Source organism: Hydractinia symbiolongicarpus, chromosome 2 (assembly GCF_029227915.1).
Source record: "Hydractinia symbiolongicarpus strain clone_291-10 chromosome 2, HSymV2.1, whole genome shotgun sequence".
Classification (NCBI taxonomy): Eukaryota; Metazoa; Cnidaria; class Hydrozoa; order Anthoathecata; family Hydractiniidae; genus Hydractinia; species Hydractinia symbiolongicarpus.
The window spans coordinates 6,723,327-6,795,415 of NC_079876.1; the positions used below are offsets into that span (position 1 = coordinate 6,723,327).

At 34.3% G+C, this 72,089-nt stretch overlaps 3 protein-coding genes across 11 annotated transcripts; all 3 read right to left on the reverse strand.

The window, feature by feature from the left end:
- Positions 1-509: 509 nt before the first annotated feature.
- On the reverse strand, positions 510-22,478 carry LOC130629170 (probable splicing factor, arginine/serine-rich 7). Of its 5 annotated transcripts, none has more exons than XM_057442316.1 (22): positions 22,439-22,478; positions 21,751-21,991; positions 19,767-19,897; positions 18,985-19,091; positions 18,559-18,672; positions 18,279-18,361; positions 13,247-13,333; positions 13,045-13,154; positions 12,533-12,548; positions 11,999-12,076; positions 11,130-11,165; positions 10,461-10,493; positions 10,220-10,246; positions 9,786-9,833; positions 9,476-9,502; positions 8,899-8,946; positions 8,065-8,100; positions 7,723-7,788; positions 7,455-7,541; positions 5,922-6,040; positions 1,643-1,684; positions 510-747 (listed from the first exon to the last, which is right to left on the reverse strand). In XM_057442316.1, exons 1-22 carry the CDS (start codon positions 22,461-22,463, stop codon positions 662-664), a joined length of 1,647 nt encoding a protein of 548 aa, XP_057298299.1. In that variant the 5' UTR covers positions 22,464-22,478; the 3' UTR covers positions 510-661. The 5 variants fall into 5 exon arrangements, with proteins under 5 accessions (XP_057298299.1, XP_057298277.1, XP_057298282.1 ...); XM_057442294.1 differs by having other exon boundaries at positions 11,999-12,124; XM_057442299.1 differs by lacking the exon at positions 10,220-10,246 and having other exon boundaries at positions 11,999-12,124.
- Positions 22,479-28,099: 5,621 nt separating this feature from the next.
- LOC130629238 (cAMP-dependent protein kinase catalytic subunit alpha-like) lies at positions 28,100-46,436 on the reverse strand. Of its 2 annotated transcripts, XM_057442387.1 has the most exons (12): positions 46,365-46,436; positions 45,729-45,883; positions 38,147-38,208; positions 34,107-34,235; positions 33,834-33,932; positions 33,236-33,318; positions 32,947-33,024; positions 32,680-32,728; positions 31,172-31,267; positions 30,514-30,636; positions 30,091-30,255; positions 28,100-29,422 (listed from the first exon to the last, which is right to left on the reverse strand). In XM_057442387.1, exons 2-12 carry the CDS (start codon positions 45,757-45,759, stop codon positions 29,297-29,299), a joined length of 1,041 nt encoding a protein of 346 aa, XP_057298370.1. In that variant the 5' UTR covers positions 45,760-45,883; positions 46,365-46,436; the 3' UTR covers positions 28,100-29,296. The 2 variants fall into 2 exon arrangements, with proteins under 2 accessions (XP_057298370.1, XP_057298362.1); XM_057442379.1 differs by lacking the exons at positions 45,729-45,883; positions 46,365-46,436 and adding an exon at positions 42,928-43,137.
- A 9,537-nt stretch (positions 46,437-55,973) lies between these two features.
- On the reverse strand, positions 55,974-62,125 carry LOC130629256 (uncharacterized). Of its 4 annotated transcripts, none has more exons than XM_057442398.1 (4): positions 61,624-62,125; positions 61,214-61,491; positions 58,600-60,516; positions 55,974-58,013 (listed from the first exon to the last, which is right to left on the reverse strand). In XM_057442398.1, exons 2-4 carry the CDS (start codon positions 61,249-61,251, stop codon positions 57,707-57,709), a joined length of 2,262 nt encoding a protein of 753 aa, XP_057298381.1. In that variant the 5' UTR covers positions 61,252-61,491; positions 61,624-62,125; the 3' UTR covers positions 55,974-57,706. The 4 variants fall into 4 exon arrangements, with proteins under 4 accessions (XP_057298381.1, XP_057298398.1, XP_057298403.1 ...); XM_057442415.1 differs by having other exon boundaries at positions 58,600-60,544; XM_057442420.1 differs by lacking the exon at positions 61,214-61,491.
- Between the last annotated feature and the right edge of the window lie 9,964 nt (positions 62,126-72,089).

The following is a 72,089-nucleotide window of genomic DNA, read 5'->3' on the forward strand; positions in this document are numbered from 1 at the left end:
TTATTTGTTGATGGAACTATCCGTCCAATATGTCGAACCAAAAGATGTCAACAAGCTATATATAATGGCAATAAACAGATCTATTCTTTTAAATTTTAAAGCGTTGTTGGACTAAACGGTTAAATTGCGAGTTTGTATGGACCTACGGAGGGTAGAAGACGCGATTGTGCTCTTTTGAATACTTCCGGATTACTTCAAAGTTTACAACATTCACATTCTCCTCATGAACAGTTATTGTGCATTTATGGTTATCCTGCATACCTCATTCGTCCACAAATACTTATGGCCCTTTAAGGATGCGAATATACTACTAATCAAAGACCGTTAAATGAGGCCATGAGCAAAGTGAGAATATCTGTGGAATGTAGAAAATTTTGTACCATATTCGTTTAAAATCTTTGCAACGTCAGTGCAAAAATAACTTTTATATTCCATGCAAAGAACACGATTTCATGTAAAGTATTCACAAACTTTCTTTTGTGTAAATTCTTTGAAATATCACGATACAATGTAAGAACTACGTTTATATTTCACACACAGAACACAAGTTCGTGTAAAGTATTCACGAACTTTCTTTTGTGTAAATTATTTGAAATATCACGATACAATGTAAGAACTACGTTTATATTTTACACACAGAACACGAGTTCGTGTAAAGTATTCACAAACTTTCTTTTTTCTTTAACTTTTGTGATGATTCGTCACTTGATTCTTTATCTTTCGACTTTTTCGCTTCGCTCTTTTTCTCTACCAAAAATAAGTAAAATACATTACAAAGTCAATCTTTAACAGAGACAGTCTGTTTAGAATTTTGAGGTCGACAGAACAGGCCCTGTTTAAAATATCTCTGCCCTGTCATTTCTAGAAGACAAGAAAGTAGCAAAAACATATCATAACTTATGTTTATTAATATCAAAAATAAATATGTGTTTCTAAATAACTATTTAGTGACAGTATACAAATGTCGTCCACAGAACATTGTTTTTTGTTTGTTTCAGGAGTATAGATAAATTGCAGCTGGTGCTGTCACCTAGCTTACTTTAAATACACAACATCGAGTACTATAGGAATACAAACATCGTTCGAAGTTAACCTTTACCCAAAACGTCATTTGTTTAAGCGAATAAAGACAACACGGTTTTGTGTGATGACACAGTTACACAGTTCTTTGTGTGCTGTGAAATTCTATTTGTTGTGATTTTCCATATGTTTCCACAAACCAGTTAGTATCTGATTTCAATATATTGCAGGATAAAAAAATTCACTTATGGAACTAAAAACCCCGCAAAATTTACTACGCTTAAGGGTTATATACTCATAACTTTTGTAAATCTGTTGCAAAAGTTTATTCTCTTTAAATGATATATACTCATAGCTTTGGTAAATCTGTTACAGAAGTTACCTAGCCTTAGGTGGAAAATACCCAAAGCTTTGGTTAAAGTTGGTCTAGATACATTTCGAAATATTATGTTAAAGAAAGAAAATAGATTTACTTGAGAAAGAAAAAAAACTCCTAAATGGCGACTTGGAAATAACTTTTTGTGTGAACCAGTACTTTCTAAGGTATTTTCCAGAATATAAAAAAACATTTTGAGGGGGTGTATACAAACTCACAAATTCTAGATGAATTAATTCGTAATACCTTCTTCAAACGTGTAGATTTTTGTGAGTAGGCTGTTTAGCTCTAAATAACAACAAAAACAACAACATATTACTTCCTACAAAAACAAATTAGCGATTTTCATCTCTATATATGATTACAATCTATCCTGCACATTAATACGCGCCATTTGAAATGGAAAGCATTTACTATGCACGTGTTAAGGTACCCAGGATATATGAAACACGCATTACCCAAATTGATGTAAAATAAAACTATGTAAGATGAATTTGTTATCGAATAGTATTTCGACTTACCGACTCTCAAGGCTCAGAAGAACAAACAGAAAAACCACAACCTTCACAATCTCTACAGTAATAAGGTCTAGTTCCGAATTTGTACCAAAAAGGTTTTTACTTTTCTTGTCTGTTGTATGAGAACAATTTCATTTTAAAGCACAGTTATTATTTACCCAGGATAGCCTTTTCAGTTTCTAATAATGCTAAATGTGCTATTTTGCTTTTAAAGCTCTAATTTGAGCTATGAAAAACATTTAAGCACAATAGCTGCTTGTTTAACCCTATTCGGTCCGGGTTTTTTTTAATAACTCTTTAATGTTATGTTGCATGGCTAGAATACTTATTGAGTTTCAATATTTATCTATTAGACACCTGCATGCAAATTTTGTCATGATAATTTGATATTCTATCTGAATATCCTTATTTGAAAAGCATAGAACTATTATAAAATTTTGAATAACGTCATAATTATTACAAACTAGTCGATAAGGCCCGTGGAAAAATCCACTGAGGCAGGATAAAAATTTTGATGACGTCAGCAACCTACCATTAATAATTTAGAAGTTTTGTTTTCACGTTGCATCTATCGTGTAGAGATTAAAGCGCTGATCAAGAAAAGGTATATGATCATGTGCTTTTGATATGAGCAGTTAATGAGATATAAGGAGAGTTTTAAAAAATTTAAATTAGCAATGGCCTCATCAAGATCGAAAAAATTTTTTTTATAAATTTGTATACCTATTGCCTTCATCGTATAGATCTTGAAACGCTGATCAAAAAAATGTATAGGATTAAGTACTTTTGACAAACGGTTGCAGAGATATCAAGGTTTAAAGGTTTTTTGATGACGTCATCAACCCGTCCGGATTCGGGGACCCAGGTTTGGAAAACTCACACAAATTGGTCCTAGGTTTTCTCTAGTTACCTACGCAGTGAAAAATCATTGACGTCACCACCTCACTTCCAAGTTATTTGGCCTCTAAGTTTTAGGTGCACTGTAATGGCTTCATTAATTTAATATAGGATATTGACGGTAAAGTAGTGTTATTGACGTCGCGCCGTAACGTCAGAAAATTTAACATATTAGACATAAGTTTTTCGGCAACATCAAAGGAAAATGAAGACATCCACTTTGCCTGTTACAAACAGAGACAGTCTCTGTATTATTATAAGAGACTAGCTACGCCTTTTCTTTTTTCCTTATATCAGAATATAAGATAAAGCTAGCTAGCTTTCATCAGTCAAAAATGTACAAAATAGTACATAAAGCTATACACCGTTTATTAGCTTGGTATTAAAGAGCATGTCATGAAAAAAACAAGCTGTTTATTGATTACTAGTCGATAAGGCCGGTGGAAAAATCCACTTAGGCAGAAGGACAATGGAAAAATAGGTTGTTTTGGATTTTTTGCTGACGTCAGCAGTGCAATTACAAAATTTTTTGGCGAAATTTAGTTTATTCGTTGCCTGTACTGTGCAGAGGTATAAACGCTGACTAAGAAAATGTATATGATCATGTCTTTTTGATAAGCGGTTAATGAGATATAACGGTTTTAAAATTTTGCTGACGTCAACAATGGCCAGTCAAACCCCCCAAAATTTTTTTTTAAAAAATTTGTATACCTGCTGCTTTTATTATATACGTCTTGAAACGCTGATCAAGAAAATGTATAGGATCGCGTATTTTTGACAAACGGTTGCAGAGATATTAGGGTTTGAAGGTTTTTTGGCGACGTCATCAACCCGTCCATTCCGAAACGGATTCGGGGACCTAAGTTTGGGAAACTTACCCAAAGTGGTCCCTAGTTACCTACGCAGAAGATGACGTCAGTTATTTCCACTCGTTTCCAAGTTATTTAGCCTTAAATTTAAAAGTGCAATGCAGTGGCTACACTAATCTTAATATACTTTCCTTTGGCGTCAATATTGCTCTAACGTCAAAGTTTGCTAATTTACAGAACAAATTTATAGACGATGTTTTATAGACTTTATTAAAGAAATTTTATCCACTTTGCAAAAGTCACAGACAGACAGACAGACAGACAGACAGACAGACAGACAGACAGACAGACAGAACTGGCGTATTATTATATAGATTATAAAATTCAGGAAATGTGTTTTAGCCGTTTTATTTCACGAGATACTTCCTCTTAATTTGCGAGCGTGGCAATCGACTAATTTGAAAAAATAATTTTTTATATGAAAAGTATATTAAAGTTGAGGACGGACTCGTTACATTTTCGGACTCAAAATAATAATAAAAGTAACAAAATGATAAGAATAAAAATTAAGGAAAAAAGTAACGAAAAATTGCTCATTTTCTTTTAAAGCAGTACTTGTGCCGTGTAAAGCATTAGACACCAGCATGCAAAATGTTTAGGTCCCATATCTTTCAGAGACTTTGATATTGGCTATTACTCGAAACTACCCCTAAAAATCTCTTTGAAACCCTTTTAATGGGGAAAATATAATAACTCTTGTTAGGATTTTGTTTAGAACTTGAAACTTACAACACAACTTTGTTTTATCAAGAAGAAACATTTTGCATGTTTTAGTCACGTAGTTAATCCGATTTATCGATTTTTTCGGGTAAAATTTTAAATTTTTACCCGAAAATCGGAAAAAACGGATTGTCGGGCAATATTTGGCAATTTTTGCATACGATCTATGTAAAAACCGGAAAATATGTTAGATAACTTTCATTTAGCTTTCAGAAACTTCAAACTGAATGTAAAAATTCGCTCTAGAACTAAAGTAATTGAATTTTAAGCAGGTGGTATTTTGAACAAATTTCAAGCTTTTGATTACGTCACAGAAAAAGTGCTAATGCAAGCAAAAATTTATTGCTGCCATTTTGTTCCTTTTGACATACTATAAGTGTGCCAAGTTTTATTTAATTTAGACAATCCTATGAAAGGTTATTGAGGGGGAGGGGAAGAGGGAATCCCACCCGGTCATAATATGTTCGAAAACCCCGGACCGAATAGGGTTAAGCTTCGTTTTCAATGGTGACTAATGCGAAATAACGTAATTAATTTTTGAACATTATTTCTTAGTTCAAAGTGGAAACATGTTTAGTTTGTGTTATTTCAAACTCAAAACTTCAAGTTTCATGAAACAACGTGAACTTGACATCTAATTTTTTTGGTACTGTTCCTCTTTACTTTATGAAATAAAGAAACATCAAAGGAATACTGATATTTTTATGCAAATATGAGTTGCAAAACATACAGTGTAAGAATTTTCGAGATAAATACGCTTTAGAAACACGTATTTAAGGTTTAAAAAAGAACATTTTATAATAAAAGTGAATTTGTTTTTTTCATTGGCGGAACGTTAGCAGAAAGGATCGAATTACACTTTTATAGCCCCTGACATGACTTGATCATCGATTGAACCCACAATCTTCCGCACTGGAGGCAAAAGCAACCACAAACCCACCATTTTATGGTGAACGCTCTGCCTCAAGGACACCAGTCGTTGAGGGTTAAGCATGTTTAATATTTTATTTATAACTTCGTTTACTTTTAATCCCCAAACATACTAAGGTATACCAGGTAACAATGCTTTTGAGATATCGAGATTTAAATTTTTTGAGAAAAGGTCCCATTTATTTTCCCATTTTTTATCTGTTGTAGGAGTTACAAGCTCTATAAGCTTTTCAAGAATACAAAAATAAAAAATATGACAAAAATAGCCATTTTGATTCTTTATTGATTCTTAGTACAAGTTTGATTGTATTTACTTCCAGTATACCACAATGACCGATTAAGCACCCAGTGCTTAATTAACCGCTCAATCTGAAGAAACACCGCTTTAACTTAGTGTCGAAAAGCGCCTAATGCCCAAGTATGCATTCACTCTGATTGACTGTCCATGGTCTTTGACTGTGGGGCTATTTAAGCTAGTGGGTAAGCTGTGAATTAATACAACAAGTAAATAGTCAAGTAATTCCAAGATGTTACACATTTCCAAAGAACGTGTAGTCTCAAAATGAGAATATTTATCAAATTCTGCATTACCTTGGTCATCAGCCTCTGCTTCCTTGTCTTTATTTTTTTCTTTGACATCTCCTTCCTCTTTTTTCTTGCTTTTCCCTTCCTTTTTCTCTCTTTCTCGATCTTTCTCTTTCTTCTTTTTCCTAAGGAAATGCATTGCTGACTTTAAAAAAAATGAATCAAGTTATATAGGTTGAGAGGATTATCAATGGTAAAAAATACTGCATGCACAAACTAAACAATAATTTTAAACATCTGATCCGGCATTGTAAAAGCAGCATCAAATACTTCTACTTTTAAACACACCAAAACGTAAGCACTCGTCAATGCTTTTGAAAACGTGCTACGAAATACCAGTGCTTTTTGTTTGTGAATGAGTAACTTTAGCTTATAACATAAAAAAAAATTATTCACCCTGATGCATTCTTTTAAGTTGGTATTGAGGAAAACTAAGTGACCAGCCTGCAAACAACTTTTCCTAGCTACTTTTTTATTATATCTGACACATGTTTGTTACCATTATATTTCCATTATTTAAAAAAAAAACGATGCACAAATAATTTTGAGTTTAATATTTTTGCAGAATATAGGTATCAAATGTTGCAAATGTATGGAATAAAAACATAAAAATAGAAAAAATACGTTTTATAATGATATATAACTATAATATAAGTGAATAGTAAGTGAGAATATTCATAGCATATTATAAAAAGATTGTTACATCATTTTCCATTTCACCTAATAAATCCACACCAAATCCTCTTAAAGTAATAAATTCTAAAAAATTCAATAGCAGATGGCTACTACAAACAATATTCAGTTTGGATAGGTAGCGTGACAATTTATTTTAGGGTAACTTTAACGGCAGTAAACTCAACTTTAAATTGAGGAAATACAACAATTCTTTAACGTTTCAGTCTGTGTTTGCTTTGTTCAACTTTATTTCCAGTCAGGTGCGCACTTTTTGCCATGTTTTTATCCTCTTTAGAACAGAAATCAGTCCTGGCAAAACATTTTTATTAATTTAATTAAAAAATTAAAAAATACGAATAATATTTAATAAGGTTGAACAGGCGAATCCACAATACTTTGAAGCTGATGCTGCAGAATCGCTATCTAACTTATTTATGTTACTTTATTCTCTTGAAATCATTAAAGCAACCATGTAGAATCAACATTTATCTACAATTGGGTAATGAAGTTTGACCAATTTAAATTTTTTTGTCCAATTGTAAAAGTCCAAAAAAAACAAGAAGAGGAAGATCTTAATTATACAATTTGTATAACTTAGCCATTTCAGAATTCACAAAACTAAAAATAGATAAAGAAACAACCAAGGTAACAAAGAATCCAATACACAAGAACTATCATATTTTCAAGATAGGAATTTCGCAAATTACATTTCTAGTCTATTTGGGAAAAATGGAACACAAGTATCTGTGATATTGCCAACATACAGTATTTCTTTATTAGATAATGAAGAAATCGTAATTTAAACAAATTCTGACAACAACTTGTATCAAGTGACAAATAACAAGTCAGTGATCATATACATACTTGGAGGATGATCTATCAGGAGACTTGGAAGTTGATTTCCGGGATTTTCTTCTTGCAGGAGAACGAGATCTTGATTTTGATTTTTTTCTAAATGAATTTAATAAAAATGAAGTTCAAAAGAAGTTTAAAATCTCTTTTTCAAGCAGTTCTTTTTGTGAAGTAAATTTACAAAAAGTAAAGATTTGACATCTGTTATAGATGCAGTTCTCCATGCAGGGCTTCCCAATCAAAAACACTTCATTCGTGAGAAATAAAAGTGTTTTCATACCTGGATCGTCTTCTAGGAGACCGCGATGAAGATTTGGAAACAGACTTTCGTTTTTTGCGTCGATCTCTAAATAGCAGTTATTTATAAATTTATTTATTTTCATTATCAACAGAAATTAATGGGTAGAAGTAAACACTGTCCTACATAAGTTAAATACCTTATTAAGGGCATTATACCTGACACCAGTAAATAAATTAACCAATGTTAGATATATTTTTGTTTGAACGATTTTAGGAAAACATTGGTGTAATAAAAATAAATACTGCATGTATTTATTTTTGTGAATGTGATGTGAAAGAAATATAAGCGGCTTCTAGAACAAAAATCTAACTTATAACTTACCTGGAACGAGATCTTGATTTTCGACGTTTTGGAGACCTGAAATAACAAATACCCGAGTTACAATTTTGTCTCTTTTTATAAAATTATTTTGTAGATACACATTATTCATTGCAGATCTTTAATTTTGTGTACTAAACCTATTGATTCTAACCCTACCTTATAGAAGATGTTAATTAGCTGTTAACAACTAATTTGAATAGTATGGGGCAATTTATAGCTCGGTAATTTGCCAAAGTTTTGTTATATTAGATTATAATTGATCGAGGGAATTGATTAACACCAAAGCTGGAAGATTTAAACAGGTTTTACTGAAGGTTTTGGAGGGTGTGGAAGTGAAGTGAACAAAGAATTGTTAAGGAAACTGATCAGCCAGAAAATGTAAAAAGTATAAAATTGCTTTGCTAAAAATTCTGTTCCACGTAGCTTCCATATTTTAAGTCTGTTTAAGGTAACTTAAAAAGAAGTGAACAAAAAATTATGGAGGAAACTGATCAGACACAAATATGGAAAGTACAAACTTGCTTTCCCTAAAATTCTATTTCACGTGGCTGTCATATATTAAAAGACTGGTAAAGGTAACTCAAAATGAAGTGAACAAAAAATTACTAAGCAAATTAATCAGCCACAAACATATTAAAGAAACTGAAAAGTGTGAGTTTGCATTCATTATGGCACAGCGTGAATTTTTAGAGGAAGTATGAATTCATTCAAAACGTGCTGCAGTGTGTGGTGTGAAACAACCAAAAGTGTACAAAAACAAACAAAAAAGATCAAACCACTGGAAGTTAAAAAACTGTAATTTCAAGCACGGAAGATTTAAAAGAACGTAAATACCTTGAGCGAGATCTACTTCGACTTCGTCTACTGCTTCGTCTGGGAGATCTATAAAGAAGGGATATCATGAATCTGATGCTAAGATATTTCTTTACTAGCAATTTTAGATTTGCAAATACCTGGTAACTATGTTAAATTTAATATAGTTAGTGCCATATTAATTCAATGCTAGAACCAATATTTTTAAATCAGATGAACTGATGTAATTTAAGTTTTGATAAATGACTTTAAAGTTGATTAATGTTTTGTGTCACTCAATCGCCACACTCTGAGCAATAAATATCATTCATAAAAACACCCTTTGCTAAGTCAGGATAAAGAAAATTAAACCAAAAATATAACACCAAGCATTATTATGTGAATAATTACAAAAATTTCTGGAAATATTATTAATGACCATGATCAGATTTGAATAATAGGAAAATTTTTGAATATATGACATTTTCCTTTTTATTGTAAGCATTGGCCCTATTGTGCTTGCAGGCTAACACTCCCCCAAACTCCTTTAAGTTAGGTTAATTAGACAGAGAATGGTATACAACCAGAGGAAAACATAATAGATGAATTATCATAATACCCAGCCTTTGTTTTGTCCAAAGCCGCACTAAATGATAAAAACACAATGCAACAATTCACCAATGGTTGTAATTACGTCCATTCAAAAAAGTAAAATAACATTAAGTTGGTTTAAAAATACAGAAACTTACATCGAAATTAAATTTCCACAATGGAAAACAACATTTGGTTGGGAAACTATATGGATATGCATTTTTATTTCATTTTTTACTTAAATCTTTTATCATATCTTTTATAAGAAGTCTAGAAGTCAGTTGAACAATTCAGATATTTAAGTGACAGGAAAAACAACTACAACAAAATTTAAATACCTTGAACGAGATGGACTGCGACTTCGTCTACTTCTGCGTCTTGGTGATCTGTGAAATAATAAACAATATCCAAAATTAGATGCTTACACAACAAATGTAAAATTACATTTACCGATGTGTTGATTTTAACATTTTAGACATAAAATAAAAGTCCTTGTTCAATCAATCTGGCTTTTGGTACCTTCAATCATAAATAACAGCTAATATAAGCTGGTTTGTTGCACATGATACAAGAATAAATAAGTTCTTAACAGTTACTGTCGCAGTTTCTATTAAGAGAACTATTTGGTCTAATGATTCTAATTACCACCCAAGTTTTTTATCCACAAAGGTAAATAAAAACTCATTTTCTATTAAGATTTTCACAAAAAACAATAGATTTAAAAGGTACTCGTACAACACAGGGACACGTAATAGAGGAATTATTATAATACCCTGTTTTTGTTTTGTCCAAAGCTGCACTAAATGATAAGAAGAACAAGATACAAAAACTCACCTAATAAAATGTGGTTGTGTGAAGTGTTTTAAAAAAATATAATTATTAAGTATTATTAAATTTTGTTCATTGACAACACAGAAAGTTGCATTATCTTGGCAAAAAGTTAGGGTTAAAAAAAAATCTCCCTTTCTTTAGATTTTAGTTTGTTAATATATAAACAATAGTATATACTACACCTTGAATAGCTTCTTCTTCGCCGCACTGGAGATCTAAAAATTAATAAAAAACAAATTTTGAATTGTTCAAACAACAGCAGGAGCACAAAAACTGAATAACAACTTGAAAACTGCATTAATAGGGATTTAGAACTTTTACACTGTATAACGTGCTTTTCTATTCAAAGTCATGTATTATATTATTTTTCATTCAGGTGATCATGTCTAGAAACATGAAAATGGTCACGTTTGTTTTAATTAAAGATCAAAAATAAAATATTAGCTTGGAGTATGTAAGTAAAGGTAAGTAAAAAATAACTTAAAGGCACAACAGATCGGGACTAATTGAAAACATATATTTAAATATATATATAAACAAATAAAAAACATAGTGCCCAAGCTTCGTTAATACACAGGGACTTAGGGCAACTTATTTTTAGCCAATTACATTCTACATTTCTGCAATCATACCATTTTATAGCTTCAAAAATTATTCGTGCCACAGGTAAAGATCTGTCACAAGAGGCAGAACATACGGCAATAAGACTGCATGGTCATATAGTCCATTTAATAAAGATCATAAAATTGTTGAAGTGGGGACTAATTTATGCAGAAATGAATCATGGCCTAAAAATGTATCTCAATTTACTAAACTAATATACATCAATAGAAAAATGATAGACTTAATACCTAGTACGGGACCTTCTACGCTTTGGAGATCTAGACCTAAAAAATATCAAAACATTGGACACCATAAATTCTTAACAACTACAAGCGCTTAAAATAACGGACTGTCAACGGTCAATGACTGCCAAAATTTAGCATTTGACTATCAAGATACAAAAAAGGAACGGTAAAATTCACTGGCAGCTTATTGTGCCTTCCACGAATAAAAATAAAGACGCTCCTAAAATTCACGCAACGAAAATAACACATAGTTCAACAAGAGTGTAGCTATATGGCAAAGCGTAAAGTGTATAACCGCTAAAACTCAAAGCGAATAAACAATTAACATTTACAACAAGCTTCAAAAAAAAGTTTCATATATCACTTGTGGGCAAATTAAATTGTGAAAAACACGTCAATTTTTTCTTAATTATTATGCTGTTTTCCTTGCCAATGGTTAAATTTCATATGTTTAAGTAGTTTCAAAATTTAATTAAAGATTTCCACATTGCTTCTCAAACTTTTTTTTGATTCCCCAAAAATTGACTTGACCTGTCATTTTAAATTCTCAGCAGTCACGGTATTTTAAGCAATGAACTACATCATACAGTTAATTCAAAAAGTAGAGTGGAAAATAGAAAAAACTGTCATTACATTTATCCTAAAGCAATGGTATAAGAAAGAAAAGAAATTTACACAATTCCTGTTTTCACGGGGATATTTATTCACATTTTGCAAATCTATTAAAAATTGTAGTTAAAACTGCTTGTTGATCTAATTTGTTCTATATATCTTCAAAATAAATAAATATAATCAAACAATATGAATAATGCAATGTGTAGAAACATTTTGAAACTGATCCTAAATACATCTGATCCAGACAGGTCAAGTACCTTGACTTGCGACGTCTAGAACGGGACCGAGATCTGGATCGTCGGGTTCGGGATCGACTGCGTCTTCTTGTAGGCGATCTATAATTACCAGTGGAGTCGTTTGGAATCGACTTAACATCAAATAAACTAAAATTATGAAAAAACTGTCCCCAAAAATCTTATTAAAAAAGAAAGAAAAAGTTGAGGAAGTGAGGTTGAGATGACAAAGTTTTTGTATCTTAAACAATATGGCAAAAATAATGAACTACAGAAATCACATTTATAGGCAAAAATGTTTTTACTTATCTTATTTTACAACAAGATTCATATACAATCAATTCTATTTTTACAGTCTCTTTTAGAATGATAGTAATAGCAATCGATTATAAATTAATATAACACGTTACAACTTGTCTTATTCCAAGTACTCATGTCAAATCTTTAGGATCGAATCTTCGTCCTCAGTTCCCCAATTTAAATTAACACAAATAAGAAAAAATGCATTTGGGAAAAAGTGATAGGAAAAGATTGAAAAATAACTTTAAAATATCATACCTTGATCTTGTTTCACCTAAAAAAAGTAGTAAATATTTCTCAGTGAAAACTTTCATTTCATCATTTATTTCGGTTTTGTAAATAATAGTACGCACAATTGTTTAGGATTATAGCTGGCTAATTTTCATCATACCTAATTGGTACTGCAACAAAATGTAAACATGAAAATTCCTGTTTTAGTATTTTTGTGATATGTTAGAAATAAAATAAAATATGTATGTTATATATTTCCAACAAAATTACATCATCGATGGAGTGCTGTACTATTCAATGCCTGAGATATCTTAACCTACATCTCAGTAATGGTCGATCTAACAGCAAATAATACATATTGTTGTACTCGAGTTGAGTAATTCAAAAAAATGTTTTTACGGTACATATAATTAGAAAATACAAGGATTACAGATTATTTATAGCACAACTTGAGCCTTGCATTCCTCATTAGGAACTAAAGTTCTTCTAAAGAAAACAAATTATTGTTAATAAGAAATAAACTACAAAAAACAACTTACGGTCGAAAGTGGGGCGTTTTACAACATCACGCATAGTTCTTATTGTAGATCTACCTGTTGCAATCCGTTCACTCTCGGGCTTCACAACGGGGCTCTTCGCATGAGTTACTCTAAAAATAAACCATTGCATGAATTTTTATTGCAAGAGGTTAAATTTTAGACTAGATAGATTAAGGTATAAAAACAATAATAATTATTATACTTAAGAGAACGATTTCCAAATAAAACTCCATTATACTGCAGAGCAGTAGGTACAGATTCAACCATGGAAAATTCAATGAAGGCATATCTAAGAAGAATTAATAACAATTTTTTACACAACTGTTACAGACTTCAAACAATACTTAAAAGCAGTTTTCTTTTCAGTCAGCCACTCAGTATAAAAGATGGGTTTTGTACCTTGAATTTTGCATAAGTTGAAGAAAAACTGGTACACAATTGGACTTAACAGAGTTCAGAATCCATATGAAATTAAAGTAGATGTAACACTAATTTCATGAGGTATATAATTTCAAACATAAGACTCAGAAATTTGTTAAAACAGGCCCCAAAATAGGGCCATAAAATCTTAAACACTAATCAAAATCGAACAAAATTTTCTGAAAATTCTTAAAACCATAATGTCTTTAACATAAGTAAAATTTTGGGAAAACTTGTTTATCTCACTTATTTAAGTATTCCTGATTTCTACAGAAAATGACTTCCTAAACAATTTGTTTGTCAGAAAATTAATATGCATTAAACAAATTTTTGGTTGACAGAAAGGCAAAATCAACATACAGTATTGTCATAAGGTTTGTTAACATTGTGTTCGTGTAACGATTGTGGTGCATGCGAACCACAATGCCATTGTGGTCTCCACGATTACCAAAAATTCCAACATTGCATCGTGGCCTCCATGCTAATATCATTATCTTCACAAAGGATCGTGTGTCCCACTATCATTTCCGCGAGATCCATGATTTCTTGTTATTGTATAGCAATTATAATTTAATTGTTTCTTTCAAAAAAATATGTTATGAAAGTTAATTTGTTTATTTCAGCTTTTATCCCTTGAAGGGTCTCCTTAAAGAGACAAGAGAGGAGTTGAACGTTCTCCACCATACCTTAGTTTAAAGGGGCGATTGTGGAAGTCCCATGAAATGCCACGTAGTGATGGTGTCACTTTAAAAAACACCCAGTCCGGTCTGTGAACGGTTGGCGCTAGGAAGGGCATCCAGCTGTAAAACAATGCCAAAACTCTTTATTAATGGCCGTAAGAATAGTTAATCAGACAAACTGCGTAAACGGGGCTGGAACTCTAAGGAGTGAAGGTGTCGCGCACGGTAGGACAGATGTCAGATGTGAGCATTGTCAGACCGTTACCCAGCTATCACATCACAAGGTAGATAACACTAGGTTGAGGATGGCTAGTGTAAATGTTGGTACTCTGAGAGGTAGAGCAGGTGAAGTAGTTGAAATGTTAGAACGTAAATCTGTTGATATGTGTTGTGTTCAGGAAGTTAGGTGGAGAGGAGCTTCAGTGAGATTTGTGGAAGGTAGGAGGGCAAGGTATAAGCTTTTTTGGATTGGTAATAGTGATGGATATGGAGGAGTTGGCATATTCGTTGCAGAGAAGTGGGTAGAAAAAGTAATAGATGTTATGCGTGTTAATAGTCGTATTATAGTGATAAAGTTTTTGATAGGTAATAGGATTGTCACTTTTCTGTCAGTTTATGCTCCACAGTGTGGACTCAGTGAGGAAGATAAAGATAAGTTTTATGATGAGTTAATAGCAGTCACATCAAAGTTTGGAGACACTGAACTTGTCATGTTGGGCGGCGACTTTAATGGTCATGTTGGGAAGTCATCTGAAGGTTATAGAGGTGTGCATGGAGGCTATGGATTTGGGAGCAGAAATAAGGAAGGGGAGAGATTGCTTGAGTTTGGAATGGCAACGGACATGGTGCTTTGCAACACATCATTCAGTAAGAGACAGAGTAGGCTGATAACATATGAGTCAGGTGGTTGTAAGACACAGATAGATTACTTTTTGGTTAGAAAGTCAGACAAGAAAGTGCTGAAGGACGTGAAAGTTATATCGGGGGAAGAGTGTGTTTCCCAGCATAGGTTGCTGGTTTGTGATATTATCTTGAAGAATGTCTAAGAAGCCAAGGGAAAGTACAGGCCCCGTCGAAAAGTCTGGAAGCTGAAGGAAGAGATTGTAGCAAGACAATTTAGTGCAAAAGTTCAGCAGTTAGCCTACAATAGTCAATGTGATAGTGACAATGTTGAAAGTACTTGGACTACTTTGAAGAATTGTCTTCTAGAAGCTTCTGATGATACCTGTGGGTGGACGAAAGGACCAGCTAGACATAGACAGACCTGGTGGTGGAATAATGAGGTTGACCAGTGTATAAAGGAAAAGAGGAAACTTTGGAAAGAGTGGAAGTCAGGTGGTAGTAAAAATATTTACTTAGAAGCTAAGCGTCGCGTTCGTACAGCAGTGTATAAGGCAAAATCAGAAGCAGAGAGAAACAGATTTGCAGATGTGTTAAGAAGGGAAGACCAGCGCAATGAGGTATTCAAGATAGCAAAGCAAATGAAGAAGACTAATCAAGATATTGTAGGTGAGAAGTGTATACGTAATGATGAAGGTGTTTTGGCTATCACAGAGGAGGAGAAAAGGGTAGCTTGGAAGAATCATTATCAGAGGTTGCTTAACACTGAGTTTGATTGGGACGAGGATTATTTGTCTGATGATGATGTCGTAGAAGGGCCAGCTATGCAGATCAAGACAGAATGGGTAGTGGAGGCTATTAGGAAATTGAAGATTGGCAAGGCTGCAGGAGTATCAGGTATTGTTGCAGAGATGGTAAAAGCATCTGGATATATTGGAGTTGAGCTTATTACAAGTCTTGCTAACCAGATTATAAAGGATGGTGCTATTCCGAGTGAGTGGCAGTCGAGTGTAATAGTGAATTGTTTCAAGGGCAAGGGTGATGCATTAGAAAGGGGTAACTATAGAGGTTTGAAGTTGGTTGATCAAGTAATGAAAGTTATTGAAAGAGTGATTGATAAGTTACTTAGAGAAAGAATTGATATAGATAAGATGCAATTTGGTTTTGTTCCAGGGCGTGGCACTACAGATGCAATATTTTTACTCAGACAGCTTCAGGAAAAGTATTTAGGAAAGAGAAAGAATCTCTATTTTGCCTTTGTAGATTTAGAGAAAGCTTTTGATAGAGTGCCACGTAAAGTTATTTGGTGGGCTATAAGAAAATTAGGTGTGGATGAGTGGCTAGTTATGATGGTAGAGTCTATGTACAGCAATGCTAGAAGTCGTGTCAGGATTAACGATTCACTTAGTGATGAATTTAGTGTAAATGTTGGTGTACATCAGGGTTCTGTACTTAGTCCTTTGTTGTTTATTCTAGTCTTAGAAGCGCTGTCCATGGAGTTCAGAACAGGTTGTCCATGGGAGTTATTGTATGCAGATGATTTGGTTCTCATAGCAGAGTCGATGGAAGAATTAGTTGAAAGTTTGAGAAGTGGAAGAAAGGACTAGAAGAGAAAGGGCTGAAGGTAAACACAGCAAAGTCTAAAGTCATGATAAGTAGCATTGCAGCCAAGTGTGACCTTGTAGTTGGAAAGTGGCCTTGTGGAGTTTGCAGGAAAGGGGTTGGTAGTAACTCAATTTTTTGTCAGACTTGCAAGCATTGGGTACATAAGAAGTGCAGTAGTATTAGTGGAAGGTTAAGAGCTGGCATACAGTTTGTATGCAAGCGTTGCAAAGGTGAGATTATAGAGAATGAAGTATTTCCAGCTTTAATGATGTACAACAGTGGCTCGTTAGAGATAGTTAAGAACTTCTGTTACTTAGCTGATATGTTGGGCAGTGAAGGGGGTGTTAAAAGAAGTGTTACTTGCAGGATAAGTTCTGCTTGGAAAAAGTTTAGAGAGTTACTTCCTTTATTGACTAGCAGAGTCCTGTCAATTGAGGTAAAAGGTAGGTTGTATGAGGCCTGTGTAAGAAGTGTTATGTTGTACGGTAGTGAGACATGGGCAGTGAAGCAGGAAGATCTTGACCGTTTAGAAAGGAATGATATGAGAATGGTTAGGTGGATGTGTAATGCCAGTCTGAGAGACAGAAAGAGTTCAGATGAGCTAAGAAGCAGGCTAAGTCTCCGTAGAAATAAAGATGTTATCCAGATAAGAAGATTGAATTGGCTGGGGCACTTGGAAAGAATGGAGGAGGATAATTGGGTAAGAAAGTGTAGAGACTTGATAGTTCCTGGGGCAAAGCCCAGAGGCAGACCGAGAAAGACTTGGCAAGAGGTTATAAGGACAGACTTGATAGAAAGGAAGTTGAGTTTAGATCTAACACAGTCTAGATCAGATTGGAAGAGGGTCATTAATATACCCCGTCCAACCCATGCTAGCATGGCAAACGGACGTTAAGCCGAGAATGATGATGATGATGAAGCATGTTTTTTGCTCTTGCTTGATATATTTCTACTATCCCGTTTTTATGATTGTTACACAATCTATGGCGATCTTTTCTCTTTCTGCGATCCCGTTTTTACTGTTTCTAAACGATGTGCAACGATCTTTTCGCTTTCTACAATGCTGTTTCCATGATATTTAAACGTTCTACAGTGACCTTTTTGCTTTGTGCTTTTTCATGAATTTTAAACAATCTACAGCAATATTTTTGCTTTCTACAATGCTGTTTTCCTGAAATTTAAATGATCTATAGCGATCTTTTAGTGTTTTACCATCCTGTTTTTAAAGATTTTTAAATGACCTGAGGCGATAGTCTGGCTTTCTACGATCTAAACGATCTACAACGATCTTTTCGCTTTCTACAATCCCGTTTTCATGATTTTTAAACAACTTTTTGTCGTCGCTCAATTGACGAAGGATCAAAATCTAATATAACTACATCTACCAACAAATAAAAAAAATGTTAAACATTTTTATCGCTGCTGGTTTTAAATTTATTTAATTGTTAAGTAATTTATTCTTTGTTGTTGTAACAATACAATAAATCTATTGTGGACGCCACAATAAGTTTAATCTTTAATCGTGTAAGCCACGATGTAACGTTCGTGGAGTCCATGATTAGTAAAAAAATATGCACCGTGGACTTTCGTGGTTCGTGTGCAGCGCGGTAAAAATACGAACCATGATGTTAACAAACTTTTTTACAGTACTGTAAGTTTTATGAAAACTTTAACTTCGAATCAACTTACTTTTGTTCTTCAGATTTACAAAGTCGCATATATTTAACTTCACCAACTCCAGAAAAGAATGCCATTAACTGTTCAGAGGTAATCTAGAAAAAGAGATCAACAAGTGAACAAAAATAACATTTGCTTTATACCACAAATAAGGAATTTCCAGCAAGAACCAAATAGTTGATAATGAATCAAACTTAGGAAAAGTGCTAAAAATCTTTCTTTAAAAAGCCAATCAAAAGTGCTGCATGTATCAGCAAACATATATGAAATTAAAGCAACATTGCAGACATACCGAGTCGTGAATGTTTTCTACAAATATTGTCCTTTTAATTTCTTCCAACTCCATCGGATCTGTGGTGCATGTTATCACCGGTGGTGGAGGCAAACCTGGTATATTTGTGGGTACCTAAATTATCCCAAAAAAAAACATTTGGGTTAACAAAACTGCAATATTAAGAATCAATACAAAATTTGTAAAAATCGAAGCATCTACAGCAGGCTTTTTAAAGACAAGTATACAATAGCATGCCCACACACCTACCCACAGACATATAAGTCAAGTAAGATGTGCTATCAATACCACATGTGCCAATTTAGTACCTAACCTATTTGATGCACATATGCCAAAATCTTCAAGAAGTCTGCCATTGTCTGTTTTGTTAAAGTTGTAAATAAATACCCTGTTTTTATCATAAAAAAAACATAAAAATGGTATTACATCTTCAACAGGGAAGGCTTGTGATAAGTACCCATTTGCTGTCATTTGGGCATATGCGTTTGTTGTGTTGAGTAAATGCTGACATTCTACCTCCTCTGGAATTTCCTCTAAAAAAACAAAAATTATTCATAAAACTAGCAGTGGTTAAATATAAAGCAGGGGGGGGGGGGGGTTATGGTGGGGAAGGTGGGATATCAATAAATTTAAATATTTTTTCAATACAACGTTTGATTTTAAACAAGTTAGACGTATTGATAGTTTTGAAACCAATTGTTTGTTTGACTTAGACTTTGTATGATTCCCTCTGTTTTTGCTTTGTACAATTATATTTTGATGGTGTTAAAATGAGCTACGTTGATGATTTAACTTCCCAGGATCCTGTTTTGATATTTTTTTTAAACAAAGTTACTGTGATGTTTTTGCTTCCTATATGATGTGGTTTTGTTAGCTTTGTGATAAAGAATAAAGATATTGAATATATCAATTATCAAATAATAATTAATTTCTTCAAAAATTGTGTAATATACATGTGTTGCACTAAAAGCGATTTGGAAACGATTACGAAATGATTTTTAATTCAACGAAGCGATTTAAAACTTTTTGAAACTAATTGGAACAAATTTGAAACATTTTTTTTTTGTAAAAATTATTTTATAATTTAATTTTAAAATCGTATAGAGATCATTTCAAATTAAATATTATACATATTGAAATGATCAGTTTAAAAATGATAGGGCGGAAGATCCCTAACAATCTGAATATTATGTATAAAATATCTTTACCTTGATTTAAAGGCACGACAATAAGTGCCTTGTCAATGAAAACTGTGTTTGTCAAATGTTGAGCCACGCCACACTGTTCAGAGTTTTCATACTTAATATAACATAATTTAACGGCTACCGGTAGAGTGTCACTAAAATTCACAAAATGATTTGTGTAAAGTAAAATAAACCAGGCAATACAATTCCATATTTATAATTCATTAGTTGCATCTACGCCATTTCTTCTTAGGAAGTAACCTATAGCAAATATATACTGCAGGATTACATTGAAAGACTAAACGAAGAGAAAGGCTGCGTCAGATCATTTATTTCCTTTGATTTAACAAATAAAGTTTTAAAAGGTTTTTGCACTGAAAGACTTATACTGAAAGACTATCCTTTTTTTAAAAAAAAAAATGAGAATGAGTTTAAGATTTATTTTAGCAGCATGTGTTTACATTGTATGTATTAAAAATAAAACAGGTCCCTCAAGAGCTTGTGGCAAAAATTAAATCGCAAATGAGCCATGCCAAAACATTCTTTACATACAATTATTGTGTAACACTTCTCTTTCAAGAAAGAAAAAAAAAATTAAAAATTTTAACAAACATTTTTTATACATTTAAGAATATGAAAATAATATAAAAACTAAATTAATACATGAAAACAAAAATAATATTAAAATTTTACTCAAGAATAATATTGGAAAACACAAACCAAGCTTTAATGAATAATGCTCAATGTTTTAATCCTTCATTAAGAAGAAAATATAAACATAAATGTTCTAAAATATAGCTTTGCAGGTAAATTGTGCAATTTTTCAAGAGCAATTGGTAATTTTTACATATGCGATAGTCAAAACACCCAAATAACATTTTAGAATGTGTGAGCATAAGTGCGTGCAATCATACACGTCTTATGAAAATCTCTGCAATATTTAGTAAATTAAATTTTAAAAATTTAAAAAAAATTAAAAGACGTATCACTTACCCTATTTTATCTGGAAGGGGGCAAGTGCACAGACTGTTTGGCTAGACATGTGATCAAATAACTTTTGTTGGGTATGAGGGATAAAATATATCTTATATAATAATACAAAGTGTCTGTGACAGGCATAGTGGATGTGTTTGTTTCTCTTTCAGGTGGCTGAAAACATATGTATTATTTGTTAACGGCCTGATGCATTTAGACTGACGTTGATTCATTAAATAAAAATAGTGAAGCCAATACTTTGGAAACAGTTGGAAATAACTGACGTCATTTTTAGCTATATATTTTTTTTAAGTTTCTAGCCCTTTATTGTATATCAACTTTAAAGAAACAATAAATAAAAATAACCTTGTGTGGGTAACTGGGAACTGGCTGGGACCAATATGAGACCAATTTCCTAAGCATTGGTCAACTCACCTGTTTTCAGGACCAAAAATCTTTAATTTTTCCATTGTTCTCCTGCCTAAGCGGATTTTTCCACAGGCCTTATTAACTAGTTAGCTTTGAAGGAATAAATATTCCAGAAAAATGACGTCTTTTCTAATCTCAATCACATTATTATTTCGTTTTCCTTACTTCGAACATTTTTAAATGAAAAAATATACAACATAAAAAGTTTAATGACATGATTGTCAATATTTATAGAAAATGGATCTTTTATCTGTATCATTAAAATAGCAAACTTTCTTCTTAGGGAAAATAGCTCAGGTATAATAGAGCTAACTATTGTTGCTAACTAAATCTTTATCATGAATAAATTAGATACTCATTTAATGTTGTTGGTAAAATAAAACCCTGACCACTGGGTTGCTATTAAGACTAACCCAGGTGATGACAAACATAAATATTTTAAGTCCAACCTTATTCAAATTAAATTTGAATCTAAAACAAACTTTTTAACAATAAACCAAAAAAAATTTGTTTGCAATTTTGTTTTATTTTCTAATATGCAATATATATAAATGTTATTTTATTCTATCTTGAAGGTACATGTAGTTGATATTTACATACTTACTCTAATGGGTAAAGTCGGATATCTGTTACTGTGCCTAGAAACCCAAATAGTGTTGCCATTTGTTCTACAGTGGCACCAGGAGAGACATTTGTAACTTGAACAACTTTTCCAGTGAAAACAATATCTTTACTAGCATTTTCATCTTTAGTTGCACTTCCATTGACTAACACAGATTCTTCCTTTTGGTTTATAGTTTCCTCAGTAGCTGTTATTTCTTCATTCATCATGCAATTATATTTCTCTGTAATAAATATGCTGTATTGTCATTTAAAAAATGATATATATATATATATATAATATAAGAAAAAGAGTTGTGGGAAACTTCAATAAACTTTTACAAACGAGGGGACTTTGATCCACAATCAGGCCTATCAATAAGGGGAGAGCAATTGCTCTTGCTCACGCAAAGGCTCACCCAATTCTGAGAAATGAGAAACTAGCTGAGCCATTAGCCAGAAAGAAGCAAAATAGATAAAAAAAAAGATAAAATAAAATTGATCAAAAAGACTTTGTGGTATGTATGTGTTTATAAACTTACTTTATTTATTCAGATTGCTCGCCCAGTTTAAATTATTGTAACCTTGAGGGAGCGATTTATTGCTCTGGTGTTATTTTCTTATTAATAGGCATGCACAATCCAACAAAGTTGCTCTACTTCAATTTTATTACGAAAATTATATAAAGTCACCTAATGAGTCATGATAAACCTTCATTCATGTGTACCAGACCATTTCATGAGATTTTAGGTAGGGGTGTTGTGAATCACACATCTTATTAATTCTACACATGCAATCCTAAAGAATCAAATCTGACAAAATTGACAGCAATAAAAACTAACAGAACTAACACTCCATCGCAGCTTATTAAACGATGAGAGGAGGTAAACATCACACTTCTTTAAGAGTTTAAGGAAAACAAACATTCTTCCGTGATAACTTTTCTTGCCGTGTTTCGTTTTTAATAAAAAGTACACATATATAAGTTGTATCTTATTATTTTTAACGTTTCCTGAAAATTTGAAAGAAATTGATACAAAGGAAGTTAAAAAACTGGAGAAGACACGCTTTCGTCTCTAACAAACTCTTTTAAAAACATGTCTTTTACCTCCTTTCGTCCGATATTGTAAAACGATGGAGAGGCATAGGAAAGCATACACAATTGAATTATTGTTAAGGTGTAATCGTTTAACCTCATACACTACACCTTTACCTTGTGTTGTCTGCCTAATTCCGCCAGTCAGTAAATATTATGTGATTCTTTTTTTACTGTGATTCTTTTTTAAAGTAGCCATTATAATTTGAGAAAAAACACGCCACTAATGTAGTATAAGCCTTTCATAAATTGGGGGTAAATTTCTCATAGAACCTTTGTTTATATTATAGTGGAAGGTTAAGAGCTGACATTCAGTTTGTATGCAAGCGTTGCAAAGGTGAGATTATAGAGAATGAAGTATTTCCAGCTTTAATGATGTACAACAGTGGCTCGTTAGAGATAGTTGAGAACTTCTGTTACTTAGGTGATATGTTGGGCAGTGAAGGGGGTGTTGGAAGAAGTGTTACTTGCAGGATTTTCTGAACTTTTTCCAAGTAGGATACTGCTTGGAAAAAGTTCAGAGAGTTACTTCCTTTGTTGACTAGCAGAGTCCTGTCAATTGAGGTAAAAGGTAGGTTGTATGAGGCCTGTGTAAGAAGTGTTATGTTGTACAGTAGTGAGACATGGGCAGTGAAGCAGGAAGATCTTGACCGTTTAGAAAGGAATATGAGAATGGTTAGGTGGATGTGTAACGCCAGTCTGAGAGACACAAAGAGTTCAGATGAGCTAAGAAGCAGGTTAATTCTCTGTAGAATTAAAGATGTTATCCGGATAAGAAGATTGAATTGTTTGGGGCACTTGGAAAGAATGGAGGAGGATAATTGGGTAAGAAAGTGTAGAGACTTGATAGTTCCTGGGGCAAAGCCCAGAGGCAGACCGAGAAAGACTTGGTAGGAGGTTATAAGGACAGACTTGATACACAGGAAGTTGAGTTTAGATCTAACATAGTCTAGATCAGATTGGAAGAGGGTCATTAATATACCCCGTCCAACCCATGCTAGCATGGAAAGCGGACGAAAGAGTTCAGATGAGCTAAGAAGCAGGTTAATTCTCTGTAGAATTAAAGATGTTATCCGGATAAGAAGATTGAATTGTTTGGGGCACTTGGAAAGAATGGAGGAGGATAATTGGGTAAGAAAGTGTAGAGACTTGATAGTTCCTGGGGCAAAGCCCAGAGGCAGACCGAGAAAGACTTGGTAGGAGGTTATAAGGACAGACTTGATACACAGGAAGTTGAGTTTAGATCTAACATAGTCTAGATCAGATTGGAAGAGGGTCATTAATATACCCCGTCCAACCCATGCTAGCATGGAAAGCGGACGAAAGAGTTCAGATGAGCTAAGAAGCAGGTTAATTCTCTGTAGAATTAAAGATGTTATCCGGATAAGAAGATTGAATTGTTTGGGGCACTTGGAAAGAATGGAGGAGGATAATTGGGTAAGAAAGTGTAGAGACTTGATAGTTCCTGGGGCAAAGCCCAGAGGCAGACCGAGAAAGACTTGGTAGGAGGTTATAAGGACAGACTTGATACACAGGAAGTTGAGTTTAGATCTAACATAGTCTAGATCAGATTGGAAGAGGGTCATTAATATACCCCGTCCAACCCATGCTAGCATGGAAAGCGGACGTTAAGCCGAGAATGATGAATGATGATGATGATAACTTCAAACCAGACATACTGTGTAGTTTAAGGTGAGTTTTAGCTTTACTTTACTCCACATACTTGCAGTTCTTGTTTAACAAAACCTTCTGTGAGTGTTTGACCGTGAAAAATGTTGTTTTTCCTCAATCAAGTGGTACCACCCACGTGACATTCTGACCGGGAGAATGCCTTTTTTGCCCTGGCAAGCTCTCACAACACAACATATAATTGATTTCTGCCTTCACACCATGCACGTAGCCAGAATATAGAATTTTGTATTTGGAGTTTTGCAGCTTAGCTAACCAGCTATTTACATTAAAAATTCATTATCACTAACTCTAGCTTGCTACTACACAACACACAACATGGCACATTGCCATGGGCAATGGGAGATGGCACACTGCGGGCCGTTTGATGTTGCCTGGCTTGTAAACAATAGGTTTTAACATTAGATTACTGAATTTAATCTTTCAACAAAACAAATTTGCACAAACCAAGATTCACACAAAAAACAGCGGCAAAACAAAAGCAGAAGGACCACACGATATTTTTGATGTAAAAGATATTCGTTTTTCTCAGAGGGCGAGGGTTAAGCGAGGCAATTGCCTCGTTTTTTTAGATGTTTTTATAAGAGCATTTTATTTCCCAAGCCTGCAAAAAACTCACGAGTCTTTTTTTAGCACATCCTAACTTAATCAATGTATAAAGGGTTGCGAAGCAGAAGAAGACATTTTTTTATCAGTATACAGATCTCTAAGGTTTCTTTTTACAGTAGGGGTTGAGATTCTGTTCCATATCAGCTATAAAAACATCCTTGTGCCCAGGTTTTATTGCCTACACGGCGTAGCGCTTACTTGACGGCTAAAAGAAAGAAGTTTTTTCGCCGCCGCCCTCGATGTCAAAATGCAAAAGCCCCTGGGGACGAGGTTGTTTTAAAGAATCGTGAATCTTAGCGAAATTTCCTTCGTTGCGCAGGAAAGAAGGAAATGAAGTTTCTTTCCGTTTCCGCAGGAGGAAACTTCAAATCTCCTTTAAAAAGAGCGTTTTTAAACTTGTGAGACCTCGGTTTGTTGGGACAGCATCAAAGACAGTCTTTTTTATTATTTATTTAACTAAAATATATTTTTCTTTCATGTGTCCATAGCAACATGCACGTTCAGACGATGAAGAGAAGGAGGGCAACTAGTCAAGTTATTCAAACGACGCACAACGCTACACAGAACTATCTTATAGCTAATCTATGTATAAACAAGTTTAAGGAACCCGTGCACGATTGGGTAGCAGTACTGCATGGATCGTGTGGATGTTCCATCACAGATATCTGTTTTTGGTTTCGCTCCCGGCTTTAACATCAGTTTCTTGTAAAAATTATAATGTAAAGATATGAGTTGTCAAAGAAAATAACGGTTAGAAATTAACAGAATGCAAGCGTTCTGACGTGAAGTGAAATTTGCAAATATAAAGCCATGCGTGCTATCTAACCAATCCATAAATTCCAAATACCAACAAATACGGATGTTTTTATTTATTCTGTCCGAATAAGGAATAGGAAAGAAAACGTATTTGCTTTCAGCAAGTGAAGACGGCATCATTGTAAAAAATGTTTATAAAAAGCATTACACGAGAAGTTTTCCCTACATAATTGCTTTTTTCCGTTTTCAGTGTTTTTGATTTTTTAACAATTTAAGTATTTAATTTTTGAACTATTACTCTGGGCGCTCATTTGAACTGAACGATAATTTGGTCACTGAGTACTTCTTATTTGGGGAAAGCATTAATATACAGAGATATTTGAAAAAATATAACATTGTTCACACATTTTTCTATCAAATTAGCAAAAAAACAGCACCCTCGTTCCTGGGTTATTTTTGCCTTCTTGATATAAGAGATTCTCATATTTAAAAGACAAAAAAAACTGGGAACGAGGGTGCAGCGCGCACATTACACACGAAGCATCATGGCTGACTTGCATAACTTCTTCGAATTTGATAAATTAAACATTTGTTTTAAGTTTGATATTTTTGTTATGTTTTCATTAGATAAGGCCAACAACATCAAACTACACGTGTTCTTTTGACAGTTATCATTCAATAACAATAAAAATTACCTGCTATTGTTCTTTCGCCAAGCTAAGTTAAATTACAAATCAATGAAAGGTACAAGAATAAGAAGTTTTAAACGTCTTCTTTACGCCAGTGGGAAAATCTAAAGTTCTTCACATTTTTTGTTGAAGAATATTTCTATACTTAAAGTTTTCATTACTATCGCCATTGTTTTGCGTATGTATTGGTTGCGTAATCTAAAAAATAAATGGCATAGATTTATGTTAGTGAGACTAGAAATTAAAAAAAATTCGAACTGTAATTCGAACTCGCAGGGGACCGAAAAAAAAGTTCGAAATAGGGAAAGTTCGAATTAGGGAAAGCTTATACCTCCTCCTCAATTTCTTGAGGTCATAAGCAGAACTGGACTAAAAGTGAAAAGTGTACAAATGACTAACTTTTTAAAAGAGTTTTTTTGTACGAAATATTTTTGCTCGCTTAAATGGCGGATGGATTTCGCTTGTGCTCAGGCACACTTCACTCGATGGTTTAGCTCCGCAATCTATATATAATGGGTTGCGGGGTGGGAACATATGTGAAATATAGCTTATCTTGAACCTTTTTATGCGCTTGAAAGAATTATGAAAGAGTTTAATAAACTAAAGAATCTTCTTTTAAACATAAACACGTCAAAAAATTTATGGTAATAAAAAAATGTATAAAATATAACAGAAAAAAATACTTTTAAAAAATGCCTGGTGTAGTTTATACTTAAATTGAACTTTGAAATATGAGCATTCATCTTGACTTCAGGATTAAGTTCACCTCTAGTGATAGTGATGGTGATGTAGATGAGGGCGAAAATATTCCGGAAGATATCGTAGCCGAAATACAAGATGATGAAGAAATTAGCGTCGAACAAAATAAAGTGCGTATTTCCTTGATTCTTTCCTTTTTAATTTGTGGCGTTAAATGGCGGTAAGGCAAAATTTCGCTTGCCAACAAGATATACTTTGACTGTAAGTAATCGATTTTTTCTTAACTTGAAATTACGCGGTTATAAACTTTTGCGAAAAACAGGGTGATAACTACCTTCTCAAGTGCCTCATGAGTTTTTTCTTAGTTGTGTCCCTCGAAGTGTCAATTACTCAGTAAAGTACCACGATTCATCGAGAAATCGCGACTGTACTTTCACTTTTTCGTGCTGTGCGTTTCGTATTCGTTAAATATTTAACACTTATACTGGAATGCGTATTCTTTAATGTTTTAATAGAGTTGCTCGATAAACCAACCAGACCAAAGAACAAGACTTGTTATGCTTTTTGACATCGAAATATAAAATTCCTAACATATCCCGGGAATGAGGTTATCAGCTTCTACTTAAACTTTTGTGAAGTAAAACCATGTCTCGATAAGTAATTACTGCCAACTCTTGCCATACTCCACAAAATACTGTCTTTTCTTATGTAATTTACAGGGTTATTGTTTATTAATTTATTTTAAGCAAAGGGTGGTACGTTTACTGTCCCTCTCCCCCATCACATAATGGTAACGCCGAGACAAAACAACAACATTTGGCTGAAGCAACAATTATTGTACATGATTCTCCTATATATACTTTTAAGCTCACATATAATAATAATACTATCGTACATAAAGTTTGTCTCGTTTAACCCGACAGAAACAACAAATAACATTTATACACCTAAAAAGTTTATTTGGAGTGCATTTCCACTACAAGCTGTCGTTTAATACGCAAATAGAGTCAAGAATCACGGTTATGAAGTTTCTAGCAAGCTCATATGTGGAAATCCACCCACCCAAAAAGATACGTAACTTACGTACTCTTGACAAAAGAACGTTTTGAACGATAAATTAATAGAAATAAAATCACCTTTCAGAGGAAAATAATAAACGAAATACAGAAAGAAAAGCAATAGCTGAGAATTTGTAATATACACCCTATTCGAGTCAACACTTCTCTAAAAGAATTACGTACCGATTTACCCTATTATTCCCGCATTCTATCAAACCTTTACCGTATCTACGTCCTTCAATATTTCCAGCATATAGTAGTGTGAGTATCATTTTACGACAATTTCATATGATTTGTCCCATTTTATTCGTACTTATGCTTTTTTATACATCAAAATTCTGTGGCTTTTATAAAATAATAGTTACCTGATTTTCATGGTTAAGAAAACAATCCCGCCTCTCTATTAAAACCGCCAATTATTTTTAAGGCTGAAACGCTAATCTCGCCGCAGAAATAATAGAGTAAATGCGATATATCTAAACAGATACATATATATATAGTCTTTTATAAATATAGTCGTCAAGTCAAGCAGTACATGCATGGAAACCTGTGTAGTGAAAAAACAAGGCAATTGTTTTAAAAGGCCTGTAAACGGGTATCACTAAAAGTTCAAAAGAATGCTTTGACTTATAGTAGGTGCTTTTAATGTTAATCTGAAATTATCTCGAGTAGTCTCTCTATATATACAAAGAAAGAAGGTTGGAAACAAAAACATTTGATAATAAATCATTTTCTTTCCCAGCGTCCGTAAGATTGCGAGTAGGCTTGCGAATCTAGCGAATATCCAGATAGAAAAAGATTGATTCAATAACAACAAAAAAGTTTTAACGGTCACAAAAAAGATGCTCCTTTGATTGGTCGGTTTGATTACAAACGTTACCAACAGTTTCTAACAAATTTGCACTTGTGGTCATCTTTTAGAAGAACAATCTTTATATGCACAACACGATACAGCTAAAAATCAGCAAACTCTTTGGCACACTTTTCCGTGCTAGATATGCGTAGAGCTTCCTCTTCGTAATCATCGAAATTACTTGGATCGCCAGGACCTTTACAACGCGGGATAAACGGAGCTTCAACCTAGAAATGATAAAAATATCCAATTGATCGTTAAGCGCACTTGAACTCGTCACACTTAGGTGGGGTATTCACATAGCAAAATCTAATTCTACTTTTGACTTAATCAAGTTATTTCGCTTAGAATAACTCCGGTTTTCTGTTGTGCACTTAAAAGGAACACACCTTTCCCGAGTTTGTTTTGATGGACTGCTCCTATTTCTCAATTTTGTCCAACAAAAATGTGATTTTAAAATCCTCACTTGAAACATGATAGAATGTAACATTTTCAGAGCCATACAGCAAACAAACAACCTGTTACAACAGTTTTCTCAATTTTGTACTAATTGACCTCTGTTTGAAACAGAAGCTCATTAGCACAAATCAAAAATTAAGAAGACTTTGACCGTGATATTAAAACCAACCAAAACAGCATTTTCACATGTCGGATTAAGTTGAAAATTTATACACACACCAATTCAATTTTTCTGAATATGATCTTAAAGTCAAACATCAAAATTCTAAAAATTTTAAAGACATGCAATTCGGGAAACGTGTATTGATCAAACTCTCCTTCGCATTGGGTTTAAGAACAACAAACATTCCTAAAAACTGATTAGCTAATAATTAGCAGCATAACCAATCAAGTTGGAGTATTTTGCTGTGTTTAGTTCTAATATAGTACTACGTACCCTTTTCTGATAAATAGCTATCCAGTCGGTCGAGGAAAACCACCGGTGATTCTTAATATCAGAGACGCCATTCTTTAAATTGCCAAAACGTTTCGTTAAATCTACTTGCAACAGACTCTTTAAAATGTCTTTTAGGTCTTGACTAAAATGAGATGGACATCGCATCTGAAATTGAAATATATTACATGTACATTAACGCAAATTGTAGGAAAACGTAAAGGTAAAGCTGTATTTAAAAATTATTCCAGTAGTTTTGACATTTTTTAGAAGAGTTCTAGTTGTGAAAAACAGGAATTTCAACGAGGAAAAAACCCGCTCCCAGCTTTTCAAATTTAGTTACAAAAGAGGGTTAACCACACAGTTTACTTAAATGTACCAGCAAAAAAACCTGGCATTTAAGTTCAAAATAACAATAATTATTACTTTTCCTGAAACAATCTTTTCATATATCTGGATTGGTTGATCTGCAAAGAATGGTGGGTAACCAGCAGCCATTTCGTAGATCAATACACCAAGTGCCCACCAATCAACAGCTTTGTTATACCCCTAAAACAAATCAAGCAATTAAGGTTACAACAAAGCAAGCATTTAAACTTTCATTTTTAGGGTTAGTACATAGGGATCACAGGGGTTCAGCTAAAAACACAAAAATGCAACAAATTATCCTACAGAATGTTTTACTTTTCACGTCCTAATTTTTCACGCCTAAAATTTAAGTATCCTTTTTAATTTGTCGCAACCTTTGATTATTTGTGCAGGTTACGTTAAAGAATTTCTTTTAATTCATGATTGGAAAAATCATAGAACTTACAAGACTAAGGTACTTTTCTAGCAACAATTGGTGGTAAAGAGGCTTATTTCGCACATACTTTTAAAAATGATGGGATTTAAGGTATGTATATCTGAAAAGATATTTTAATAATACTAGTCGGTGATCCATGATAAATTGACAGGTTTGCCCATCCTTTATTTCAACAATTTGTGTGTCACACTACTGTGGTTACCATTTAGCATGACATACAGACGTTTACGGGTATTATAATTTTAATAGTATAAGACAAAAAATATTTGCTTTCTTTACCTTACTCAGGATAATTTCAGGTGCTAAATATTCAGGTGTTCCACATAAAGTCCAAGTTCTTCCTTTAACTCTTTTTCCGAAACCAAAGTCTGTCACCTAAAAAATAGCTTAAGTTGATACAATGATGACAAAAGAAACAAGAAGCCCTGGGGGCTCTAAGAATTTCCGCGCGCTACCAAAATATTTGATGAAAACCTGCTAATTCGTTGTGTTATTGTGCCAAACATTCGAAGGGGTTTGGTGCATGAACCTCTGAAGATAAAGCCCATCAGTGACATTATATCTTACAACAAACGCAAACAAAACGAAACGTGTCATAATAAACTCACATTTTAAAAGAAATTGCTAACAAAAAATACAGCCTATCATTCATGGTTGAAATTCTTGCGATTGAGACGTTTATGGTCTTAAACGGCATTAGTTGACAAAAAATCAAAATTTTGATGTAACCATCATTTTCAGCATACTTTTTTTATTAACTGTGTCAATTTTTGTCGAAAATAAAGCAGTTTTAATTTTTGGATAAATATTGGGCTGAAATGACATTTAGGTGACAAAAAATCAAACTTTTGTACCATCATCATTTTCAGCATACTTTATTTGTTAACCGTGCCAGATTTAGCCGAAAATGAAGTGGTTTTAATTTTTGGACCAATTTTGGTCTAAAATGGCATTTAGGTGACAAAAATCAAAATTTTGATGTCACCATTATGTTCAGCATACTTTTTTTGTTAACTTTGCCAATTTTTGTTGAAAATGAAGTAGTTTTAATTTTTGGACCAATTTTGGCCTAAAATGGCATTTAGGTGACAAAAATCAAAATTTTGATGTCACCATTATGTATACTTTTTTTGTTAACTTTGCCATTTTTTGTTGAAAATGAAGTAGTTTTAATTTTTGGACCAATTTTGGCCTAAAATGACATTTAAGGTGGCAAAAAACCGAAATTTTGATGTCACCATCATGTTCACCATACTTTTTTTGTTAATTGTGCCAAAATTTGTCAAAAATAAAGTAGTTTTAATTTTTCGACCAATTTTGGCCTAAAATGACATTCAGGTAACAGGAAATCAAAATTTTGATGTCACCATTATGTTCAGCATACTTTATTTGTTAACTGTTCCAAATTTTGTTGAAAATAAAGTAGTTCTAATTTTTGGACCAATTTTGGCCTAAAATGACATTTAGGTGACAAAACTCAAAATTATTATGTGACCATTATGTTCAGCATACTTTTTTTGTTAACTGTGCCAAATTTTGTCGAAAACAAATACCAATTTTGGCCTGAAGCGTCAATACTAGACTTCCCAGTAGTTAAGGAGCTTGGGTACGAAGTTTACATCTGTGACGGACCAACGTGAAATCCCAGGGTCGATTTTTTCTCAAAAAATGCTCCGAAAGAAAAAAAACGACGGTTTTAAAGAATTTCCTACGCCTTCGGGCGCGGAAATTCAAAAATTCGATTCGATTCGTTTTAGATTGCTTAGATTGGATTTGAATCAGCTTACCTTTATATAACCTTTTTCATCAATAAGTAAATTCTCTGGCTTCAAATCTCTAGAAATAACAGGGGGGAGTATATTGAAACTGATACAAAATTAATGAAATGCACATATTTCTGCAACAATAGGTACTTTGGGTTAAAGATGTACGAAATAGCAATGCAGGGAATATAAACAGTGGACGATTTTCATGGAATTTTCTGATGGCTAACAACTGGTTTAATATAATAAAAAAAAAACACACATGGTAAAGAAAAATAAGATTTTAATTACCTGTATATTAGATCTAAAGAGTGCAGATATTCAAATGCCAAAACGATTTGGGCAGCATAGAATCTGGAATGCGGTTCACTAAAAAATGCATTTGTGTAATTTACTCAAAAGAACCTTATCCGTAAAACAGGAGAAAGGAGAATTATTATGACATTAATTTTTTGTGAAAATTCTATCATTCAGGTACAGTTGTTTTACTTTGTTAATTTTTATTTTTTATTACTCTACAGCAGCAAAACAATTTCAACCTTTTTAACCAGTTGGAATTCAGTTATTTTGAATTACATACCTAAATCTGCCAATACGTCTAAGATGAGAAAACATTTCACCACCAGGTACGAACTCTAAGACCATATATAAATTTGAATTGTCCTAAAAAAATTACAAACCTTAACAGTTGCATCTTAAAACTGAAAATTTTAAAGAAAAAGCATCCGATTTGCAAGACCCAGAATAGCCCAAGCAATTAAATTTCTCCCTCATGCTTACTGCTGAACCTATATTTTTATCAGTGGTCCGTGGTTGTCGCTATTAGTCAATCCCTCAAAAAATCTGACTATATCCTTTTTATTTTAATTTATTATATGTTGACAAAAAAATTGCTGAAAATATGTGAAATACTATTTGTAGACGTAATATTTGCCTGCTTCACATCAGGAAATTTTTGTTCCTTAACAGGAATTCATATTTTGCTTTGTGATCATCTACACCCATACACAAGCTTGTGCACATTACATTAAACTTAACGTATTCAAATTTTTGCTGAAGTGAAACAAGAATTTAGTAATGTGTTCTAAATGATGATGATGATGATGTGTTCTGGTATTTTGCTCGGCAAATAGAGTGCCAATGTAAAATAGGAGAGCTGGATGTACATAAAAACATACCTTGAAGTGCCAATCAAGTTTAACTAAAAATGGAAATTCTATAGCTTGCAAAATTCTTTTCTCATTAAGAGTGTGTTCAACTTGTTTTAACTTGACAACCTATAACAAGAGAAAGCATAATACTTATGAAAAAAAATTGCTGACCGTAGATTTTTTTCACAAAGCTTAATTTAAATAGGTCATATCCTCAGTTTGTCAAAGTACGCAAACGTAAGTGGTATTTTTTATGTCAATGTTTAATTCCGCATGCTGATGTGAATTACTATATAATACCTTTTGCTTATCTAAAATTTTCATTGCATAAAACTTCCCATTATCACGATGCCGCACCAGCATAACTCGTCCAAAGGAACCAGTACCAAGCGTCTTTATTCTTTCAAATTCATCAAGACCAGCAGTATTCTAAAATAATAACATTGTTTTTATAGTTTGCAGGTTTCAATGAGGAACTGTGCCACACGCAATGTTACTTCTGTTCGCAACTGATTTTGTGAGGGATTGTGAACAAAGTATTGACAGTTGTCATTTAAAAAATACATATATTTAAATACCCCCCCTCAACCTCCCCTTTTGCCCATACCTTAAAGCCACTTTTGACTTTTCAATTCTTGTCACAAAAACAGTATTAAACCGTGGAAGGGATAAAAATGTTTTGTGATGATTCCTGTCAATCAATTTAACCAATTTTGTTCCTTTATAACAAAAATACCTATCACTATATTTTATTCAAACACCATAAAAATGGCACTGCTTAAATCTAAATATCTTCTTTGTTTGAATAAATATTGCTGTATTGAAAGCTGCTGAATGAGAGGTCCTAAGAAGGTTTTAGACATAAAAGGTGATTTGCAGGGCTTCAAATCCCACTTGAGTCTGACTCGCACAAGGTATGGTCACACGAGTCCAATTGGACTTGCTTTATGTATGTAGAAAATCGTGTAGTAAAATATGTACATAAATTTGATAATTCTTTTAATTTAAGAGATCACAATAGTTATTCATAATATAAAAAATAAATAAATAATTAAATATAAAGAAGGGAAGACATGCCACTAATAATGTTGTTTCTTTAATGTTAAACCTAAAGTCATCTCTGGTTTTATGTGCATAATTTTATGTTTATTATGTATAAGTTTTTTTAGCATAAATGAAAACGAAATTGTAATAGTTATATCACTGAATGTCTGTAACAACGATGTGCAGAAAATTCTCTCATGTTTTTATAATTTTATTATCCATTTTTATCTTAGCAATCAGTGTGTGCATAATAAAATGAGTGGCAGTAATGTGGAAGAAAATCGATTCAAAATGTTTAATGTGATTACAAAGATACAAAAAGATTAGAACGCAAAAGAAAGAAATATCTCTAGGATTGTGTTTTAGAGAGAAAAAATATTAAATTGCGTATATGAAGTTAGGAACATGTGATTGCGTATGCTGTTGTGTTATAGCATATGCGTCCTATCCAGTTTTTGATTAGCAAGCATGAATCTGAATTTTGAAAAATAGATTTTGAGCATAAGTAAAATAATAAAACTAAAAAAATTAGACTTTTAAGACTCAAATGTCAATATTAAAAAGTTGCTTACTTTGTGCGTTTTTACTTTTCAATTTATTCCTTCGTACAGTATTGAAATAATCTCAAGCATTGTTATTTTTAAATGTTGTTGAAATGGAGAACGATTTCTGTTTATTCTCCTTCATGTACATTTTCTCTGTAATGGTAATTATTCAGACTGCTGTTTCTCTGGTCATTCTGTATACGCTGCTGGTTCTCTTGTCGTTTTGTGTAGACTGGTAGAGTAGTGTGAAAATGTTTGTTAACATTGTAGTTCGTGTTTTTTTCATGTTATGCACGAACCACGGATAGCCCACAATGCTTATTTTTTTTAACAATTGTGAATTTCATGATCATGTTGCGTGGACTACATGAACAAAAATTAAACATTACACTGTGGGGTGCACGACAGATCACTATGTAACAGATTTTAATCCTTCGTAAATCAAGTGGCATCAAAAAAGCATTAGGGGACCCCAACTTAACTAGTTGTTCTACGGGCGAAGTCAAGAGTAACTTACGGTCGATTGGTCAGCGAAATAAAAATAATTAAAAAAAAACAGAGGAGGGTGTTAGACAAGCATATTTTTCGGGGCATTTGTGCAACACGCATGCATTCAAATTTGTTTGTTGCAAAGGAAAAACACTAATAATTTATCTACCTATAAAAATGTAACTAGCTTTCAATGTGAAAAGATACAAATACTTGCATGCTTAAAAATTTATGCAGCAAGAATTATTCTTGTGCTGTTTTGGAAGTTGTACAGGAAGAATTATTCTTTTGCTGTTTTGATACAGAACATACTTGCACGTCTTGAAATATACAAGTTATTCTTCCCCCACGATAATAAAAAAAACTGAAAAGTTATTGTGATAAAAAAAGTGTTCTTTTAATGTTTTTTTAGCGCAGCCTTATAAGAAATCTAAATTAAAGTGCAAAATATTTCTACAGACTATAGTTTGGTTGGCAATGTTTAAAATTATTCATTTAAAATTCATAACGAAGGAGGGTGTAACGAGAAGTGTATTTTACCTTGTTTTTATTATTTTTCCTAAATGGCTTCGAAAATTTTTTTTGTAGTAATCAATTTTAGCTAGCGTAATTTTAATATATTAATCATAACGAAGGAGGGTGTTACGACAATAATAATTATATATATTGTTTTTCGCTTATAACTATTTTAGCAAAAGTAGCTAATTTTTGTTATATAATCTATAAATCACATAAAAATTTCAACTTTTATTTAACCACGTAAATATTTTTGTGATTACAAAATTAGCGCATTACTTTTCATTTTCTTGAACAGAATTCTTTTGTCAACAAAAAAATCAGCAAAACAATGAGATGTGTTTGACGAGCGTATTTTTATTAAAGTTCTAAAAATTAAAATTGCCAGTGTGATGTCTCGCACGCCTCAGGACCTGTGTGGAGAGCTATGTACAAAATAGAAAATCAACAGTTTGATTTTCCATGTTAAAATGAAAATTATTTGCAGATAACAACAGGTTTTATCTACAATTAAATCCATATGTTTGTTCTGCGTGCAAGTACAGTTTTGCAGACTTGCTTCATCAGTGATCCGGCGGCGTTCACCTCTGCATTATTTAAGAACCAGATGGCTGGATTTCTTGTGTAAGACCTGGTTACCAACAATGAAGAGGCCAATCATTAGGTATTTATGTCTACGTAGTTCTTTTAACTAAGTCAGGAGTCGTTGAATTAGCTAGGATGGTCAGGTTGGCTATGAACAAGCTTGCTCGTGGATTAAAAGTACTAGAACTATTCAATAATTCTGAGATCTAAACAAATGGAAGTGTCCGACCAAGACGAAACTCTATTAAAAGTCTCCAAAAATTATTTTGAGGGCAGCCTTCCAGTAAGTTTTTTAGGAATCGCACGCCTACTATCTTTCATTGCAACCCTAAATAGAACTCAGTTGTGTGATGTTTGTCGCATGCCATCGCAACTTTAGGAGTGTGACCTACCGGACGCCAGTCATTTTACTCATGACCAGGCCTGAAATGCCTAGCAAAAACTAAAAATATGCTTCGTTAAACTCGATAAAACCTGAAACAAATTAAATTAAATTACACTGGCTGTAGAAATTATGGAGCTTTCGAAAATTATTGTGGGACACATAATTCTTTGTGGAGATAATAATATTAGCATAGTAGTCACATAGAATATTTGAATGTTTCTTATACATAAAGACCACGACTTTGTTGTGGTTTGTGTGCACCACGCTTGTTACACGAACACGATGTTAACAAACCTTTTCACAGTACTGCAGTTACCTATTTTAGTCATTACAGCTTTTTAGACTTATTGGACTTGCCCAAAATAGGTTCTGACTTCAAGCTTTTCAGAAGCAAACACATTACAAAACTTTCTCACTTAGTTTCATTCAAAACTTCATTAAATGTATATGTATAACTGAAATGCACCAACGAAAAGGATGTATTTTCTCTGCCATGAGTGTAAAATAATCAAACAAAAAGTGAGAATTAAATGAAAACACAACAAACAAAAGGAAAAGGAATGGTTGCACAACCTAACCTTTACTATCACAAAAAAACAGAGAAAGAAGTGACAAGAAAATATTTCATTTGATTCCCCAAAGTGAAGTAAGTAAAGTGATTAGCAAAACTGGTATTCTGATTCATAAATTGACGGCCTGCTAATTTAAACCGTTATCTACCTAATGACAACCATTGCAAAATAAGGAGCATAGAAAAGAACCAAAAAAATTCTTACGTGTGAAGGACTGTCCCATTTCTTTTTAAAATCCTCTTGTGCTTGACTTAAGAATGCTTTCACTAAAACAAAAAAGGCAAAGTTAATTTAGAAATATATACAGGACAAAAGACAAGGAGTATGTCAAAATTATACCACCATCATCATCATCATCATTATCATTCTCCGTCCGTTTTCCATGCTAACATGGGTTGAACGGGGGTATATTAATGACCCTCTTCCAATCTGATCTAGACTGTGTTAGATCTAAACTCAACTTCCTGTGTATTAAGTCTGTCCTTATAACCTCCTACCAAGTCTTTCTCACTCTACCTCTGGGCTTTGCCCCAGGAACTATCAAGTCTCTACACTTTCTTACCTAATTATCCCCCTCCATTCTTTCCAAGTGTCCCAGCAAGCAAAAACAAACAAGCAAAAAATGGTTTAAAGGTAGTATCATTTCTTCAAGATTTACAAAAGAAATTTACAATATGTTGTGAGTATTTAAACACATTTCTTCTAATTAAAACTTATGCTGTTTACAACTGATTACAGGATTTTCAATTTTTTCCAACAAGCATTCGTTTGACCTTTGTGATGGTTGTAACAGCCTTCGGTCTTTGTTTTTTTAACATGCTCACGCATTCTGACAATGATGTAAATCCATCCTTGTAACATAAATTTTGTCTATTGTTTGAATTTTTAATATCAGTTCATTTTTTATCTAACAATGATGTAAATCCAAAATCATAAAAAATCATAAAATAGTACTAGAAACTTCGCTGCTAAGTGGTCTTCTGTCTTCAGAATGCATGATTTCGTATGCAAACCTCCATATTTATATACCTAAAATTTTTTATTTAATTTTTTTAGTGGTGGGTTGTTTTTTTAATGATTCAATTCTACATTTTTTGGCCAGGTAAGCCTTGATCTTCTCATTATCAGTTATCTAACTAATACAGCTGCATGTGACACTGAGTTTATATCAACAGAAGTATCACCACAGTATCAATCTAGTTGGACAGGATCAAACTAACTGTAAGTGTTATATTTCAATTTAACAAGCCTTGTTACTTAAGCGCATGTGATCACAATTACACAGCTCCTCACACATGAAACAGAATTGGACGTTATTTTTTAGGTATTATTTACACCTATAAAAGCCATTTTGTTTTAGTTTTGTGAAGTATTTAAATAGTACAGTGAGTTGCCAGAATATTCTAACATGAAAAATGAAAAAAACTGTTGTACACCCTCCTCGTTTTCTCGAAATACACAAACTAATAACTTATACTGCAAGACTAAATTGCTAGAATAATTTGCTGCGTAGGGAAACTACATGCAAAGAACAAGGCTATGTTTGCTGTAACATTATCCTTCCTTGTGTTCTTTTATTTACTCTCTATACTTTATTTGCATGTTACTCAGATTTTCTGTGAGGCAAATGTTAACAATGCTAAAAGGTTTAATATTTGTCCATTTTTTATTATTCAAAAAAGATAACTTGCTGCAAGTCTTTATTCTTTCTGTCTTGGAGGAGATTCTTTTAAATTTTAGTATGGTAAGATTGTGAGGGAAAAGCAAAAAAATACTACCATATATGTAGGTTCATGCCAAAATATTAAATCCTAAAATAAAGATTTGCTTAATTATTTCAAACATGTTTTTAATTTCAAATATAGTTAAAAGTGATTAAGTCATTGTGATTTCAATTCATAAATAAAGATTATTATCCCCTTATCAGATCTTCAATTTGTCAAAGTAGACTGTTGATGCTGTTTAAAATAATTAATAAAATTGATTTAAATGTGTTTCCTTTCAAGCCCATAGGGGAGCTACACCACATGCACCACAAGTTTTACATATGTAGGAAAACGAATGCTAGTTTTGTGAGGAGGATGACCGAGAAAGACTTATAAGGACAGACAGGTTATAAGGACAGAGGAAGTTGAGTTTAGATCTGACACTGTCTAGATCAGATTGGAAAGGGTCATTAATATACCCCTTCTAACCCATGCTAGCATGGAAAACGGACGTTAAGCCGAGAATGATGATGATGATGATGATGTGTAGACCAAATAAATATTACACCATAAATACTACACTTGAACTTATAGACACCCAACTCCTTACATAAAAATGGATAGACATATTTTTGTCAAATCATTTTATTAGATTTTAGCTGGACAAGCAGTGAATCACACACCTTCTTATGTCCATCTGATCTTAAAAAAAAAACAACAACGTAAATTTAAAGTGAATTTTACATGTAACATAAGGCCATATGCACAGAATTATTTTAACACATACCTGCCAAAAAATCTTATAAAATGGTCAAATTTATTGGTAGAACGGGTAGTATAGTTTTAAGTATTGTGGTGACAATAATACTATAGGAATCTCCAAAATTCTAACCAACTAGAACAGCCAACAGCCAAAGGACACTCACATAGCAATTTTTTAGTGTCATTTATACGCTAATAGGTGGGCAGTATCTATGACACCAAAAATTAGATCATCATAACATTAAATTTCTAAAATAGACTTTTTTTAATTGCAGTAGTTATTAAGGAATTTTACGCAAGTTGTCACCAAAACTAAGGGATTCTAACTCAGGTGTCCCGCAGAAAGTACAAGAGTTATAACCACTACACTACGACACCACAAACCAAGCTATTTGGTATCATGCTATAATTTTACTAATTTCTGAATCATACCAACTCTGGAGAAAGACTAGGGTCAAAAATTTAGTTATAACTGAAAAGAAACATATTAATGTGCTAAGATGGGTAATAAATCTCTTAAAAGAGACTCTGCTTTTGCCACTTTTTGCATGCTACATTTAAATGCAGGTCTAAGGTTTCTGAAAACATGTGATTAGTTTCCTCTTTTGACATCAAAGTTATTAAATATATACTGTCAACATAATTAGATAGAAAATTAAGTGAAGTGGTAGTAGGTGTCTTTGTATTTTTGTTTAAATCAAAACCATGTAGGCACACGCGTGTATGCTAGCCCTGCACTTCATTGTGCCTCAATTTTAGTTGTATTAATTTGTATCTGTAATAAAGAGAACATAGGAATAAATATACGAGTTACATTCTGATAAAGAATCACCACCCACTAAATGTCCTTATTAACAAAACCTGTTTGTGCATGAGAACTGCGATGCTTAAGATCAAACCATGTTGTCAGTAGTAGTGAAAACAAAGTAGGGCCAGAAGTCAGGCGATATATCAACATGAATTAATCTATACCAAACGATTTCCAAGATTTTTGTTTGGATCATTTTGACCAGGGGAATATTTTACGTTACGGACTTGACAATACCCCTCCACCACCACCACCCCAGCTCGCCTCTAAAACACAATTAGGGAAAGTTGTTATTGGCAGTCCCTTTTGAAAATGCAAACTACACACAATTCGTACTTTATAACTGACTTATCGATTAGAAGATGAGGAAGTTACAGGATCATAAAAAATCTGATTTGACCATTAACTTTGTAAGACACATTCAAATTTTTGTAAATGGCATTAAAATGGACATATTGTTCTCAACGTGCATGTGTTTTTTTCAGGCTTTTTAAACTGTAGTAATTGTGGCGTAAAAACATAAGACTGGTAACTTCGGGGAAAAGCCTGCATTCGTTTTAAAATTTAAAAACAAATATACAAGAACTTACTAGGTAAAAAAAATACAGAATTTATTATATATACATACTTAGTCTATCAAAAAAACTGTCTATATTATATATATTTAGTCTATAAAAAAACTGTCTGTGCTAAACACACCGTTACTAGTGGTAGGAGTGTTCTACATTTATACATCATTCACAACAAACAAGGCCATGCATATCCAATCCAATCTTAAATAAGAGCTCTTGCATAAAACAACAAACAATAAAGTAATTATGAAATCGTTATGTTGCTTGTTGGGGTGAATGATTAAAGTTTTAATAGGGGACTTCTGGGAATTTTTTAGTATATATTAACAAAGTCTTAAAAGTTTTGGCATTGGATTTTTTGCCCCATAAGAAATAAAACACTAAAAAACATAAACTAGGGTATATAAAGCAGCTGTAAAATCCATATCGCCAAGCTTCTAAGCAATGCAATGACATCAAAAATGGTTTAAACCCTAAATAAGTTTGAACGAAAAACCAATTCAATATGGCAGAAAAATAGTAACTGAAGTGGGAAAAACAACATCCTTAAAGGTTAAATTTCTGGTTATTGCCAGAACTATATGCGAAATGAATACTTTTTTGTTGTAAGTAACTTGTTTAAGCTTTCCTAGTATGTCTTATTTAAAGGTAACTTAGGATAAATGAGAAGTTTTGAGATTAGCTTGATTTGACGTGGGACAAGCTTTAAAGTTACACAACTCTGTGTGCCTTTTCGTAGTAAGATAAATGCAATTAAAAGTGTTGTTTTAGATTCCGGGAATAATTTAGGTTAGTTATCAAATAAAAAGCAAGAAAATTGGCCTGAACTTAGCCTTGCATAAGCAGAGTTTTTACAAGTTTTAACACTGCTTACACATCGTTTCGTATGAAATATGTGATGGTTACAACGAACCATTATGAAAGAAAAGAAAACGTAAATCTTTGAGCATCCACACACAGTGGCCAAAGTTACAACAAAATAACCTTCACTTTTACGTAGCTAAGCTAACACAATATTAACAAATTATTGTTAGGATCAGGTAATAGACCAACTTTAGTCGTAAGATAGTTGACATTTGTAACTATTTTTATCAATCTCAAATTTTGTGAAGTTTGGTCGTAAACGAGCTAGCTCACCTGCATTCTCTGAATCACCCTTCTTTGGAGCATTTCCCATGCTTATTTAAAAACGCCACCAGGAAAATACAATTTCTAATTATAATAACAAAATAAACTAAGTTTCTATGCAAGTCTGCAGGGCATTTCGTAGAAAGTTGCTTTATAACGCTAAAAGCTGTTCACTCCTTTTCTCAACACACAGCTCCTATCATTCCCGCTGCAAGAAACAAAATGCTTTCATAAAAGTACTGAAGTAGCAAAATAGCGACTTGTTATTGGCTTAGAAAAAAATATAAAAAGCCGATTGGAGAATTATTTCCAGCTGTTCAATATTACGAAAATAGAATTTCACCGGATAAAGTTAATGCCGCAGATGAGCCGTAGCCAAAGTTAGGAAAGGCCCGAATCACACACATCGTGCAGCAAATATGTATATTGTCTGATCGTGTGAACTGATCAGCCGTGTTTACGCTTTTTCAAAAGCATTAACTGTGTCGCTATAACTTGGCTTACTTTACTTGTTTTTGCCTCAGGGCCGTAGCAGACTAGGGGCGGAATCTTTGCTGATCATGGTCAATATATTGAAAAGACTTTGCATGAAGGTAGGGTCACGAAAATGTCTCGAAATTTTAAACAAATAGAGGTGTTGTAATTTTAGCTAGTAATATCAACATGTTTTCGTATCAAACAAAACTGTTAAAAGGGAATAAATGGCAACACGAGGTAGATTAAGGAAAATGTTGATTTTTGTGTCTAACTGAGATTGATACATCACTTTTAGGAGACTTCGTGTCGTGGGGTGAGCAAATAAACTTTTTCACTTCTATGACAGTGCCGCAGAGAAAACAAAACTTTTTAAGTTTGGTTTTTTTTGAGGGGGTGGGGGGGGGGGATAAATTTAGTGACTTCGGCGGCGATCGTCATTTTGTGCGATATTGTAAAAATTAGCACCTCCAGGTTTCCGGAAATCTTTCCATAAAATCGATGTGACCAATTAGCGACGAGGTAACGATATTGTTATTTGTTATGTTCTTTTTTTAAAAAAGACATAATTTTTAAAAACACTCCCGGAGTGACTATATACCACCCCATCATAACCTCACCCAACCCACCTTTTCCCACTCCCTCCCTCCTCTACGACACTGCACAGCGTGCGTGTTGTAGTAAATGACTGATTGATAAGGTGTTAAAAATCCTCTCATTTCGTAAAGAAATGTTAATGGTCGTATCTATGTGTCGCCTTTATGGATAAAATTTTACACGTTTCGGATTTCTTCCGACCTATTATACGCAGCATTTTAATAGTCGGGATATCAGCTCTTCACGGCCAATTCGACGTCAAAAAGGAGGGCAATAATATCAGGCGCCTAAAAGAAAGAAAATCAAGGGGGATGTTCCACCTTAAAATTTTAATCGAAGTAACAACCTTAATGGGCGTGTTAACTTTGACTTCGTGTTCACATAATTAATTTTCTTCGTTGTAGTAAGTAAGCAAGTAAGTAAGGAAAAGTTTTAATGTTCTAATGGGTGTCACACCGACTGTAACTATGTCGCATTACCGCCATAGATATATATATTATATATATACCATTATTTACATTGCGCCGTAAAATGCCTCCATAACTATCACTCCCCTCCCCAGAGGAGACTTCTCAGGTTAATCTCAAAGAGCTCTGGGGACGAAAATGAATAGCCGTGTTGTCTTTTCGTGTGGCAAAATCACAGGTGCTACTTTAAAGAGAGAAAATATTCGCGATTTTTGGTCCGCAAAATATTTTAAAACGCTATTCACGAAAGTTAATTCTCCAAGATTTTATAAATTCTGGAATTTACTTCCTTTTTCCCTTTTATCACTTTTATTCTTATTGTTTGAGATTACGTGTAATAATTCTTAACCAATTGTTGGAAACAATTCAAAATCATGTGGGTTTTTTTTATCGTCAATGACATTTTTGTGTAACTTTACACGATTGAACATAATAACCAACACCTATGCCTATCGCGAAAGTTAGTTCTTGCAAAAACTATTGAAAAGGAAGATTCGCCAAAGTTAATTCTCGCAATAAACATTGAAATGATCATTCGAAAAAGTTAATTCCCGCAAAAATCATTGAAACGATCATTCGCGAAAGTTAATTCTCGAAAAACATTATTGAAACGATCATTCGCGAAAGTTAATTCTTGAAAAACATCATTAAAACGATTATTCGCGAAAGTTAATTCTCGCAAAAAATCAATAAAACGATCATACGCAAAGTTAATTCTCGCAAAAAATAATTGAAACGATAATTCGTGAAAGTTATATCTCGCAAAAAATTTCAAAGGAAAAATATTAACCGCGATATATTTTTACTGATTTAGCAGCGTCTCCTACAAAGTAAATCATAGTATGATATCATGCACAAAATGCGCACTAGTCCATTAGTCAAGTAATATTGATATGCTACAAACTTCTTTTAGTCACCGGTGACATGTTTATTTTACCGTACAAAAGAACACAAACATCCGTAAACATCCCAGAAAAATAGTGGCTACTTTAGTATAAGTTCTTACAAACTTTGCATAGCGAGCAAGAAAAGTTAAGGTCTTTAACTACAAGGTAAAAACGGTTTCAAGACTACCTGATTTAGGTCTAAACGGATACAGATATGTTTTATAGATCTTTCGCATTTATCTCTTCAAACATCTGTTAATGCAGGTAACGGCTGAAAATATCTTAAGAATAACACCAACAACCAACGCAAAATGATATGATAAAAATTTTTGTTATATAACTAAAAATCAAGCCTAGAAGGAAATCACATTTGAATCCAACCTACCCCATTTTTCGTATTCTTTATCCTTTCCCATATTACTGCGTTCGGGTGGAGTTAAGTACGGCTTCTCTTCAGTAGTTACTCCTTTCTGACTCTTTTCTTCTAAGATGATGTTTTTGTTGCTTGCACTATCCTCAACATGAGGAGATGAAACACTACTATAAGAAAAAAAGAGATATTTTGGACGAAAACATCAACCCTTGAAACTGTCTACATGATGACGATGATATTCAGTCATTTTGGGGAAAGACGAACAAGGCGTGCGTACTTTAGGCCGCTGAATTTCTAAGGTCAAAAATATCGATCGTCCGTTCATGACCACCTCCGATCATGACCGTCTCCGATCATGACATCCTCCGTATCATGACCGCCTACGGTTTATGTTGCTAACGACGAATAAAAAATATGTGTCGGAGAAGTGAATGGACAAAAAATCATTGATTTGGTTTCAAATTTTTCTATGAAAAATCTTTTTTGGAAATAAGGTAATTATTTTCGCCTGTTTCCAACACAGTTAGTGATCAGTTCAGGGTGTTTCAAATGTCTAAATTTACTCCTTCGGGGTGTTCTAAATCTCCTCCTTCGCCCACCACACCCAACTTTACAACGATCAATGTATGAAATGGAAAAAATTCTTACGCTGAACATCCAATATCGGCAAATTCAGCTGATAATCAGTAACCAACCAATCTACAACGATTTTTATGTATATTTCTAGAAATAAACAAAATGGTATAAACAACAACCTCGTACTCAGTACTCTCTCTACTATAAGCACAGCGATACAACCATAGATTGTAAATATGCTGTGTTTTATTCAAGAGAATAGCTTGTGAATACTATTTTGTCACGTTCTTGCGTGCTATGCAGAACCTAATAGTCAGAGGTGGAAATAAACGAAGGGAAGAGGCGTAAAATATAATGTATAACTCGGGAGTATCTGGAACAAATGTTTCATATATACATACTGTTTGTAGTTTATTCTATTGAAATATTACTGCAGTGCAATATTAAACTTGTTATTTCCCTCTTCAGACATCTTCTTACATTCTGATATTCTTCTTCAATTTGACTGGGCAAAAATAAATAGGCTGGATGTTTTAAACGAGTTAAATAGTTTGCCCTTGTGAAAGGGTTGTGTTTAAAAGAAGGGATGGGTTTGGAATTTAAACACACGGCTGTATACAAAAGAGGCACTGTATTGTGACACACCACCTTTCGAGAAAGAATCTGAGACGATCGAACAGGCTAGCTAGATTTGTTTTATACTCCCAAATAATATTTGTCATTGTCTAAAACATTGTCCAAATTTGTAAAAACAGTAATTTTGTATCCTGAAATTAGAACATTATTTTTACCAGAAAGAAGGTTAGCTTACAAGATAAATGAGAAAGTTTTTTTTATGACAAACCTGTAACATCATTAAGAATAAATAAAATAACAGCTTCTATGATTTCCTAACTTGACTCAAAATAAACAACACTGATGTAATCAACATGCAAACATATAAGAATAACTTTGAGAAAGGTTTTTTAAAAGAAGCAAGAAATTTAGATCTATCCTGGTTTATTTTTTTTTTTACAACTGCAAAGATTTGCGCTAAAAAAATTTAAGTTTACATAAGTTTTCAAAAACCACAAAAATTGATTTTTAGAACATGTCTGCATGTTTGTTGTTTTTTCATAGGATAATAAATTTTTCCGTAATAAATCTTCAGTCTTGCTATTGTTCTAATGTCTCAGCCACTCCCATATATATATACTTTTTTTTTCAATCACTTTTAATCAATTCCATCAAATTACACATTTGTGTTGTCACTGTTGAACTTCTTTTTATTTATCAACTTCAAGGGAACTGTGTGAGTCACCGTTATATGGAAGTGGGATTCGTTTCTTAAGAGTTTAAGAGTACATAAATATTGAGTAACAAAAATAAACACAAGTTATCAAAATACTAAAAAAAATTAAATTTTCAAGAGTTGTGAGGAGAGCATAAGTGTGGTGGGCTGTAACCTTTTTCTTTATTTGATTTTCCTTTTCTTTATTTATTCATTTACTCAATCATTTATTTATTTATTTATTCAATTATTTATTCATTCATTCCAACCCATTCATTTTTCTTGTTTATTTTAACTTTTTGGGTTTTTTTTGTGTAATTATTTATTTTTGTTTGTTATATAAGTTTGTTTGTTTGGAATTTTTCACTTGCTTTGAAACAAACTGGCAAATATAATAAATGAAGAATCAAAGTATAAGAATTATGTCTAAGATTAATAGCTTGTAAGGGAAAGCTGTTATATATACTATAACAGAAGTATGATATGTCTTGCGATAAAAAATCTGTTTGTTGTTTATTTGTTTAATTAAACTTTCAAGGGCTCGATCGTCAATTGCAGCTAATTTTGTAAAATTATTAACATCAATAATATCAATCAATACATATTCATCTCTTCACATATTTTTGCAAGCTCAAATTGGAAATCAACTTGACCCAGCATAAGAAATTACTTTTCAGTTCTTGTAATGGTCTGTCTGCTATACAAAGATTGGCATAATTTCATATAATTTTTTAAATTTTATTTCTAGTTATCTACATTATTCTAATTACATGCATTTCACAAGGTGCTAAAAAAGAAATAAAAAATATTTCTACACAATACAACACCCAAATCTACTGAATTTAATCTTGCCAGTCAGATACAAAATTTTACACATAAAGGAAATGAGTTTTCGTTCCCATTTCATTAACGGTCCAACTAACTCGTAAGCATATCATTTTTTTATCATTCTTAAACTTGTAACATACCAGTGCCATAAAATACATCATATTTGTCATAATAATCAAACCCTTGTAAACTATATAAATGTTGCAGGTATTTTTTTAAAAAAATAGGCTCACCATAAATCGTTTTTACAAAATAAAACAAAAGTTATTGCTATAGATCATTGATCATAAGGGAGTGTCACATTAAAAATAATGTATTAATAGTAAGCCATATACAATTAACAAACAGAAATGTTTAAAAGTGAAAAAACAGTGTGATTTAAAAAATTTATAAAACTATGAAACAAATAATCAAGTAAATAAGTAAATAATTAATAACAAGATGTGAAAAGTAACAATATTTCGTTTTAAATAGAAGAATTTTGGTTTTAGTTTTTCACCTTTAAGTTTAATTTTTCTAAAAAAGCAAATGTAAAGACACAGTTGCACTTATGCGATTTTTCAAAAATATAGGAGCAGAAAATAATTTTGCTTGTATATATATAACTTATTATTGTATATAATAAAATTATAAACAAAAAATTGAAGATTTGAGTGATCTTTTTGCTTATTCTAAATTAAATTGAAAAAAACAATCCAATTCCAAAATTAAATGAATGAAAAACGATTTTTTTCTTCATCCTGAAACATTTTTATTAACATCGTAAGAGTAATCTTAAAATATTTTACAACTATATATGACACAATTTTTGAAAATTAATATCGCACAAGTGTAACTTCACCTTAAAAAAATTGAACACCGTGTCGCAATTAACAAACTGTGATATCAACCAACTATTAAGTTATGAAAACATACATTAAAGCTATTTTTTGACATATAAATCCAATTTCTTCAAAGAGGCCTCAATTTAAAGAAGGTAACAAAATCTGAATATTTCAGTACATTTTATCTTGTTAGTTTTGCTTGTGGACCAGACAAACAACTGTCAGAAAAAATCTCTCCCATGCAAGTAACTATTTGCAGTCGAAAAAAACTTTTGCTTTTACACAGGGTGCCCCAACAAAATTCTACTTGTTAAAAGATTTAGTTTATTGACATTTTTATGTAAACATAAACAATACCTCCAAATATAGTAAAAAAATTATGCGGTATTATAGATTCAGAAAGGGTAGCAACTTAAAGAAATTATAACCTGAAAGTGTGGAACCCCAGTGTTAGTGTGTAGTGAAGATAACACATACTGCACCTGGGGCATCCTCATCAAAAACAAAACAAGAACAAATGTGTAGGGAACTTTTGTAAAAGGAGATGAGAGTAAAACAAAAATGAAAAATAAGCTGCTTCTGAACTTATTGAAGGGGTAACATTGACTAAAGCTAGGTTCCAAAATAAAAACAAACAAACAAACAAACATCTAAAACAAAAACAAACACTTCTTTTCAATCTTATTGTAATTCTATCTTGACATCACAGAAAACATTTCTTTAAAAGCAACTCTGAATCCCTTCGTCAATTTTGTTAACGTTATATCCGTTGCCTGAGTGATGATGTAAAAAACAAAAGAAGGTTCTAAAAATAACTTTAAGATTTTATCAAAACTTCTTCTGTCGGAATTCTATTAAAAGAAATCGATTGTTCGTATTACAATGTTAACATTAGTTGAAGTAAAATAACAAAGTTAAACAGTGAATGTATGCAAACATATCAACGGATTTACAAATAAAATGACATCAAAAGGATTGTCTACCTGCGAAAAGCTATCATCATACCAATCGATTTGTTGACTGTTTTTGTTTACACTTTCAGTTTCAAAATGGTTTCGATTTATGCATTTATTTATTTAAGATTTCTAAAAACTCTTTCCCGCTTCGTTCCCAGGCTGCACTTGTTATTATATTTTTGTGAACGTTTTTACGATAAGAAAAGTTAGTGAAAACTAGACAGCACCAACATCGCACCCGGACTACACGAATTTTTTTTTATACTTTATATTTAGAAAAAACCCTCAACATTGATAGATTAAAGAATTAAAGAAAAAGGTGTATACAATTTTAAAGATTACCGAAAACTCATGCTAAAAAAATTCTTATCCACACGCAATTTTTGGTTTTTGTTAAATTCTTCCCTAAAATTCAGAGTTAAATGCAGTTCGGGTAAAATACAGGAATGAAGTGAAGACAGGCAAAGAACACCGTGTCGCAATTAACAAACGTTATTCCCATAGTTTGTTGCTTATATCCGGCTAGTACTTCCAAAGTTTGTAAAGATTGCTTATAAAAAAATACGGGTTTTAAAAGAACATTGACTGACTAAAGGCGATAAGAAACGATCCAATTAATCGAATTCGAAATGTCAAAATTATATTGAGCATTAAAATAAAGTCGAAACTTGACAGGTGATACACGAGAACAGATTTTTGATATTTTCCTTCCGATAAAACGTCTTCAGAGCTGAAATCGCTGAGCGAAGATTTTTTCAACTATGACGTCATTTTTCTATCTGGTCTGCAAATTACACTCTTGTCTGATATTTGTACTTCTTAAGAGTGTTTGCATAATTTTTGAATAGTTACTAATTTGTGGTGTTTTATTATGTTCCTGTGAACTTTTTTGCATTTAAATGCAATGCAAAATATTTTCATCAATTTTGGAAAGATTTTTTCAACTATGACGTCATTTTTTCTATCTGGTCTGCAAATTTACACCCTTGTACGAAATTTCGTATACTGTAATGAACTTTGTTTAACGTTAAGATTACAGTTTATAAAATTGTTTACTGGTTGTTGTATACTTTCTTGCGCTTTTAAACCATCAAAAATTGATATATTTTTTCTTTTACAAATATATTATCTACTGTAAAAACTTTAAGTTCTTACCATGTCTCAATCTGGAATTATTAATTTTTAAAGATAGAAATTGAGAAAAAAAACCTATACATGACCCCGTCTTTGTGCCGTGTTTTGTTGCCAAATTGGCCGAAAACTCAACAAAAAAGAGCTATACTATCTATTACAAAAATAACAATAACTAGAGAATGACTTGGAGTTAGGAGTTGCACGACCCCTCGTTGAAACCGTATAATTGTAAAAAACGTTGCTTACGGCTAAAAGTTCGAGCGACGCATAAAAAAATTTGACCTGAACAGCCTAATATGATTTTTACATGATACACAATCCGATTTGTGGAATTCGATAAATCGAATTCGATAAATCGAATTTGATAAATCGAATCATGTGTCACCGCCTTTACACATTTTTAGAGTGTGTAATGGTGTAATTTAATGTACTAGTCGTTAGCCCGTGGAAAATCCACGGGTTGGCCCGTTCTTTTTGTACCGCATTGCGTGCGTCTTGCTACTCGTGCAGCTAAGCTACCATTTTGCGTGACAGACAGACAGACAGACAGACGTATACGGGTACTATAATATAGACTTGTCGTTGCCCGTGGAATAATCCACGGGTTCGCCCGTCCTTTATATTTACCCGTCGCAACAAAGTAAACAAAAATATATCGCATTTGGTACCGGTGCGCATTTTAAAAATATGGTGTTTCCGTTACGGGACGCAGCTCTCGCGGAAACACTGACAGACAGACGACGGCTATTATTAAAGAAATATGTCTCCAAACTGACGTTAGATAGAAGTTATCTTTTTTTAGTGACATTTAAAGTAAGATGATGAGAAATGAGAATGAAAGGAAAGGAAAGGAAATATAACTCTGATGTGAATCCTTTTTCTCCCTCTGGCATGCGCGAAACAACTGTACTCTATCGGAACGGCCTAAATTTCTTTTTTGATTTTGTAAACGTGAGAATATTTCAAATTTTTAGCTTAGTTTTAACAGGTTTTATTTTTTCGTCAGGAGTTTGGGTTGCCAAACGACATCAATGTAATCATGGAGGTTGGAACGAAAAATGATCCTGTTCCTACTTGCAAGGGAAACTTTCTAACTAAAAATTTCTAGGTTATGTTCTGTTTACGTGCACTTCAAGAATTACATACCAAATCATAAACAGCACAGATAGCCGGAGTTTTAAACATTTATTTATTATTATTTTTTACTAACTTCAATTATGTTTTACACGGATAAACAAATTTTTACCGTGGCTTTGGGGCAAAACAGGTGACGATTCTGAATTCTGAAAGGTGGAGATATTAACCCTCGTTGTGCGGCCCGTTTGTCAAAAAGCCCAAATCGCTCAGTAAGAAAAAGCGCTGGGGACGAGTTTGAAAAAGCTTAACTTTGACACATCTTTTATTCCAAATTCAATTATCCATAACTCAAGACAAAAAACGAACTAGATGTTCAATCCAGACTCATTTGAGAAACAACTTAAGCTTTCATTTTGGCATCCAGTAATTTGTGTCGGGGGACCACTGTCCCCGCCCGGACCCCAGGACAACCCATTTAGCTGTTGACTTTAGTTTAACATAAAAAAGAAGTGCAAGCATACAATGTGTCACAAATGCATTGGGCGCAAGCTAAGTAGGTGTGCGATGACACAAAACTGTGTTTGGGTGATTTTGCGCTTCATTGGTGACCCGTAACATGACCAAAAATCTCGGATTTGGGAAAAGTTGCGGAGAGATTTCTTGAACGAATTATTGACATTAAAGCCGGAGACTCTTCTAGACTTTCTTTTTAAAAGTCAATGTTTTGGTCTCACTACTAGATCTAAGCCAAATTAGTTTGTTGAAATTGCTTATGACGCAGCTGGGCGGGCCTGTGAAACGCCCATGGCTATCCCGTATATATACGGGACCCGCATCAAAAGGGTTAACAATTATGGACAAAATGTAATGCAACATGGGAGATAATTTTGAATTTCGCCGGCACAAGTGATTGGTTGTTTCTATACTAAAGTCGCGGGCTTGGTTAAATCCGTACTTGTTTTTATTATTTTCCGAAATTTATGCCAAACAAATGCTATCGTGTTTTACCGTCTTCTCACACAATTAAATACGCCGTAAATCACTTCACAGTTCGAACAAACAAACTAAGAACGCGACAAAGCCGGCACCGAAAAACGTTTTTGGGTGAAAAAATAGTCTTTTAACCAAGTCCATCAGCCACCGACCCTTAAAGTCTGATGCTAAATTCCCACTGGAAAAAATTTCTGCGTTGCGGCGCGTTTTGACTTTATACGGTAGTCGCTAAATGACGCACACTCGCTGTTGGTTTACTGCGTGACGTCACGTTATGTGTTGCCGCATGCTAATAGAAGTATTTTTCATTGTTATTCTGAAATCACATGTTTTTTTTGGGGGGTACAAAGTTAAAAGAAAATATTTTAATATTCGATGTAAACAAAAAAAAAAAGAAGAAGCGATGATCATGTGGCGACGTGTCTCGCTTTAGAGAACTGCGTTATCCCTGTGAATTCACTTAAAGGAACTGCTAAGAAACATATGCGAAGTTATATAGAGTAATATTCTTCGTACGAAATATTTTACACCCAGCTCATTCAGGTCTTGTGCCACAGATCATCTCATTTTCAGATGTGTTTATAATAAAACAAAAGTCTAAATGTCAACCGCAGTGATAAACCTCGCTTTGCTTTATATATGACTTATAAAACAAACAAGAACCCAAAAGATTTCCAACATTCTTTCCAATGTCAGAAATAACGCCTTTTGATACATGTTAGTTGTTTCTGTCGTCAGCACGACCTATCTTTCCGAACTTTGCGACCTCTGTGGGGCCCAGACGTTGATATTTTTGTTGAGCTGGTGCGGTGGAGATTTTAGATGCCATTAGCAAATTTCGAAAGCTCTCTACCTGGCATATGTTTGCACAAAAGTAGCGACTTTGTAGCCTGCAGGCATAACTAGTATTGACCATGATCTTTTTGGTTTACAAACACTAGCCCATTCCTAATTCCCACTAAAAGCGATAAATTTGCTCTTTACGAAATTAAATTTACGCAAAGATGAATAAAATTCACTAACTTTAATTTTTTGCGAAAGAAAGAGTTTAATGAAACAACCAAACACATGAACAAACATAAATATGTTTTAGCCGTACACACGGCGCGGCTAGCAAATATACTTTCACATCGATGTTGGCTTTCCACTTTTTCTAGAATCCTGTCTTAAATAAGGTGCACAAAGTATAAACAAAAGAGCTAAAGTTAGAATTATTTTTCTGGACATTCAAACCTTCTCACCCGTGTTATTGCTTCTCATCCTTATACCTGCTTACTGGTGCTATTTTTAGTTTTATTTTATCCTCCTAGGGACAATGGAATTCATGGTATATTTAACTTCAAGAATTTAAGATGAAAAAAGAAAGGTAAGCAAGACCACATAATTACTATCTAACTGATTGAATTTTGCTGGGCAAATGTCTATTTTCTTTCTTACTTGATTCCATTTTTACATTTCTTGCAGGGTACAAGCACAGGTAAGATCATATCATATTAACAAAATTACAAAAAATAAATTGCATTATGATTAATTTTAGCTAGGTAGGTAGATAGATAGGTAGATAAGTAGATAGGTAGATAAGTAGATGAGTAGATAGGTAGATAAGTAGATAGGTAGATAAGTAGATAGGTAGATAGGTAGATAGATAGATAGGTAGATAAGTAGATAGGTAGATAAGTAGATAAGTAGATAGGTAGATAAGTAGATAGGTAGATAAGTAGATAGGTAGATAAGTAGATAAGTAGATAAATAGATAGGTAGATAGGTAGATAAATAGATAGGTAGATAAATAGATAGGTAGATAAGTAGATAGGTAGATAAGTATATCAGTAGATAGGTAGATAAATAGATAGGTAGATAAGTAGATAGGTAGATAAGTATATCAGTAGATAGGTAGATAGGTAGATACAATCGTTGCCAAAAGTAGTTGAGACAAATGCAAAAACTGACTATTAGTGGTAAAAAAGACAATAAATACAGAACTACGACTCTTTTTATCCCCTCCCCCACTCCCTTTACACAATGTTGGAGAGTCATAGCAGCAAACTTCTGTGTTCAAAAAACCTAAGTACAACATTGTGGTGAGGGTGCGGGGGTGAAAGGTTGAAATAATTCAAATTTAAAAAAATGTCTCAACACTTTAGGTAGCTAGGTAGCTGGTGGTTAATGATTTCTTGTGCTATTGAAGCAGTAACTTAAAAGGATTTTGCATTTTCATGAAGAAAAGAATAAAACGTCTAATTAAAGAAGTTGACTCCAAGAATGATTATCTTCATAATCACTTCATAGTCAGATAAACATTATATTTTGTTTATTAGCAAATTTATACAGTGCGGTCAAGTTTGTCTGAATTTACTTGCATGGCAATAGCTCATAATGGCGGCGATTGTTTTGGTGAATTTAGTAGATAAATCGAAGAAAAACGTTGTATATTGCAATAGTATATAGTTTATTTATGATCTCAATTAGTAAAGATTATAAACATGGGCAATACAAGGATGTTAGAATGATCAGAGTGGCTAAAATATATTTTTAAAGTTTATGCATTATCCTCGTCTAGTAAAACGTCTAGAAGACAAAGCAAATAAAAATTACCAGTTCAGTTGTGTAGCTAATTGGTGTAAAAAAGATGAAGATACATAAGGTAAAAGCTATTAGAACGGTAGTAACTGTTAAAACTTTAGTTGATAATTCGTGTACATATGTAAAAGCAATGGTAAAAAAGTCATATGGTACTGAAGCAAGGCCAAGTGTTTTTATTTGAAAATGGATACCCACGTTCTTGCAGTTTTGTTATTTTTGAAACATTTCCACAACACTGACAATCAAATTTTGGCTGTGACACAATAGTTGCAAAAATGGCATCGACGGTCTAGAAAAAGATTGGTTCCTATGGTTTTGTTTAAGGCTGCAAAAGTTAAGTCAGCAAATGCAAGAAAGGAAAATAGAAAAGTTGTTCTTAATGCTGCAGATCCAAGTGAATCTTATTTTAAAAGAGATGTCACTTCAATTATAAAAACATTAAGACCACTTAACCTTTTTTGTTGTAGTTCGTAGCTAGCTAACGTTTGTAATGAAATCTTCCAATATATTCGGAAAGGTCTTTACCAAGTGTTAAACTATTATGCAGTTAAATGTTTATATTAACGTTTTAACATAAAATAAGCTGGACGTTTTATGTTTGGCTCTTTAAAAGCACAACAAACCTCCCATTATGGATTTTTTTCCCCGCACAAAAAAAAATTTAAATAATTCTAAATTAAAAAAAGACACTCTCAACTTCACAACTTTAGTAAGTTCTCTCAAGCCTATTCTTTTTCTTACTCAAATAAAAAAAGTTTAAATTGCTATTATTCAGAGCTCTAATTACTTTACTTCATTTTCCAAAATATAAACCGCCCAGTTTAAAGACAAAAATGGTTTATTTAAAGACGGTAGGTTTTAATATTCCGTGATCCGAGAGAAATAGGTTTACACCCTGTAGCTGTTTCTTTCACGAATTCCCCTATTATTACTTTTAAAAAACCTGTATCAGCTGATCTGGCACCTTCCAGCTGGCACTAACTTTCTTTTCGATTGTCTTGAAAGCCTAACAAGCAAAGGCGTAAATAGCAAAATGATCAACAACATTCAAAATTAAAGCTTTTGCGTTGCTATTGAAAAATTTTTATGTTTTTTGGGTAAAAGTGTTTGTTAACCGTCTGGATTTTTCAAGCCGGCCATACAAGTTTTTAAGCATTCTGATTGGCTTAGCGCTCTTGACGACGGGCCGATATTTCGCAGTATTGCCCGTCGTCAAGAAAAGTTCAAGTAAAATTAACTTCTAAAATGTTTTTTTTCACTTAGTCCTGAATTATTTTTTGTATGTTTGTTATTTTTTATCTAAGTCAATCAGTTTTTTATTCTTAAAGAAATAATTACAAGGAATTTCCGATCCGCTTTTATCAACTGTTAACTCTTTGATCACGTACTTTGGAAATTTTTAAATTAAACCTCTTTAAACTAAGGACGTGAAATGGCGCAATAAAGACAATTGGAAAGTTAAGATTTCGTTAAAAATTACACAAGAATTTCCCCTGTATTCAATGATTAAAATGTAAAATGAAGAAAGCAACAACGACAACAACAAAAACAACAAAAACAACAAAAATAACAAAAACAACAAAAATATAAAGGTAAAGTTTAAAAAACATTATCTGGAAAGTGTACATTCTTCAATTACTAATTTTAAGCATCAATATGATACATCTTTATAAATTCTATAAAACCAGTATGGTATGCTAAAACCAGTACTTGTTCCAGTTTCACTATCTGAATGATATGATACGTGTCTTATAATTCGTTCGGAGTATGTTTTTTCTTTCCCAACTTTGTACAGCTAATATTCGTGGCGGAAATGTATTTCTTCCAATATCCGTTGTTGTCATCATGGAACCAAACTTCGGTGCAACAACCTGGAACTGCAAATATTTCCGCTCCTCTGACCGGTTTCTTACCTGTGAACGAATTCCCAACATCTCTTACGTTACCCAGAATGCATCTGTTTGTGTTAAGGAAATAGTGCATGTTTTTGTTTGAGTGAGGTTTAATTGTTGGAAAGTAATGCTGATAACTGTTCCAATCAAATTCAACGTTGCCCCTGTAAGACATAAACAAAGATTTCGTAAATTACAATTACCTTGAGAAGTAATTAAATTAGTTTGTACTTTATCTTTAAATTAGGCCCTGCAAAAAATATTAAAAAACTCGCTATTCGTACTAATTTTTTTCTCTCTGATTTGCTTAGAACTACAAATTCCTTATATCTCAGGTGACATAAGCTGCGACCCAATAAAGACTGCGCGTAAAATCATGATATCAACTTTGCAGCCTCTTGTATTGATGGTTAAAGGTTTATTATGTTAACAAAGTGGCAAGACGCACAAAAAGGTTGCTACCCGCGTCTTATATACTGCAGAATTGCTGAAAAGGCTTTCCAGAGCTTTCATAAATCGTGTGTTGCAGATTCTGAGAAACATTACCTCAATTTTTACTTTACACAGTATAAATTGAGGAACAAAAAGTCATCAAATTCTTTTTTTGCCAAATTCGCTAAATTTAAATCTCGCTTGAAATATAAGGACCTTTCAGACCTATCTTTAAATAGGCCCCCAAAGTGAAAGTAAAATACTCATCTTAGCAAAAAAAGCACATTTATGTGAAATATCAAGAACAATGCATCTTACCAAACATAATTAAGTTGATATGGATCACGAATTCCTTTAAAAGAGAATGAAAACTGACTATCTCGAATGGTTCCATATGTGCACCAGGCATATCTCCAATGTTCGTATATTTGCTCAGCGTAAAGAAAATATAAGCCAAGTAGAAATATAATCTTGATGTTAAAGCTGGGTAGATAAGAGATGAATTTCTTCACGTACTGTACAATTCTTTTCGAAGTGGAGGACACAGGGAAGTAACATTGATAGAATGTTTTCAATTTTTCTACAGCATCGCGGTGGTTTAAAGTTTCGAAGATCTGAATTAACGTTTGCACATTTTGGGATAAATTTTTTCCATTTTCTTCAATAGCCTCACCAAAATCCTTAAAAATTTCGAGTTTGTCGTCCTCTTGGACCAACTTAAACGACACACATAATTGTCGAAACCTTTCAATCTTTTTCTCATCGTACCCTTCAATACATGCAAAAAGCAATCGTGAAAAATCAGTAGCATTCATCTTCCAATTGAAGTCGTTTTCAATGGTGGTCAATTTCTGTTTCAGCAACGTTACATCAGCTACAATGAAGTCGACACCAGATTGCGTGTAAGTTACGCTTCGTTGAAGTTGATTAACACGTAATGTGTTACCGTCTATCTTTCCATTTTCCAACATGGAAATCCAATTTCTCATGACATGAAAATCGGATTGGAGGTTGTTGATACTAATGCTACTAATATTAAACTTTTTTTCCAAAACGGATACATTGCTCTTTGTAAGTGAAATGTCAGATAAAAGGTCTCTGACTTCACCAGATAAATTATCCATGACAATGCTATTGACTTCGCTAGCTGTGTGTAAATCCGTTGTTGATATACGTACGGATTTCGCCTCGATTTGAAGTAGAGAAAGCTGTTTAGAATGATCAAGCACATTGGTTTCTGCAGCAGCAATTCTTTTGGTGTTGTCGTCAACTTTTTGTATCTCCATATCGCTCACGAACTGTTCCAAACAAGAGAGTTTCGTTTCCAATGTTTTCACGATTTGACCTGTGTACATTTTCAAGGTTCCTGTTTCCAAGTCGTGAAATAGAGACATGTTGTTGTAGCATAAGCCATTTAAAATGGAGTCAATTGTTTTGACGTAAGAAATGAATTGCGCATGCGTTAAAATGTTATTGATACTCCCATGGTTAAAGTTATTGCGCAGCTCTCGCGCACGTAAACAAAATGCGGCTTTACTTTGGTCACCAGGACGTGGTACCTTTTGTTTCCATCCACCCTGCGGAGGAGAGAGTTTTGTTTCGTAACAAATAACGATAATGATCAATGTTATATCCCAATCCTTTGCGTTTGATTTACCAGTTGGAGGGCAGAGAACGAGCCATTGATCAGGCTTGACAATTGATTTTAGTTGACTTTGATAATTATTCTTAAAACTTGCCATCCGGTTGAACAATGCAACTTCATTGTCAGGTAGTCCCGTGTAGGTAGGATCGTTATGGTAGTTGTGCAGTATCCAAACAAGTGCAGACTTCACGCATAACTGCAACATTAAGCCTACCCTCATCCAGAAATCACATTGTGGTATCATTGATGTGGATGCTGCAATGGATGCTGCAGTGGCTGCTGCAGAATTGGTCGCTACGCCAACTCCGACGGATGCTGCAGTATTTGTTGCTATGCCAACTCCGACGGATGCTGTAGTATTTGTTGCTACGCCAACTCCGACGGAAGATGCAATAGCTGTAGCACATCTCGACGTTGACATTGTGGCGCCTGTTGCTGATGAAATTGTTGCCATAGCAACACCTGTCGAAGAGGCTGTGGTAGATGCGCCCGTGGCAAACGACGTAAAGGAGGTAGATGTGCTCGATGGTGATGTCGTTGTCGAGTTCATAATCGGCAAGCAGGAGTAAATGATAAACACAGCTATCGTACTATTGGAAAAACGTATGATGTAACACCCTAAAATAATTTTAAACAAAAATCTGTATTTTATTACTTATTTTGAATTTCCACTCAGTAGCAACAAAACGGAACGAAACAAGAAAAATATTTAAATTTAATTGGCTCTGATAATTACTCATCTGTTTCTAATTTCTTCCCATACCTGTCAATTCAACCTCGTCCCCAGGGCATCTTTTCTGACCCCAGGACGGCGAATGTAGTGTCGTAATGTTGCTAACATTTAGCACAAATCGAAGAAACATCGACGTTTATAGTACAGCCTAAAAATTTTGAACTTGCCCGACAAGCTATTTGCCCTCTAAGGATTGACCAATTAACAGGTCGCATGCGATGAAACTTAAGAACCTCGTCCCCAGAGTCTGGTGCCCCCTTACGATACAAAAATGCCCTGGGAACGAGGTTGGAAACTTAAGATTTACTTTGAAGTTTTTTTAAAAAAATGTAGAAATGAAAAAACTCAAACAAATCAATTTATTGTTGTTGGCTTGGTAATTATTGGCATAAAGATTATGTTGTAGGAGTGTACTACAAAAATTGTTGACCTTCAAAGATTTTTAGGGAAAATAAGGAAAAATAAAGAAACATTTTAGGCTCAAAAAACTATTAAAATTTTACAGGCTAAACCGAGTACTTAGTTTTCTTACAAACAAAGTGTAAAATATATACCACAAGACAGTATTAAAAAAGTTGATTTTGACAACCATTTAGCAACTTGTGGCAGGCAAGCAACATCTTCGTCCCCACGGTCTTGTGGCCCCTGAGCCGTTATTGCGGAGTGGCCAACATCTTCATCAACAAGGCAAAATGGCTTGGGAACGAGGTTGAGGCAAGCAAGTTAGAGCAATACTGTACGTATCTCCAGCGAGTAATGTAACATAGTTACAGTCGGAGGGGAGAAAGCAGCAGCCATTAGGATGGAATAAATCTTCCCATTACTTTGTTTGCTATATGTAAACAACGAAGTAAACAACACAGCGATCGGACATCGATCAAATAAACATTCAATCAGTTATTAATCAGTTTTGTCAAAGAGACAATTTTATTGAGAACTATAAATATGTGAAAGAATCTCTTACCTTGTATGTTTCACGTAGTATTCACCAAACTGAAAGTTCGTAGTATTATCACAAAAATCTAATTAGTGTGTTAGGGTCGAGTTACACAGAGAAAAACAGCGATATAAATATCAATTCGTTTTTAAAAAGTTAAAAATCAAATTGATTTTACTAAAGTTTAAAAAACGTAAAAATGAAGATTTATCTATTAAACCATGATAAGTAACATTGTTATTCAAGCTTTATTATTTCACCACAATTTAAAAATTTTATTTGATGTATGGAAGGGGGGTTAATTCGGGGTTTTCCCTCTGTGTTTTAATCACAACAGGTAAGAACAATGAGGAAATTCCCTTGACGTCATGCAATCATATAAAAAAAATTTGTCATCACAAGTCTCCTTCTCAAGATATTTTAAACACATATGACGTCAGAAAAATGTCTACTTCATTGGGGGTCAGGTCGATTGTGCGCATGCTCAATCAACAATCAAAATAGCGCCGTTATAATCTCTCATATAAGTCAGAATAGCTAGTGTAGGGATGGCGTATAACCACATTTTTCAATTCCCACGGTCAAACTCTCCTTAAAAGTATCATACACAAAAACTGTTGTGACGTCACAGCTGTTCATCACACCTCATTTCCACAAAGATCACCAAAAATCCGCTTCAACAACATCTGACAAACCCGACAATGCTATCGTGCGCAAGTTGAGTAGGGGAAATTCCCAACCTCGAAGCAATCTTCGGATGTTGTTGAAATGTGTATATATAAATGAATTGGTTCAAAAAGGCAATCAGCAAAACTATATAGCACCGTGTCTGCACCAGTGGCAGCAACTCGCGACGCTCTTGCCGATTGACTACAGAGTGTGCGGGATACCGTTGCCTTCTACTATAACAAGGCAAAGGAACAAATTTCGGGAGGTACAACACTTCACGATGAGGTAGAGAGGAAGCACGGAAAGACTACACAGAGGAATATCAGTGGGGACGATATCCAGATGGTAGAAGACGGAGATAGAATCAAAGTTCAACAAGCATTTGAACCAACCTCTAAAGGACGCAATGCAAAAAATTACGTCACACATAGAAATGCACGTTAAGGTTGTGTATAGTTTTAGTTGTGATATTTACAAGGGTGGAGGTGGCGTTTCTAATTACAATAAAACTAAGAGCTCCAGGTTGCTGTCAAGTATAGCGAAAATCGAAGCGTTTATGGAAGAATGCGAAATGAAGCGTCTCGATCTGGAGGACGGCGAATTCTGGACTAAGGCTTATGGTGGCTCACCAATAAAAAATACCCGATTTTGCCCAAAAATTCGATTTTGAGATTTTAAATGATTTAAAGTAAATAAATATCGCTGAAAACGATTTTGAAAACCAATTTTTTATATCTGGTGTAGTTTTTCAGGAATTATCCCATTACCAGTGAATGTACCCCTGGCAACGGGCCTTAGTAACGGTGATTTGGTCCTTTTTAGGGCTTTTAGTACTTACAATTTTAGTATTTTTGACCAGCTTGGTTAACCACGCTTTCGACTAAGCTTAGTTTAAAGTTTATTCGGGGGCCATCTTGGATGATTTTCAGGCATAAACAAACGGAGTTTGAGTGAAGTGATAAGGAGGAAATTTGTTTTTTAAAGGGACTGTACGGTGAAAAATATATATACCTTATATCAATTCTTCTCCACTTGTTATTAAAGAAAATCCCCTTCATTCACTTCGTATTTTTTTATTATAGAAGTCTAACCTTTTTTTTTTATTGACTTTCTTTGTGAAGCATGACCTTCGCTCACCATCATGGCGGGAATAAGTCTGCATTGAAAGTGAGGCTGGATAAATATGTTTGCGTATGACGTAGAGCAATTCAGAAACAAATTATAACAAACTCATTGTATGGAATGTGAGGCAAAAAGTTAACGCCGTATTTATTTATTTTTTTATATTCGTGTATATATTAGACAGTTCGTAGCTAATTTACCCCCGTATCATATATATAACATGAATTATTCATATATATATATATATAAATAATTCATTTTTTTGTACGAGGTACACCGTTCATTCAAAAATGAAAGGCTAGCGATGAAAATTATCAACTTAGGTCCCAGGATTTTTTTTTTCATTACTTTGTTGACGGAAAAAAAGAAAAGGGATTCGGGACTAAATGATAAATAGCCTCAACGTGTTTTGAGCATGAGAATAGCTTTTAAAAAACTGTTTATTTTGTTCATATTTTCTTGCAAGAATAGAATAAATAATGGGTAGTAATAAAAATAAAGGTTATTGAAAGAGAAAAAGAGATTTTCGTGACAACAGGTATCATAAGAAGCAAGAGGCTGACAGTAGTAGTACACCTTACAAGAACAATGTTAATGTCCCCGAAAATAATTCTGTACCTCAAACTGTAAGCAGTAGCAAAGTAATTGTGCAAGAAACTGATGATTCAATTGATAGTGATAACTACAACATTTTGATAAACTTTTCCATCTTAAAGAAACTCATTGAAAATGTATCAAGTTGACCAGAATGTGATAGTGGTTTGATATTCACTGACGAAGAGAACAAGCGCCAAAGATTTTCACATAAACTATATTTTAAATACTCTAGTACTAGATGTACCTTTGTATACAGTACTTTTACTTCTAAAGAAGTTGTAGTAGATAAGAAAAAGAACAAGCAAGGAAAAAATTTCTTTGATGTCAATTTAAAGATGGTCATAGCTTATAGCATATCGAAGATTTTCAACCGCTCTTTTGAAAAAAACGATCTAATTTATAAATATTATTTGGGAGATGATGACTCTTCGTCTTATGGTAATGTTGTTGCTAGTAAACCATATGAAGCATATGGCATAGAACCCTTGAAAATAGAGTACTAGAGTATGTTGGTCATTTTAAAAAACGTATTGGAACCAGACTATGCAACTGACGCAAGGAAAAACATAACGGGATGAAGCTGACAGGCCATGGCAAACTAACTGAAGTTGCAGTTAATGCCATGCAAAATTATTTTAGTATGGTCATACGTCAAACATCAGCTTTAAAGTCGTTAAATGATAAAGAAAAAGTGTACCAAATGAAAAAAAACATTCGAGCAGTTTTGTACCATTGTACTGATTTCCCTGACACAACTCGTCGTCACATACTTTGCCGAACTGGTCCTAATAGCTGGTGTAAGTGGAAAAAGTCAGAAGGAGCATCAGTTGACAATTCCTACAGACCAAAAATAAACTTGCCAATTTGGATATATGATATTGTAAGGAAAGACTTTGAGGAATTAAGCGATGATAAAATTTTAAAAAGGTGTACCCATGGAAAGACACAGAACGCTAATGAGAGTCTTAATAATGTAATTTGGTCAAGGTGACCCAAAAATATATTCTTACATAAATCTTCTTTCGAAATAGGAGTCAATTCTGCCGTATTGCATTTTAATGAGGGAACAGCTGGTGTTAGAATAGTCTTGTCTTTTTTAATTCTTGAAATTAGCGCTAAAACCATTTTGTCGTCATCTCGTAAGGATAAAGCCCGCTTGTCGAATATGGCTAGAAAAGACACTTTAAAGGTTAAAAATAGAAGAAGAAAATTGAGAGCTATTAGAAAAGGTCGGGTGGACAAAGAGAAAGAACTTGAAGGAGGGGAATCTTATAAATCTGGCAACTTTGATGTATTTTGGACAATTTTTTTTTATTTTGCATATTATCGTATTTGTACATTTTTGCATACTTTACTAATTTTGAACAAAGCTAACATTTTGAATGCCTTGAGCTTTTTACTTCAAATTTTCAGGACTTTTTACAATACTCCATGATCTAGGTCCTGTACTAAAATACAACCAAAAAAGGATTATATTTACAGTGCTACTTTAATTACAAATTTTTTAGCCTACCCCCCAAAATTCAACTTTTGGACTGAAAAAAATAAAAATTTCAAAATTCGGTTTGACTTAACCATTTTAGTACAGGACCTACATAATGTATGTATGAGTCATTTGGCCAAAAATGAAGCTTTAATTTAGTGTAGTTTTAAAAATATGGTGATTTGAAGATTTTTTTAAAAAATGGCAGATTTTGAACCTTTTTTAGCATTTTTCTTATTTTTTTTAGCAAGATTCTCATCACGAAACACCTGTTTTTGCTTTTATTTTATTCAATATTCATTAGAAAACACAAATATATAACAAATTGTATGATTTAAAGAAGAAAAAATTTTTATTGGTGGGCCACCTTATTTACCACCTGTTAGGACCACCGAGACCCCAGGAGCATACGTGGGCAAAATCGTCTTTGGTCATGTACAGATCAAGGTGATAAGCACGCGTGAACCTCTTCTGGGATGCGGCCCTCTCTCGGCCTGGCTGCGGAACAAGAGGTGCATCTACGCCATGGATGGTGAAGATGTCAGAACAGACAACTTATGCTTCTGGAGATGTCTTGCAGTAAGGGCCGACGTAGTACGGGGAACGGAACGTCTAACAAAACCAGTTCTCAAGTTAGCTCGAGAGTACTACGGGGTCTCTAAGTTTAAACGTAAAGACGTGAGACCTACGAGACTGGTGGATCTGGAGGCAGTTGCCAACCAATTCGAGGTCAACATCCGAGTATTTGAGCCCAAAACAAACTACGAAACAGCACCATGGCGACTCGTTTACGGGCATAGGCAGTACAAAAAGGGTTTAGACACCACTATCAACCTTGGTATGCTGGACGGGCACTGTTTTTACATCAAGGATTTAGACGTGCTGACCAAGCACTGGGAATGCAAGGTATGAGGTCAAGTTTTTAATGAGGCCTGGAATCTCACGCGGCAAAAAGAAGAACGAATGCGAGGGCGTCAAGACGATATTCATTTGCAAAGGCGGGAAGGTGAAACGTATGCCGAGCAGAGCGGAGAAGTTCTTTTACGATGAGGGTTTTAGCTACGATGCCTCAGAATGGCTGGAATACATATCGAAGCAAACTGGAAGACATATCCATCATGCACTCTGTGGAGATGGAGGGGAACGCGTTATACGTGATGGTAAAAGGGAGTGGAAAGTTGACGGCTATGAGCCTTTCACAAAGACCGTCTATGAATACCACGGTTGTAAGTGGCACGGATGTCCCTGTCGACACGAAAGAACCAACGCGGAAAAGAATCGTTACGGTGGAATCCAATCTAAGGAGAATATAATACGGGAACAGGGCTACAACCTCGTCACAGCTTGGGAAAGTGAGAAACCACCAAAAATCAAGAGGCACTTTCAGAAGGAATTTAGACCCTATCCCCACTATATTGTGTTTGATTTCGAGGTTCTCCTACGACCGTGAAATTACCAGCAAACCTCTGATCTGACATTCTTTTCAAGAATTGTTCCCGTAAGCGTTGGTATCACGGATAGTTAGAATAACCACCCGATGTTCATTGAGTACGAGGATCCCAAGGTGTTGGTAAAACAGTTTGTGGAGCAGCTGGAAAAGAGGCATGTCCTCATTGTGAAAGAGGTCGAGAGAATGTACCCCAAACCCGACGATTTCGACATGCTCTCCAAAAAAACCAGGAGTTGTGGAACGAGTGGGTAAACCAGGTAGCTGTAATTGGTTTTAACAGCGGCAAGTACGCCATCAACCTGATCAAGTGATATTTTGTCGAGGAAATTGCGCAAGGCGATAAGATCAAGGTGGCGAAGAGGGACAACGACTACATGTTCCTCACAACCTCGAGGTTTAAATTTCTCGGTATTAAGAATTTCCTTGCTCCTGGTATGAGCTATGACGGTTGGTGCAAGTCCTTGGAATGTAAGTTCGAGAAGCTCGTGTTTCCTTACGAATGGTTGATGAGGCTTGAAAAGTTGGACCATGTCGGGCCTGTCGCGCACGAGGACTTCTATGGCCGGCTAAGTGGGGTAAAAACACGCTATCTCTCGAAGACATTCCGCGCTGAGTTTGACAGACGAGGCTGCGTCACCATGATGGACTGACTGCACGAGTACAATCTAGCCGATGTGGAACCGTTCATTGAAGCTGTAAACAAGGCGAGGTTGCAGTATTACGACAACGAGATAGACAGTTTGAAGGATGCGGTAAGTATTCCAGGTGTATCGATGCGCTACGTTTTAAACAAGTCTCTAAGGCTGAAGCCCAAGTTGGAGCTATACATATAAGTGTGAAGACTCTTGCTATAGCAAGACGTGTAAGAATTGTAAAGAGGTACGGAAAGCGTGTGAAAATTGTACGAGGAACGAGGCCTACGAGCTCTTGCGTACGGGGATGGTTGGTGGCCCCGCGATCGTATTCTGTAGATACCATGAACGAGACGTAACGGGCATCAGATCTCATATTTACAAAAAAACCCACAAGTGTAAGACCATTTTAGAGTACGACGCTAACATGCTCTACCCAACATCAGAAATTAATATCGAGATACTAACGCGAGGTGTACGAGATAGATCGCTCTTTGAGTTTGCGCAGGTTGATATCGAGGTACCGGAAGATTTGTGTGACAAATTCAGCGAAATGGCCCCGCTACTTGTCGTCAAGGAGATACCGGACGATCAAATCCCTGAGAACATGCACGAGTACTTGAAAAATAGGGGGCGCGAGCGTGTTCCGGGTACACGTAAGCCTCTCGGGTTGCTAAAAACCGAAAAGATCCTACTGTATACCCCCGTGCTGAAATGGTACCTTTACCATGGGCTGAAAGTGGCTGCTTTTCATCAGTTCCTCAAGTACACTCGAGGTAAGCCCTTTGCATGGTTTCCGAAGGAGATTGCAGATGCACGGTGACAGGCTGATAAAGACCCCGACAAACATATTGCGGGAGATACGGCCAAGTTAAAGGGGAACAGCTTTTACGGCAAGATGATTAAAGACCTAGCTAGGCACGCAAATGCTACGTTTACGAGGGACAGAAACGAGGTTGATGCCCTCCGAAGCCCGTACCTCGAAGATCTCGAAGAGATTGGAGCTGCTTACGGGCTCAGAAAGGGCAAACACAAGTGCAGTATCGATAGAGCCTACCAGTGTGGTATTGCGGTGTACCAACTGGCGAAGCTTCGTATGTTGGAATTTTACTACGATTTTTTGGAAAAGTACGTGGATCGTTGAGACTTTGAGTACATCTACATCGACACTGACAGTGCTTATTTTGCCATCTCTGGGGAAAAGTTGCGAGATGTCGTTTGCGCTGAACTACTTGACGAGTACGTCAAAGACGTGAAAAACTGGCCCCTCACTGATACGTACTCGAGTCGAACAGGAGGATTATTCAAACTAGAATTTATAGGGTTTTGGATGGCTGCTGTGACGTCCAAGTGCTACTTCGTGGAGGGAAAAAATGGTACAAAATTTTCGTGTAAGGGCATGTTAAAGAAGAAAAATGCCGTTACTTGGTACAGGTACCTGAGTACACTGAGGGGTGGTCTAGACATGGCCAAAAACGTAGGTGTTCGAGTACACAACCTGGGTATGGTTACGTGCGAACAAAACAAGCTCGGTCTCTCGGCGTTTACGACGAAAGAGTTGTACATGACGATGGGGTACATACATCCCCGCCTATGTTTTAAACTTACCAACGTGCCTATTCATAAATGTTGTAAACATTTTTGAATAACAAGGGTTTCTACAAGCTGTCCAAAGTTTTGTAAATTAATACCTTCACAAAACAAAAACAAAATGTAGGGGCCAGAAAATGCACGCAATCTAAGCACACCTTGCCACTAAATAACTTCAAGGTGATCCAACGTAACAGACACCGAACAAGGCAATGCATCAAATGCCACGGTAAAAGAAGTCCTCACAAGAACGTACAAGGCGCCCACATAAAAAACGAAGAAAACATTGCCCCATATGCGATCCCCTAGGTTATCACCATAATCTTACTTTGAACAGGATTCGTAATGCCCTAATTCATGATACAGAGATAACATCCCAGGAATATCTGGGATGTGATATTATATCATTCATGAAGCATATCCAAACACAGTTTAGGGGTGGGATGAGCTGGGGCAGCCAAAGGCATCGGGAGTTTGACCAGAAGATACCAATAGGGTACAGGGAGAATGGAGAATATCCTAGCGAGGAAAAGCAATTGAAAAGACCGCACCACACCAACATACAACCTATGTGGATTGAGGTTAATAAAAAGAAAGGTCATCGATATATCTCCCAGTAGAATGTAGTATAGTGCAGTTGATCAAACACACTTCGAATAAATGGAAGTGTGTTTGTGTATTGCTGTAATACTACCCTATGCCCTGATCGCATTTTGTTTTTTTCGTTACAAAAGGGCTATTAATAAAGATGACAGAGCTTGCACAAGTATTTGACTCAGGAGAAAAAAGGCTTTGAACATGTCGAGAAACCCACCGAGAAGCGCCAAGCTTTGAAAGAGACTCTGCGCAAAGGTAAGTGGCATCTCTTACTGAAGAAATGTACTGAAGCCTTTGTCGGCAAGGCTGATGATGAGGATATCGAGAAGATGCATACCGAGTACGCACAACGAGAATTATAAGACAAGGGAGAAAAGACGGCCAAGGCGTTAACGACTCACGTTATCAACCTGTACGCAAACTTGATTGGGAAATTCGTGAATATTGATAGTATCGAAGACTAGAGGCAAGATATAGAGGATAATCAGAGATGCCATGACAGATCTGGGGAATCTGGTGTACTGTACAATTTGCAGATGTTCAGGGCCTATCTTGGTAGTGGGACATACAGCCCGGCATATGGCTAAAAAAAGAGGATGAGGAGACTAAGGAGAAAGATCCCTGATGGTAAAATTTATCTTATAGCCCTTCAGGGCTATAAGATAAATGGAAGAGTATAACCAAGTCATAGTCAAGACAAAGGTAAAACTGAGATCTACGACAGTCTTGTACAGCATATCTAAAATTTTCTTCTCCTTGGGGATAATGTTGCTTTCGATGTGTGCTTTGCTTGTGGTCATTTATTTAATGCATTTTTTGCCCTGTTGGGGCTTGTGAGATTTTCCTCCAAATTTATACCACACTCCAACCCCTATCGCGAGTACGGCAAACGTTCGCACGCCGTAAAGTTAGATATTGTCCCTTGACTTGTACGGACCTGATGCAGGTTCCTGATCGCCTGATGAAGAACTTTTGTCTACGTTCTTCTGTAAGTTTTCCTTATTCCTGCGATTTCATTCCGCAAGTCTCTTGCCACCAGCAACTCAACCTTCGTTGCCCTGGCAAGGAAGAAATTCCTAGGCATTACGCGCCCGTCTGACAAAATGGACACCAACGATGTCATGAAGATGGTTGCATATTTTGCCGCAGGCAGAGCTTCTCGTTAAATGGCTGTAAAAAGGGTTGGATCCCTGCAAGTATCGTACCCAAATAAATGATAGATGTAGCCAGAATTAATAATGAAATTCGAGGGTTCCAGCAGGACGAATTTTACCTGCGTCCTACACCTCGTTAGACATTGTACCTCGGAACGTTGAACTTTTAAAAACAACCATTAAGATTACCCTTTAACGTTGTTTGTCGTTGATGATATGATTGCCGACGAGAGTGCCACCTCCATGCCTTTTAAGGAAAAAAATTCGCATGACGTGTTCGTCACGTTAAATAGTGGCTTGGAAATTGTTGTCAAATCAAGAAAGCCCAAGGCTGTAGAGCTAATCAAATGGCTTACGAAAAAAGGTGCCGAGAAACTATGGGATGAGCTTGAGGGGCGGGATATGCCCATTGCCATTCTCGAGGATGGTTTAGAGGACAGAGACAAACAACTCATGCTGCTGGGGGACGAACTTCAGGATAGGGATCAACAACTCGTTATGCTCCAGGACCAATTAGAAACATTACAGCAACGTGCCATGCCTTACCTCGAAGATCCCCAAAAAGATAACGGCATTGTCATTATCCAAAAACAACAACAATGATCCCTTTCCATATCTGGGCATCTGTGGTCAACAGGGGTACGTGGCACAAAAAATGCGGAACAAGCTTGTTGACTATCCCAAAGGTGAGATTGTGGTACTAGCAGAGACCCCGAATGCTATTGCTAACTACAACTGGCTCAGGGAACGTGGCTGTATTGAAGTCAACCCGGAGCGTATGAGATATTTTAGGCTTGGTGAACATTATACGCATGAACGTCTCCTAGAGCCGGCGGAATAGGCAGCCACACCTAAACAAGGTTTTTCCTAAGTGTAGAGCTACACTTTAAAAAAAAGGCATTTTAGACCCGTTTGGCTCTATGTTAAAAGGCATTGAAATAACAAAAGATGGTATCCTATGTACAAAGACAACAATTTACAAATAATTACAATATACATGTACCTGTACTACGATGTTGTATCAAGGCAGCGACTGGTTATTGCCCAACATGCTTGGAAAATTTTAGTTTTAGAGATGGACTTTGCTACGAAGGATTTGAATACCCTACCGACGAAGACCTCTTAGAGTGACTAGCGTCAGGGAAAAATGCATGGGCAACATTCGCGAGATTCGACATTGACGAGGCTTTGGAGGATGA

Excerpts from the sequence above, each read along its gene's own strand:
- LOC130629170 (XM_057442294.1), bottom strand. The coding sequence starts at position 22,463 with ATGAAGGTTTATCATGACTCATTAG. Across the intron at positions 9,503-9,785 it reads CGCAGTCCATCTCGTTCAAG|TGCGGCTTTGGACAAAACAA; the intron begins GTATTTAAATTT and ends TTTATCATTTAG. Across the intron at positions 8,101-8,898 it reads CGAAGTAGATCTCGCTCAAG|GTCTCCAAAACGTCGAAAAT; the intron begins GTATTTACGTTC and ends TTGTTATTTCAG.
- LOC130629238 (XM_057442379.1), bottom strand. The coding sequence starts at position 42,967 with ATGGGAAATGCTCCAAAGAAGGGTGATTCAGAGAATGCAG. Across the intron at positions 38,209-42,927 it reads GGGTGATTCAGAGAATGCAG|TGAAAGCATTCTTAAGTCAA; the intron begins GTGAGCTAGCTC and ends TTTTTGTTTTAG. Across the intron at positions 34,236-38,146 it reads AATGGGACAGTCCTTCACAC|AATACTGCTGGTCTTGATGA; the intron begins GTAAGAATTTTT and ends TTATTATTTTAG.
- LOC130629256 (XM_057442398.1), bottom strand. The coding sequence starts at position 61,251 with ATGGTTGTCAAAATCAACTTTTTTAATACTGTCTTGTG. Across the intron at positions 60,517-61,213 it reads TTTTTTAATACTGTCTTGTG|TACGATAGCTGTGTTTATCA; the intron begins GTATATATTTTA and ends TTTTTCCAATAG. Across the intron at positions 58,014-58,599 it reads TATCAACTTAATTATGTTTG|GGGCAACGTTGAATTTGATT; the intron begins GTAAGATGCATT and ends TATGTCTTACAG.